We start from the raw sequence: 67,433 nt of genomic DNA on the forward strand, positions 1-67,433 counted from the left end.
TGGCTCAAACAGCTCCAGAGGAAGCCCCTTAGCTGGCCGTTGCCAGCCACAGGGACGTGGGACGGGTCCCCACCTACGAACAAGGACTCCTGGTCTAAAGGGCAAACGATGACAGTGGGCCTTCGGTCTGCAGGGAAAAGTCGGGGTCCTCGGCTCCCAGCAGGCAAGTCTTGGAGCGTCTGAGCCTCTACACACATCCCGGGGTCACCGTCGCCGGGCGAGTCCGCCATGGGTTGACAGCCGAGCCCCACGCTGGGGTTTGGCTTCAGTGAGCCTTTAGGGGAACAGCCTGGGTCTGGACTAACGCTGGGGACTGTCCCCTCAGGACAGTGCTCTGGAACGGAAGGACCCCATTTCCACCCACCACCACTCACCTTTTTGTTTAAGTCGAGTCTGAAACAAGCTTGGAAACCTGTCAGGCTACGAGTGATGAGTCAGACGTTTAAGCAGACACGTTTGCTCCTGTGTCCCCCGACACCTGCCCAGCCGCCCGGGGATGGCGGTGGCGTTCGTGGCGAGGCAGCAGCCTCCCTGCAGGGGGCCCTGTGCAGACACACGTCTGAATCAGGGCGGGACACGGCCACCCACAGCCTGGGCACGGGCACCGCGTCCTTCAGAGCTCTGACCTGGACTCTGCAGACGCTGCCACCCCGTGAAGCAGCTGTTTACATCCGTAAAGTGTCCCATGCCACCGCCAGATGCTTACAGAAGGGGAAGCCGTGGCCTGGAGAGGCCTGCGGGGTTTGAAGCCCTGCGGAGGACCCACTCCTCCCGCCCCACCCCTCTTGCCAGCAGAAGTGCTCGGACAGGAAAGCTGGGACTTCAGGAAAGGGGCCACCTTGACTGTATTATGTTATACCACGTGACATCGAATTCTCCCCTGACGTAGCTATTACTCTCCCCATCTTACAGATGAGGAAACTGAGGCTTGGAGGGATGGACAATTGTGTAATGACACAAAGCTAGTAAGTAGCGGAGACAGGGCTGGAGTCCATCTCTCCCGTCTCCCAGGGTACTCCTCCCTCCTCAGCACCAGCTGGGGGAGTCCTTCCGCTGTGATCTGGACCAGCCCATGAGGATCCAGAAGTTTCTAGAGCAGTTAAACAGGGCATGAATTTTGGGGTATACCTCAGAGTAGCTCCAGAGTTATTGTGGGGCTCCACATCAAATCCATAAGCAAAATGGAGTTCTAGACCCGTGCTGGTACCCAGGCTGACCCTGCTGCACTACGGACCGCCCGGGTCCACCTCACAGACACTGCAGGCAAATGAGGCCCCAAGTTCACACCTCCTACAGCTCGACTCTCCCAGGTGGAAATGGAGGACGGCCTGTCTACGCTGAATGGAACTCAAGCGTATGGGGAAAAACCAGGATGAAAGGAGGAAGCCCCTAATATAAACTAGGAGCTTATAAGGGTCCATATTCTTCCACCCAGAGTTGTGGATTGCTTGCAAAACTTTCCCCAATTCTCCATCCCTCCCTGTGTCACTGTCCTTTGCAACGTGACCTTCTAGCTCCTCTTATCAAAGGATGGAGTCTGTTTCCCCACACCTTGAATCTGGGCTGGCCTTGTGACTTGCTTAGGCAATAGACTGGACCAGAAATGGTGGTGGGACCGTTTTAAGCCTTGTATACTTCTTGTTCCCTTGAAACCTTGTCCAGCTATCATGTGACAAGCCAGGGCCACCTGCTAAAGGATGAGACCACATGAAGCATAGACAAGCTGTCCTAGCTGATTCCACCTCAGACAAGCTGGCCCTTGCCCTACCTCGGAGCTAAATACATTTGCATGGTTCAGTCCAGTCCAGAAGATTAGAACCATCTAGGTGAAGCCAGCCCAAATTGCTGACCCCAGAACTGTGAGCTAAACAAATGATGGTTGTTTTAAGTCAGTAAACCTCGGGCTAGTTTGTTTTGCAATAACTATATGATATACTCAATAACTTTTTTGATAGGAATCCATTCTCGTAATATAGTCAGAAATTCCATCAAAATGTATATCTATCAAAAAGCTCATTTCAGTGTTGATTACAAGAGCAAAAACAATTTTTGTAAAAACCTACATGACCAATATAAGGGATGGGTAAAATGAGTCTTGATGTATCCATATAATGCAGTTTTACAGTGCAGGCTTTTAAATGCACGGAGATTCAGTAACCTACACTGCCACACGTTGCAACACTGCAGAAGAGTCTGTAGGAATAATGTCTCAATACTCTGCAGTACTCTCCATGATATTGGGTTTGTTTTGTTTTGTTTTGTTTTTTAAAAAAGGTATAATAAAAATGCATAGCTGGGTTAGGGAGAGGCAAGAAAGAATAGTTAGAGCACAGGAGATCATTTTAGGATAGTAAAATTACCCTGTATGATGCTATAATGGTGAATACATGTCATTATACGTTTGTCCAAGCCCATGGAATGTACCACACCAAGAGTGAACCCCAATGTAAACTATGGACTTTGGACGATGATGTGTCAGTGTGGGCTCATCAGTCTACCGAATGTACACTGTGGTGGGGTGTTCACAGGGAACACAGGGAAGAGATGTGTGTGGGGCAGTGAGGATGTGGGAACTGTCTTATAAAGCTAAAACTGCTCTCAAAAAAATAAAGTCTACTTTTTTTAAATTTGCATACTTATCTAGAAAAGGGGAGGACATTATATATATGCATACACACATATATATTTATACACTAATATTTTAAAATGCAAGGGAAGAACAAAACCATTTCTAACTGGGGGGGAGAGAAAAAGGTAAGAATACAGAAACAGAACTGGACTTCTCTAAATGCACCATGGTTTATAGATTTGACTTAGGGACCACATAAATATTTCATGCAATTATGAGATTAAAATGTTTTAAATCCCTAAAAGTAAAAACCAAAATGTAATACAATAATCTAACAGTATATGGACTTGGTGGCATAAACACATAGGAACCATTTCAAATGGATTTAAAACACAGAAAGCTGATAGACGCCCAAGCAAGGTATAAACTAAGACAAATAAAATGAGTCCGAAAGCATCTTAAATTGTTTTCAGTAATTATATTGTTGATGGTAATGCTGGTGCAGTTATTTTGAAACTTGTGTGTGTTACGGAATAAAGTCTCTGAATAAGTTTGTTGGTATTGTTAAGATCCAGGACTTTTGGCATAGGAGGAATGAGATATAGATGTAAAATCAATGAGGTCAAGTTTAATTCCTGTAATCCTGGATTGAATTGCAAGTATTGGCATGAAGTTTTGATATATTTTTATCTTTAAATTAAAAAAAGCATTTCTTAGCTCTATTGAAAAGACCAAAAAAATAGTGACTAACCCAATAGCACTGAGCACCCTTACTTGGTACCCAGATTGTTGTGTCTAAACACTGTTTTGTACTAAATGACTCCTTGAAGAAATGACTGGTTCCAGGTCCAAGGTGAGAAATGTCAAGTAAGTCTGAGTCTCTTATCAGAGAAACAAGGCAGCTACCAACTTGCAAGGTTACATCCACAGACACGGGAGCCAGTCTGGACAACTGCCAAAGACGGGAAAACTTGAGTATCAGTAAGGACTTTTACAGCTGTAAACTAGATTCATGAGTTCATATTGATAAGGCTTTTGAAAACTCATTGTTCCTATTAGCAAACTAAGAAAACAACTCGTTTAAAAAATAATTCGTAAATAAAGATAAAGAATCAAGCATTTATCTTGCCCTTTCCTTACAAAATGTACTTCAGGGTGCCCAATAGTTGATGAGAGGAATTTTATAGAATTATTCCAGCTAATATATGAAAAAAAATAAATGAATTAAAATATCACTGTTTTGCAATACCTAACAAAGTAATGGATCTAGGCAAAAATGATGAGGGGTTGATATCACAAAAAGAGAAACAACCTAACCTCATGTGCTTCCCTACGGAAGTTCATATTACCACGTATGAAGTATTCTTACCAAAAAGAATGAAATTAAATCTGATTGTGCCTCTAGGTCTGGTTGCCAATTTATAGAAAATACATAGCACACCAGGCATGGTGGCTCATGCCTGTGATCTCAATGCTTTGGGAAGCCAAGGTGGGAAGATTGCTTGAGGCCAGGAGCTCCAGACCATGCTGGGCAACATAGCAAGACCCCCATCTCTAAAAAAAAAAAAAAAAAATTTTTTTTTTTTTAATTAGCCAGGCATGGAGGCATGTGACTGTAGTCCTAGATACCTGGGAGGCTGAGGCAGGAGGATCGCTTGGGCCCAGGAATTTGAGGTTGCAATGAGCTGTGATTGGGCCACTGAACACTCCAGTCTGGAAGACAGAGCAAGACCTCGTCTCTAAAAAACAAAAAAAGAAAGAAAAGAAAAGAAAAGAAAAAGAAAGAAAGAAAAAGAAAATATAGGCAAATAGGAAATATTAAATTATACCATTATGATGCAATCAGCAAAACTAAGAGAAATTTTATACAAAAGATGACACTGTTTCTCAACAAATCAGTTGCAAAGAAAATAAAATGAATGAGAAATAGATGGAGGAGAAATCTATAGATTAAAAGAGACTTTAAAGACATATCAACCAACTTCAATAATACCAGCACTGGACCATCAAATAGACACCATTAGCTTTTTTTGGTAAATATTTGGTTTTGGACTGTGTTTCGGCACTTCATCTTTATCCAACCATTGTGGTGAAAGTTTGCAATTGTCAAAAATAATCCATTTTTCATCACACATAACAATATGGTATAGAAATGGTTTGCCTGTATGTCGCAAAAAAGAAAAAAAGGCAAGCTTCAAGATAATTTCTCTGCTGACACTAGTTTAATTCATGTGGAACCCATCTATCCAGCGTCTTTACCTTGCTGATTTGTTTCAAATGGTCCAATATGGTTGGAATGGTAACATCAAACCTTGCTGCTAATTCACGTATCGGTTGAGATGGATTCGCTTCCTTCCACGACAGCTCTCTGCTCATCATTATCCACCTTGGTCTCAGGTCGCCCACGTGGCTCATTTTCAAGATTAAAATCACCACAGTGGAACTTCTCAAACCAAACATACTGTACGTTCATTAGCCATGTCCTTCCCAAACACTTCGTTGATATTTCGAGCTGTCTGCACTGCATCGGTTCCACTACTGAACTCATATTTGAAAATAATTTTTGACTTATCCATGGTTTCACAAAAATTGCTCTAAAAAATGTCAAAGATAATCACAAGCCAAAACGTTTGTTTGCAAGACTGAGGATGCACCTTCACAATAAAAATAAAACCAGAAGTGTCAAAATGAAATGTCAGAGATATCAACTGTCAAACTTAGTACTGTAAGGAAATTGGACATTTCATACTTAATAACCTAATAATTATGAAACAACTGGAGAAATTTAGACCCTGGATGATAAAGAATTATTATCAAATTACTATTACCATTTGATGAAAGGAATAACACGAGTTATTATTTGTTGGGAGTCAATTATGTGCTCACCAACATTCGAGGTACCAGACATTCACTATCTCATTTAATTCTCTCAACAACCTTGCAGGTCGTAGCTACTGGTCTCATTTTTCAGTGAGGCCCCTGAGGCATGAAGTACATTTCTCAAGGCCATTCAGCTAGTCAGCGGTCAGAACTGGTGCACACCTATGACATACACATTTCACTCGTTTGCTGTTATAGCAAAGCGTTGGCTTCAGACAAAGTGCTTAACCCAGCTGAATGATTGGTAAGTTATGGCAGATTCTCTCAGGGGAGTACTGTGGAGTAATTTAAGATGATAGTTATGAAGACTTTGTAGCAATTTAGAAGCACGTTTATGATTAAGCAATCACAAAGTCTTATATGTATTCTAATTTTAACTACATTTTAAAAATACACATGGCCATGCTACGGCACTCACTCTAGCCCAGGCAACAAAGCAAGACTCTGTCTCAAAAAAAAAAAAAAAAAAAAAATACACATGGCCAAATATTGGAAGGGAACAGGAAAAATGACAGGCATTGTTTTAGGGTGATCTGAATACATTTTATTTGCACTTTGCAGGTGTTTTTTGTTTTTTGTTTGTTTGTTTTGTTTTGTTTCGTTTTTTGCCTGAGACAGTCTCACTCTGTTGCCCGGGCTAGAGTGCCGTGGCGTCAGCCTAGCTCACAGCAACCTCAGACTCCTGGGCTCAAGCAATCCTCCTGCCTCAGCCTCCCGAGTAGCTGGAACTACAGGCATGAGCCACCATGCCCAGCTAATTTTGCTATTTTTAGTAGAGACGGAGTCTCACTCTTGCTCAGTCTGGTCTCAAACTCCTGAGCTCAAGCCATCGTCCTGCCTCAGCTTCCCAGAGTGCTAGGATTACAGGGGTGAGCCACCGTGCCTGGCCTGCAGTTTGCTCTTTAATGTTAGGTTACTGTTACAATACATAAACATATAGAAAATGTTTTCTGACCTATGTTTTATTTCTTTAGGATTTCATTTTCTGTTTAAGTAGTGTATTTAGTTTCCTGTTGCTACTGTAACAAATTGCCAAAAACAACACAAATTTATTGTCTCACAGTTCTAGAGGTCAGAAGTCCAAAATATGTTCCATTGGCCTAAAACCAGCAGGTCTGAGTCAGCAGGTCTGTGTTCCTCCTGAAAGCTCTAGGGGAGAAACAGTTTCCTTGCCTCTTCAAGCACCTGGTGGCTGTCCACATTCCTTGGCTCGTGGCCTCTTCCTCCATCTTCAAAGACAGCGGTATAGTGTCGTCACATCACCTTCTGTGGCTCCGACCCTCCTACCTCTCTCATAAGGACCCTAGTGACTATGTTGGGCCAACCCAGCTCATCTGGGATAATCTGTCCAGCTGAACACCCTTAATCCCATCTGCAAAGTCTCTTAACATGCAAAGTAACATATGCACAGGTTCCAGGGGTTAGGACATGGCCATGTCTAAGGAGGGCATTTTTCTGCCTGCCACAGGTAGATCACCCACACTCTGCTCTGCGCTCACGTGTGGGACACTGTGTGTTCCTGCGTGATGCCTTCTGGGGAAGATGGCTAAGACTCTGAGACAAGATCTTAATCAAGTGGGAAAAGTGAACTAAAAATGAACAGTGAGAAACACAGACATTGCAACAGGGCAGAGGCCAGGCGAGCGGCCGGTGCGCGACCCAGCGCGGTGTGGAGTCTTGGAGCTCACATCCCAGGACAGAGTCGAGGCTTCCTGGGAAGCCGGGGGAATGGGGCTGCTGACGGGCGTGGGGTTCACAGGAGAAGGCTAACTCCTGGCCGGTGTTTGGGGGCCCTGCCCAGGCTAACTGAGGCTGAGCAGTTTGTCAAACAGACGAATGCAGCCCTCCCATAGCTGCAGGTATCACGACATAAAGAAAGGCCTCTTGGAGTCAGGCTTATGAAGCAGGAACTAGGGTTTTCTTACAGTTACCCAGTGGCTGATGGGAACATGACAGAGACCTTCAGTGCTTGAGACTTTTTAGAAAGTAGGGGTCTGGGAGCCAGGAATTCCTCAGGGAATCAAACCACCATGATGGGACCACTGATGCCTGCAATAACTGATATGTCAAAGTATTTGGCTGTTTGGGGAGCCAATACAACGGTTGGACTCCACCCCACTCGTAGTATAGCACTTGTGCCTCCAAATCTTCTCGGGGTTCTTGGGGTGAGGAAAGGGGTCTCCCGGTCTCCTCTCCTGCCCCGTCACTCCGTCTCAGAGCATGCACGCCTGGGTGAGTCCGGTGAGTGCGTTGCCTTGCTCTTCTACTTGGGCTGCCCCCGGCACGTCGCTTCTTTCCCTTGACTTCCTCCAAAACACACCCTCACAGGCTCGAATGTGAAGCTCAGAAAAGAATTACGGCGCCCAAACTCTAAACATCGTCTGGTCACACAATGGTCCTTTCTATTCTTAGAAGTCATGTTCTCAGTGACACCCCTGCCATGTCTTCAACACCTCCATCGCTGAGTCTCTGTTTTCTGCCCCCTGCCCCTGGGTTTCCTCTCACCCCAAACTCAGTTCACTTTTCAATGCAGGAGGATTCATCTCCGCCTCCCCTACACGGTTCCGGGCCTACCGCTGCACAACCCAGTTCAGGCCGGGTGCCATCCTCCGAGCAGCAACAGAGAGCTAGAAGTCGGCGTGGAAATACGGCCTCTCTTTTCTCTCTCACTCTAGCCTCTGCAAGGGAAAGGGAGATTCCCTGTCTGAATTGATTCCATATACTTTAAGGCAGTTTGAGTTTTAAATAACGATTTTCTGCCTCATTTACATAGCTAACAAGGTAGGGAAGGCATCAATTATGGACCCAAACGCCCAGTTTCCAGTCCCAGTGTTGCCAAGTGACCTTGGGTTCGTCACTTTATTTCCCTGAGACTTGGTTTTCTTACTGGTCAAGGGCCACAGTTATGTCTCACGGAGCTATGGTGGTGCTTAAATGAGAAAACATGCAGGAATCTTTGGGAGTGGCAAAAGGGTATATATAAATAGGGAATTGTGAGTTGTTATTAGCTGGGCAACTACTGTTTACGCAGTCGGTGATCAATCAGCAGAGTAAGGTGCTGGCTGGCTGGCTGGTGGCTGCTGTCCCCACACTGTGCCTCAGTGGGTGGAGCGAGGAGGAAAGCCGAAACGCGTTGACTAGACGGCCGGTTCAGCTCGTCTGAGAGCCTGGCTGTGCTGCCCCCGGGCAGACAGGCCACACAATGCAGGGGGAATGGGGCAACTGCAGGTAGTCCTGAGAGGCAGCTGACATTTTCTGCAGTCTTAGGGAAAAAGAGTGACAGTGTCACTCCTGGACCCATGGGAGTTGGCCAGGCCTTCCTTAGATGAAACTCCTGACTCCTTCATGGCAAAGTCAAACGTAGACTAGTAAAATACAGAGGGATAGCTCCTTTTCGTTTGAAGTTACTTTTTATTGACTGCTAAAAATTATAGTGCTGTCAATAAGTTAGCACCCCCATGTCCAAAGTTTTCTGATTTCTTTATCATTATTGCTTCAGTCTGTTCATTCGTTTGTTTTTGCTTTAATCAATAGATTAAAACAAGTTCTCAATAATGCAAGTCCTATGAGATGCTTCTTCAAATAAAGGATCCCATGACCAACTAAGTTTGGGAAATTGACGGTTTCCATTGAAGAACCATAGTGCAAATTTGCATTTTAGAGCTCCTAAGACATCCTGAGGTAAAGAGATCTGTTGAACTTCATTGAACGCTGTTTTTTTCCACGGAAGAACATTTCTGAACCAATAGAAATGGTTTGCAAACAAGATTTGAAGACTGCTGCTTTGCTGGGCGTTTCCATCTGCCTGCAGGTGCGTTCCCACCTTAGTCGTGCCTCCCTGGGCCTGGAGCGGCAGCTGAGTCCTGGCCTTCTGGCTTCTCCGCGTCCAGCCAGTGGAGAGCAGGGTCAGGGAATTTATCTCCCAGACTCCCCCTCTCAAGGCTGCTTTCTGTTGCTGCCCCCAGGCAATGATGGCTCTCTGCCTAGTGATTTTCTCCAGGTGCCAGTAACCCGTCCTCCCTTTTACCCCTGGCCTGAAGCCAGGAGCACAAAGCCGGTGGTACCAGCGCTCCAGCGTTGCTAACGCCGATTCCTGCCCCGTCCCTGGTCAGTTTCCCTTAACTCTGCCCACTCCTCAGCAAATCATGCCTTTCAAAACACTCCTTAATTACTCCATGAGCATATACTCCCCTTCTCCCGCCAGGCCCCTGCCTAAGGTACTGCTTTCAATCCATGAGACGATAGTAAAAAAGTCTAGCATGGTGACACAAGGGAAATACTTTCAACATCTAGTTAATAGCCAGTCGCAGTTAGAATCCTGTAACATATGCAAACAGAGCATAGATTATCGGTGTAATAGTTAGATCCCTGCAATGGCTCAGCCCGGTGTCACCGAGCATTACGATCTCATAGCTTCAAAAAGGGCTTTGACAAAGCCGGGTCCACAAGTGCCCAGCCATATCCTTAGCTATCGACAGAGACTTCCAGTTCCTTCCAGGATATTCAGAACTCTAAGTTAGAACACCAGTTGGGAAACTCAATTTTTAAAAAAGCAGTTTTAATGCCAAGTGCCAGCGTAATTAATGAAAGACATCTGGCGTGGGTTCCCGTTTATAAATGGGACTTTTCATGTGATTCCTTCCCAGGATTTTTGAAGACCAAAAAAAAGCAAATTTAATAGATATGTCCCTCATCCTTGGTTGGTTATGAACCATGTACTGACTGTGTACTGATGCAAGGACTGTATGTACTAGGGCCGGGGAGCTGGTGGGAGGAGAAATAAAAACGAACGAAATTGAGAAATTGACAGTATCATTAAAAGAAAATATATACTCTCAAATTTGAACCTATAGAGAATAAAATAGTCATTATAACAGTTTAGATATCTAATAGAGATATAAATAAAAAAAAATTTGTACTTTAGTGTGAGGCTAGGTTTTGTGTGTCTGCCCAGCTGTGCTTGTATCTGTGTGTCTATAGGCATGCAAAAAAAAATGGACAAGTTTAGAAATAACATGGAATAAGGAAGAGAGTATGTTATGTTCGGAGTTAATTAGCTACATGAGAATAGGTAAATTACTTAATCTAAGATTTTTTCAGCAGAAAAGATGGGCATAAATGAGATATATCACATAAGTGGGAAGACAGGCACAATTCTCACGAAAATTCAGCAAAATGAGATAAACAAAGGAACCTGGGCTGAGCTGGGACTTAGGAGGAACTCATTAAATGTCGGTTCTCCTCCCTTCCTTCAGACAAATAAGAGGCTCTGAAATCTATTTCTAGTTTGTTTGCAGAGGCTTAGTGGAGAAAGTGAGACTTCAAAAGGCTTTTGCCTACCAAAGGGGAGGGGCCAACAGAAATCATGGCATTTTCATGTATTAAGGGGGGAAAATTAGAGAACTGAAAAAAAAAAATCAGTGTCCATATGAAGGTCAAGCAATCCATTCTGTTGCTTCTAGAGAGAATTAAAGTAGTCTAGAAAACATTTTCTTTTCTAAGGAAATTTCTAGAAAAGTATTAATAGCTCCGTGACCTACCTAGGTAATGTCTTCCAGAGCCACTCCAATTTTATCTCCAAACTCTGACATTCAAGCACTTCTCTCTACTTTTTAATATAGATTTCTCATCTGCAATTTCAGCTCCACTTTCCCCCGCCCCCAAGCTGTGCCCCTGAGACAGCACAAATTTACCCAGACTTCATGCCGTGGCGTTCTCTATTTACTTTTAGGCCATGATTTGTACGCCTTTTTTCCAGGCTTCAAGGAAGTGTTATGTAGGTACGAGACTGACGTGGGAAGGAGACTTTGGAAATAAATTCAACTTAGGTCCAGGTAAACTTTTAAAATCACCTGGAAAAGAACAGATGCTTTGTTCAGAGGAGTTGGAAAGCCTCCAAAGCCAGTTCACACGTCTTCCGTGATCATTTGTGTGGGGGATGGGGAGGATGTCTGCAAACTCCGTGCTTCCGCGGGGACCCCGCCCTCTGCAACAGCCCAGAGTCTCACCGACTGGCTGGGTGACCTCTGACCATTGCAAATGCTGCTTTGCCCATACTCAAAACATCATTTTAAAGAAGGCGACAATTCATTTCCAAACCACAACACAGTTTATTTATCAGGAAGGGACGGTGCCACTCTGTAAACTTGCAAGAGCCTGAGCAAGAGCTGGTAGAGAAGGGCTTCCTTGTTGGTTTCCTGGGCAGGGCCCTGTGGACCGTGGTAATTATTATAGGACACAGGGTGGGGCCCTCTGGGCTGAAAATGACAGGAAAAGTGCTGCCCTAATTACTGGATTTTATTGGGATGATACTGGAGTTGTGGTTGTCACCATCTGTGGGAGTTCGTTAACTAGACCTCGTAAATGGCAGGCTAGGGCTCTAAAGGGGAACGGGGACATTACAGACTGTCTGAAGCCTTTTAGTGGAATCAGGAAAGTCACGAGAAGCTTCCCTGGGAAGGTGACATCCCAGTGGAGACCCAAGGTGGTGGAGTCTATCTCAGCCAAAAGCTAAAGATTGCAATCCCACCCCCAGCACGATCCACTAGGTTAGTGCTTCTCAAACTTTCAGTATCCACATCACCTGGGGATCTTGTTTAAATGTAGATTCTGATTCTGTAGATCTTGGGGTCCCAGAGATTCTGCATTTCTGAAAACCTTCCCAGTAATGCTACTGGTCCAAGGATTACTCTCTGAGTTATTTATTAATAACAAGGCACTAGATGACCTGCTGAAGTACTCAGCTTCCTGTGCCTCAGTTTTCCAGTCTCTAAAATGGGCTTCCAAGGATTGGAGAAACATGAATATGGATTCATCTGTAGCATATTTAGACCTATCACACTACTGACCAAATAATTGCTGATTAATTAATGTACTTTGTGGGGAGGGGAAGGGAGGACAGAGGATGCCTAGAAGACTTTCCGAATTGCTTTTCCTTATACCCTATCAGTTTTTTCTTTACCTAAAGATTTTTTTTAAATCCTTTTCCTACTTCAGTTTTTATACTATTATTAGCTAAATGACAGCTCCTAAAGCAGAATGTATTATACAAAGGAACTAAATTATTAGAAACAAATTCTTCAGCTAAAAATGCACAAGCTGTTAGTAACTTATCATTTTGGAGGTTAACTGATTCGCTAACACGTGTAATCTACGAGCAAAGGCAGGGCCTGTGTGTGCTGACTTGATAACTAAGTGACAAACATTGTCTATCATACAGCCTTCTTGCTATAATTAGTTTTCTGCTTAAACAGCATAACATTCATCTCAAAATTGCAATATTTATAGTTGCAATCACACAGATGTTAAATTCAGGGGCTTCGTGACTAACCATGAAATTTACCAGTTGTACCTTGACATCTTGGTTTTTCACAGCATCTCATCAAGAGTCTAAAAGTCAGGGTGTGGGGGAAATTTTGAGAAAGCTCCCACAACTCAGGCAAACAAAAATGCAACAAAACACAAGCTAAATTCAGACCAAGTAGATGTCACCATTTTTGAAGAGAAATTATATATTCCCTTGATTGGCTCACCAGAAATCTTCTCTTTGAGAACACCTTGTTAATTTCATTTTTTCTACTCTTCAGGACATTTGGGATCTTTTTGAACATTCCCAGTTGCTAACTTCTGGCTGATTACTCCTGCCATCTAATTCATATTCAGAATCATTTCTTAGCAATTTTGTTGTATGAGAGTAAGACATGTTAATGCACTTTGGTGAGAAGACACCATTCCTCCTTATTTACTGAGCTTCTACTATGTGCTAGGAGCCCTGAAAGGCCCAGACCATATAGGGGTGAGTAAAATAGACATGTGTTCTGCCTTCCTGGACTTTTTGGTCTAGTGAGGGAGGCAGAAACGACACAAGCAAACAAATAAATCATTACATCAACAGGGTTTGGTGTTTGGGAACAGGGCAGGGGAAAGGGGGCTTGGGCTCCTTAGGATGGTCTGGAAGGATCTGGCTCAGGAGGTAGCATTTAAACCTAAATCTGAAGAATAAGAGGAAGTAACTATGCAACAGTAGGGAACAGTGTTTTCGGCTGAGGGAACAGCATGTGCAAAGACCTGGAGTGTTTAAGAAACTGAAACAGGTTAATATGTGCTTTTTACTATCCAAAAATAATTTCTGAAGAGCTTAATGTTCCTGTGTAGGAAAACAGTCCAAATATAGTACACAGAGATATTATATAGAGGCAGTTATGTGGTGCGGCGGCCAAGAACATAAACTCTGAAGGCACACTACTGCCTGGCCCCGCCTGCCACTTCACCTGCGCCCTGTGCAGGTGCTTAACTCTCTCCCCGCCTCGGTGTCCTTATCTGCAAAACAGAAGAATCGTAATCTCCACCTCATAGAGTTGCTGTGAGAATAAAATGATGAACAAGTGAGCACTTGCCTGGCACATAGTGAGCGCTTTGTGTTAGCTCTTATTACAAACAAGTTATTAGGACGTAAGAAAAATGTGACAAGAGCTACAACAGTGACAAGGAAAAGTGCTACAAAAGCAGAGGTGGGAACAATGGAATTTCCATTGATGGATATGAATGAAAAACATTATGGTTGAGGTAGCTTTTGGACTGGATTTTGAAGGATGCGGAGAATTTCCATGTCTAGAAGTGGTGAAAGCAAAACCAGCCACTGCGGGGTCTTTTTTCGTTTCCCTTTTCCCTCATCTTCCACAGCCAATTGACGATCAAGTCCTCTCCCTGTCACCCACCGCGCCCGCGTCACGGTCATGCTGTCAGTGCGCTTTGGCTGAGCCCTTGCTGTCACAGTCCGCTCACCTCCGCTGCGCCTGCGCGCGCCTCCCGGTGCCCCCGCGCGGCCCAGCTGTGCGCCGGCTCCCCCAGACCCTGCCTGCTCCCCCAGACCCTGCCTGCTCCCCTAGCTCTCAGCAAATGCTTCGGGACCGAACTGCGTCCGCTGTCGCTCCCCTCTGTACCCACCCAGTCCACCCAGGGAAACAAGCCACTCTAGGTGTTTCCAAAAGAGGGAATTTAAGGCCAGGAGTTGGTTTGCAGGGGACAGAAGAGTGAAGAGGCCAAGAAGCGGCCTTAGGCAACGCCAGGCTTAGCACCTGCAGGAGCGCCACCACTCCCGGGCTGCCAGGAGGCTGGGGCAGTCAGAGCAGGACCAGACACAGCAGGCGCTGCCGGGCAGGAGCTGCCTGGGCGAGAGGAAATGAAGAAACGCGGCTGGGGAGGCTGGGGAGGCTGGGGAGGCAGAAGGGTGAGGCTGGCTTCTGCCAGTGCACCCCAGTGGCCCGCTATCTGGAAGCCCATTGTCAAGGAACCCTGGGGAATGTGATTCCCATGACACAGGCGGGGCCAGGAGGGGTGGGGGTGGGCCTGGCGCCCCTCTGATTCTTCCCCCGTGCATCGCCACCAGAGCGTTCTGTCTAAACTGCGGGCCTGACCTTGCTGTTCTCCTGCATGTGATCAGAACAGCTCTTTGTGGGCTACAGCTGCGGTCCCCAACCCCGGCCGCTGGCGGGTACCTGTCTGCGGCCTGTTACTGGCCCTGGGGGCAGAGCTCTGCTTCCCAAACCCCACCCACCGCCTGTTTCCTGCCGCTGGAAAACCCGGCTCCCGTTAAACTTAGGAACGGGCTGCACAGCGCGGGGTGGGGGGTTCGCATCCCCACCGGAGCTCCGCCCTGGGCCCCCACCCCACCCCGGCCACTGGTCCCTGGGGCCAAAAAGGTTGGGACCGATGATCTAAAAGATAAAGACCAAACTCTGCAGGGATAAAAACGGCAATGGAAATATGGTATCTCAGAGGCCGGTCAGAGAGGGCCCTGAGGACGCCACTCCGCGCCACCCAGGTGAGACCCGCCGGCCGCCAGGAGGGGCGTGGCTCGCGGTCCCCGCGTGCAGGTGGGGCTGAGCGAGCTCCAGCACCTGTCGCTCGTCCTGTCGGGAACGTTCCCCAGAGTCGTCAATGGAAAACATACATGTGCATGTTCAAATCATGTCGGGAACGTTCCCCAGAGTCGTCAATGGAAAACATACATGTGCATGTTCAACTCGCGATTAATGCTCCTGAGGTGCTTTCAAAAGCCTCCTCTACTTCCACCCGCACAACAGGCACAAGAGACATCATCGTACTTCACTAATTGTAACTAGGGAGCACAGGGGGCGACCGGAAGGTGAAATGACGTGACTGGGCGCTCAGAACTGGCCCGCGATGGCGTCCCTGGAACCTGGGGGCCTTTCTTGCAGGTCGAAGGCCATTTCCACCAGACCCAATGGCCCACGCCTCGGGTCTCAACCCCCTAAAAAGTCCTAGAAATCAGGTCTGGACCCTTGCAAGGGGTTTTCAATGCACAAAATGTTAATCAGAAATCACACATTAAGGTAAGTTTGTTTGCTAAATTAAATGTGAGATTGATTTTGTTTTCCACCGAACTTCAGTCCTCTTAGCTTGGTAACTAAAATTACCTGTGAGAAAAATTAATTAAATTTATTTGATGGGAAAAAAATAACCTCCAACACGTGGGAAATGAGGAGGGCACCGGGCAGAGAGGGAGAAGGCTGGGAATTATTAGGATTTTTGGTCCCATCCTCTACATGTAGCCCTGCATAAAGTTCTCTGTGCTTTGTTTCTTGGCTAGAATTTTTCTGTTAAGAGGGGGCCAGGTGAATTTAGAAAGAAAATTGTGAATTGGGGATAAGATAAAGAGAGCTTAAAAATAAACTTAGATAAATTGGTGCAAACTCTCAGTAGAGCAAATTGACATCTCTATCAATATCCCTAAAAACGTGCCTTCCCTTTGAGCCAGCAGTGTCACTCTTGGGAATTTATCCTAAACACATAAATTATGGTTATCCACAAATATGTAGAATAATGCTTATTGAATCACTAATTATGAAAGTGAAAAATTATCTCTAATTTACATGTCCAACAATCAAGAATTCTTTAAATAATCTGTGGTACATTCTTACAACAGAATTCCATGAGTTCACGGAAAATGGTCACGTAGGAGAAAATGTTCATGTAAGATATTAAGAAATCAAAGCAAGCTATGAAACTTTGTACTTTTTTTTAAAAAAGCATTACATCAAATTGTTAATACTGGCCATCTATGGGTACTGTAATTAAGGGTGATTACATTTTCTTTCTTTTTTTTCTTATATATTTTCTAAACTCTCTACACTGAGTTTGATTTGGTTATCTTGATTTTTCAAATTTTAAATGCATCTGTTAATATTATGATAATGATAAATTATTTTTTAAATCAGGTTTATTAAGACATATTCTGAATATACAGAAAAATTTGCTTTTTAGTATCTAAGCCTATACATTTGATGAACATATGCAATGCAATCAAAATATTGATACTCTATCATCCCCCAAACATCCTCTTGAGTCCCACTGTGATCAACCCCCTCACCACTCTCAGTTGAGCCCCTGGCAATCATTGATCAATTTTTTTCTCCCTAGAGTTTTATCTTTTCCAAAATGTCATACAAATGAAACCATACAGTGGGCAACCTTTTGAGTCTGGCTTCTTAAACTTAGCATAAAACGTTTGAAACTAATTCATATTCTTGCAGGAATCAGTAGTTTATGGTATGGATTAACTATAATTTATATATCCATTCTTGAGTTGATGGACATTTTGGTTGTTTTTAGGTTTTTATTTTAATTATGAATAAAGCTGCTATAAATATTCTCAGATAGGGTTTGGTGTGGACATATGTTTTCACTTCATGTATATTTCATTTCCCACTTAGAAGTGGGATTTCTGGGTCATATTCTAAGTGTGTGTCTAACTTTGTAATAAATGGTCGAACCATTTCCCAATGTGGCTGCACCATTTTGCAGCACCTGCTCTGCAGCTTTGCCAGCACTGAGTAATACGAGATTTTTGCTTGTTTATTTGTTGCTTTAAAAAAAACAAAACAACTTTTTAAAGCCATTCTGATAGGTATGTAGTGGTATCTTGTGGTTTTAATTTGCATTTCCTTAATAATGAATGATGTTGAGTATCTTTTCACATGCTTTTTTGCATCATTATCTCTTCTTCAGTGAAAAATCTGTTCAAATCTTTCACTCATTTTTAGAAGGATTGTCTATTTCCTTATTTCTGAGATACAAAAGAGTTCTTTATTTGTCCTAGATAAAAATCTCTTATCAATATGTAATTTGTAAATATTTTCTCCCAATCTGTGCATCATCTCTTAACAGTATTTTTTCAAAGAACAGAAATTCTTAATTTGGATGAAGCCCAACTTATTAATTTTTTATCAATTGCACTTATGTGTAGTATCTAAGAAATCTTTACCTACCCAAGGTCACAAATATTTCTTCTATGTTTTCTTCTAGAGTTTATAGTTTTAGGTTTGACATTTAGGTCTTTAATGAGATATGTGTTTGGAAATATTTCCTTCCAGTCTATGTCTGGTTTTTCCACGTTTATTGCATCTTTTGAAGTGAAGTTTTTCATTTGGTGAAATCAAATTTATCAATTTTCCTGGTTTGTGCGAATTTTCTTACTTTTATGAGGGGACTTCAATAAGTTCATGAAAAAAAGGAATTAAAAGATAAAAATAAAAATTATAAACTTTATTTCTTAGTGTAAGCTCCATCAAGTCCAGGACACTTTTGTTAGCAATGATACCAGCCATCTAGTCCATCCCTAAAGAACTGAGGGTCCTGGGAATTTAACCATGTTAATGCAGTCTTTTTTACATTATTGATGGAAGAAAAATGGGTGCCCTTTACAGGTTTTTTTAAGATCAGGAAACAAAAAGAAGTCAGAAAGAGCCAAATCAGGACTGTAAGGGAATGCCTAATGATTTCTTATGGAAACTCTCATAAAATTGCTCTTGTTTGATGAGAGGAATGAGCAGGCACATTGTCGTGGTTGGTGGAGAACGACTTGCTGGTAAAGCTTTCCCAGGCGTTTTTCTGCTAAAGCTCTGGCTGACTTTCTCAAAACACTCTCATAATTAAAGCAGATGTTATCATTCTTTGGCTCTCAAGAAAATCAACAAGCAAAATTCCTTGAGCATCCCAAAAAACTGTTCCCATGACCTTTGCTCTTGACCAGTCTGCTTTTGCTTTGACTGGACCACTGCCACCTCTCAGTAGCCATTGCTCTGATTGTGCTTTGTCTTCAGGATTGTACTGGTAAAGCCGTGTTTGGTCTCCTCTTACAATTCTTTGAAGAAATGCTTCAGGACCATGATCCCACTTGTTTAAAATTTCCATTAAAAGCTCTGCTCTGATCTGCAGCTGATCTGGGTGCAACAGTTTTGGCACCCATCAAGTGGAAAGTTGACTCAACTTTAGTTTTTCAGTCAGAATTGTGTAAGCTGAACAAATTAAGATGTCTATGGTGTTGGCTATTGCTTGTGCTATTAATAATTGGTCTTCCTAAATTAGGGCACAAATAAAATTAATTTTTGCTCACAAATGTATGTGGTCTGCCACTGCAATTTCATTTTCAGCACCATCTCATCCCTTCTAAAAATGAGTTATCCATTTGTAGACTGCTGATTTCTTTGGGGCATTGTCCCCATAAACTTTGCATAAAGCATTAACAATTTCATTATTTTCCCACCCAAGCTTCACCATAAATTTGGTGTTTGTTCTTGCTTCAATTTTAGCAGAATTAATGTTGCTCTGATGGTGGCTCTTTTCAAAATGATATCTTATTCTACTTAGTGCCTCAAACTAGATCTTGTTCATATGTGTTATAACATGTTAGTACAAGTTTATTTTGGTGGAAACAAATTTTGAAATTCATGTATAGCTTTTTCATAAACTTAGTTTAAACATAGTTTTTCCATGAACTTTTTGGAGACCCCTCATATATTTAGATAAAAAACATCTTTTTCTTTATCTCTCTTTCCTTCCCTCCCTTTCTTCCTTTTCTTTCCCTCCTCCCTCTCTCCCTCCCTTCCTCCTTCCCTCCTTCTTTCCTTTGTTGCTCCTTCCTTTCTCCCTCTCTCCCTTCCTCCTCTTCTTCTTTCCCCCTTCCCTTCCTCTTTCCCTTTTTTCCTCCTTCCCTCCCTCCCTCCCTCTCTCTATTTCTTTTCTCCCCCTCTCCTCCCTCCTTCCTTCTTTCCTTAGCAAAGACAGGCCTGAGAGGTACGCAGGGCAGTGTAAGATAATGGTCAATGAAGGCCCAGTTCCTCTCAAGGGCTTCTGCTCACGGCGGTTTTCAGGAGACAAATAAGAAGCATAAGGGAGGTAAATGAGCAAATCTAGTGGGTGAAATCATGATGCAAATGACAGGATTGTAGATAAGGGGAATATTAAATCCACACACTTCAATTCCACTATTCAAGAGTGAGATGAGCATACATGTTTCCTCTTGATCTCAAAATTTAAATAAAATGGGAATTTCTCTGTGAAAATAAATGAATACAAATAAATTCATTGCTACTTTGTTTCCAAGGGCAAATTTCACTACTTCCAATCCAAAAATTGGATTATGGAAGTTTGCTGAAACATTGGTCAGTGTAGTCCATTATCCAGGGTAAAGGAATGTCTTGACAGGTGTCTTATTTTATAGATCACATAAAACCAGAGCTACTTTGGAAGTGTTTTATGGTTTGCAAGTATCCTGAGGTCTTAGGCTGACCTCCTTTTTACATAGTGTTTCATATGAGTTAAGGACCAATAAAAAATGTATAATGTGTCTGAACAAAAATACTTGAAATCAATAATGAACTGACTGAAAGAAAAATCAAAATTAAAAGGAAAAAAGCCCTTATCCTTCTGATATCATTCAAGGAGGAAAACCTGAAGCCAAACATAATTTTTCATAGCACTCCCACTTTTAGGAATCACAATATCCCTCTCTGTACCCAGCCTTGGCTTAGATGTGGGATTGGCAAAAACAGCAGTGCTTTGAAAGGAAATTAACTTCCAAATTCTCTTTTCATTCCCCATATGTGAACAGAAATCACCTCAGGACCCTTGAGAAACAAAGACACAAGACACCTAAGTCAAAGGAGGCAAATGGTTTTGTGAGCATCAGTTTCAGGGCTTTGAACAAGCACCTTCTGTTTATTTTATTGGACTGCACTCTTTTTTGTTATCTTGAAATAAAGAGTGAAGGAGAGAGGAAGGGAAGGATCAGTTACATCAATAAGTTCACCACATCAATAATGTATAACATGATTTGCTCTCTGTTTCTCTAGGAAATTTTTGGAGCCTTTTGGAAATGATGCAATGTTATGACAATTCACATTTCTTCTGGATGTCCAGAACAAAGAAAGCTTTGGACGGGAAATAAGCCAAATAATTAGAGTGGGTCCAGGGCTTTATGGACTCTTTAATGACAGGACTTTAAGTATTTTTGTAGGGTGAAGGCATAGGCCAGGCCTTCTTTCTCTGAAGGACTGCCATTTGGCACTTATATTTACTGCCTTGGATTATTGTTAATTGTCTTCGTAGAAATGCCTTTTCCCTCCTGGCTAAATCTTAAGTTCCCCAAGGGCATGAAGTCCCACAGTACAGCATAGGAAAGTATTGTGTGCAATAGGAATGCAGTAAATATTTACTGCAATAAATGTTTTCTCCTTGATATATTATAAATACCAAGGATACATATAACTTTTAGAAGATTAAAAAAAAAAATCACTGAAATATTCTCAGAAAATTCCTGAAATAACAATACAAAATATTTGGACTATTTTCATAATGAGTTGTTTTTACATAGAATTTTAAAATCTTATGCATTTTGTATATTATTGCATATATAATTTTCAGTTTCCTTCATAACTCTAGAAATCTAAACAAAAATCAGTTTGAGCTTTTATGTTTCCATCTATCCTTAAAGCCATCAAAGAAAGCATTATTTACTCTGATATATTCACACAGGTAAAGTGATTATAATAGTACCTGGCATGTACAGGCATCTGTAGTAAATTGAATTATTGTTCATAGCTCTTCGCTGTCTTCCTGTGATGGAATTATATATCCACACTCTTTGTCATGTGGCTTTGCTGTGCCTCTTAGCAGACAGAATAAATATATGAATAAATAAATAAATAAAACAAATGTGTGTGTGTGTGTGTGTCCCTGTCTAACTTTGGGCTATGTGACTTGCTTTGGCCTATGGAATGTTAGTAGAGACAATGCAAGCAGAGGCTTTCACTATACTTTTATGGCTTGGCTGAACCTCTTAAGTTTCGGAACCCACCATGAGAAGTATATGCCCCTGCCAGCTGCTGATCCCTCCACAAGAAACTTGAACAGCAGACCTGAACCCAAACTCCCAGACTGAAATAGAGCCATCCAGCCAACCCACAGACCCAGGACCCACAGACTTCTGAGAAAAATAAATGTTTGATGTTGTAAGCCACTAAGATTTTTAAAGTTGTTTGTTATGCACTATTGTCATAGCAATAGCTGACTAACACATATTCTTCAAAGAAAAGGATGTGGCCACAGTAAGCCATAGAGGGAGGGGTTTTTTTGATTTTTGTTTTTTTGGGTTTTTTTTGCCTATGACCTTTGTTTCTCAAATTTAGGCATTTATTCACTCAACAAATAAATTCTTCATGAGCACTTCTTATGCTCCAAACATAGTAATAGGAATTCAAAATTAATAACATTGAGAGAAAAGGGCCAACTGATAGTGAAAGATTGTTTTGGCTTGTTGTTCCTCCCATAGTGATGGGGTGTCCAAATCTTTCTTTCCCATCTCACTCTCCAAACACCTAAATCCTCACATCCTCCACATACACACTCTCCCAAACCCCTAAGGGCTACCTGACATTTCTCCTAGGCTGGGAGATTTCCAATTGAGGGTGGAAACTCCAGTATTCTACATATTCCTGAGTGTCTGCAGCTGATGGTGATATACGCCTACTTTGGGGAACTGCGGGACACTTGGCTGCTACATGCTCAAGTACTACTTAGTGCCCTGCCTGCTTGGTACGTCTGAGCACCCAGGTCACCAGCTCTCACTCAGGTAGCCCAGGGCTGAAGCCCCACCATTACTGAAATACTCCACCAGTTTAGCTCTAAGAGCCAAAGGGCATCTCTCAACATCAAGCCTGCTTTATGTTGCTTATCTCTCTCAGGCAGCTTAGGGTGCCAGGCAGTGCTTAAACAAGCCACATCGTGGAAATGGGGACAGAGAGAAAAATGGAGGGTTCCTGTTGGTTCTCTCCACACTTGGGTCTTATTGTCTTGGGGTTGCAAAAACTCTGTGAAGCACAGACTTCAGAGCAAGAAATATTAGCAGGGATAAAGAGGACATTGCAGAATTATAAATGGGAACAATTTACCAGGGGACATAACAATCTTAAATGCATATGCCTCTAACAACAGAGCTGCAAAACACATAAAGCAAAAATTAATAGAACAGAAAGGAGAAATAGAAAAATCCTCAGTGATAGTTGGAAATTTCAATATTCTTCTCTCAGTAATCAATAGAACAAGCAGACAGATAATCAGTTAGGCTGTAGAAGATCTGAGCAACACTATCAACCAACTAGACCTACTGACATTTATGGAAGACTCCAAAATGGGAGACTATACATTCTTTTCAAGTACATGTGGAACATTCACCAAGGTAAATAATGTTCTGGCATAAAACACAGTTCCACAGATATTTAAAAATTAAAATCATGCAAAGAATGTTTTCAAGCAACAATGGAATTAAATTAGAAATCAATATCAGAACTAGATCAGGGAGACCCCCAAATATTTACAATTAAATAACACACTTCCAAAATACTCATAGGTTAGATAGGCTTTCATCATGACAATTAGAAAATATTTTAAGTTGAATGAAAATAAAAACGAAACTTATAAAAATTTATCAGATGCAGCTAGAGCAAAAATTAGAGGGAAATTGTAGGATTAAGAAGAGCAAACTAAATCCAAAGCAAGCAGAAGGAAGGAAACAATAAATATCAGAAATCAACAAAGTTGAAAACAGAAAAAAACTGAGAAAAATTAATGAAACAAAAGTTGGTTCTTTCTAAAAGTCAATGAATGGCCTGGCACAGTGGCTTACGCCTGTAATCTTAACACTCTGGAAGGCCGAGCCGGGAGGATCGCTCGAGGTCAGGAGTTCGAGACCAGCCTGAGCAAGAGCGAGACCCCGTTTCTACTAAAAATAGAAAGAAATGATTTGGACAGCTAAATATATATACATATATATAGAGAGAGAGAGAGAGAGAGAGAGAGAAAATTAGCCGGGCATGGTGGCACATGCCTCTAGTCCCAGCTACTTGGGAGGCTGAGGCAGTAGTACTGCTTGAGCCCAGGAGTTTGAGGTTCCTATGAATTAGGCAGACGCCACAGCACTCTAGCCCGGGCAACAGAGTGAGACTCTGTCTAAAAAAAAAAAAAAAAAGTCAATGAAATTAATAAGCATCTAGCCAGACTGATCAAGAAAAAATAGAAAAGACATAAATTACCAATATCAGAAATGAGAGAGGAGATATCACTACAGATCCAACAGACTTTATAAGAAAAGTAACAGAATATTATGAACAACTTCATACCAATAAATTTGATAACTTAGATGAAATGGACCAATTCTTTAAAAGACACAAAACCCATCAAATGAGACATAAGTAGTCTGAATGGTCCTATATCTATTTATGAAACTGAATTCATAGTTAATAACCTTCCCACAAAGAAAACCCCAGGTCTATATGGTTTCACTGGAATTCTACTAAACATTTAAGGAAGAAATAATGACAATTTTACATAGATTCTTCCAGAAAATCAAAAAAGAGGAGTATTTCCAAACTCATTCCATGAGACCAGCATTACTCTGATACTGAAACCAGACAAATATATTTTAAGAGAAAGAAATTATAGACCAATATCCCTTATGAAGATATATACAAGAATTCTATTCAAACTTTTAGCAAATCAAGTTCAACAATTTAAAAACATTATAACTTAGTGGCGTTTGTCCTAGGAAGGCAAGGTTGGTTTAACATTAGAATAAAATAAAAAGAAAAGCTGCGTGAGCATTTCAACAGATGCAGAAAAAGCATTTGATTGCCTCCAACACCCCTTCCTGGCAAAAACTCTCAAAAACAAGAAACCTCAATTTGACAAAAAACTATGAAAAACCTGCAGCTAAAATCATATGTAATGATGAAAGATTGAACGTTTTCTCCTTAAGATTAGGAACAAGACAAAGATGTCCACTCCCACTTCTACTCAACATTTTACTGAAGATTCGAGCTAGTGAGACAAGGCAAGTCAAAGAAATAAAAAGCATCCAAATTGGAAAGGAAGAAGTAAAACTGTCTTTATCCATCAATAACATGATCATCCATGTAGGAAATCTAAGAGGATCTTAAAAACTATTAAAACTAATAAGTGAGTTTAGCAAGGTTTTAGGATACAGGATCAATATGCAGAAATCAATTGTATTTCTATATATTAGCAATGAACAATGCAAGATTGAATTTTTTAAATTGTCATTTATAATAGCCTCAAATACATGAAACACTTGGGACTAAATCTGATGAAAGCTGTAAAAGACATATATATTGAAAATTATAAAATATTGCTGAAATAAATTCACTAAGACCTAAATAAGTGGATTGCAACACTGTGTTCGTGGGTCAAAAGACTCAGTATTGTTAAGATACCAATTTTGCCCAAGTTGATCTTCAAATTCAACACAATCCCAATCAAATGCCAGCATGATTTTTGTACAAATTGTTAAGCTGATTCTAAAATTCATATTGAATTGGAAAAAAACTGGAATAGCCAAAAAAAATTTTAAAAAGATGAAAAAAGTTGGAGGGGTAATGTTACTTGATTTTGTGACTTATTCTAAAGCCACATTAATCAAGACCGTGTGGTACTGGCATCAGAGTAGATAAACAGACCCGTGTAACAGTGACAGAGTCCAGAAATAGACCCACATATCTATAGGTGGCTGATTTTGACAAATGTGCAAAAGTAATTCAGTTGAGAAAGGAGAGCATTTTCAACAACTGCAAATTTTCTTTATGTAAAAAAGGAGCTTCAATCCATACCTTGCACAATATGCAAAAATTACCTCAAAATTAGTTATAAACCTAAATGTAAAACCTAAAACTAAGCGAATATAAAAGAAAAACCTTGTGACTTTAGGTGAGACAAAGATTTCTTAGACACAACACCAAAACAATCTATAAAAGAAAAAAATTGATAAATTTGGCTTTATCAAAATTTAGAACTTCAGCTCTTCCAAAGACACTGCTAAGAGAGTGAAAAGACACATTATTGACTAGGACAAAAATATTAATATTTGCTAAATGCATATCTGATAAAGGATTCATAGCCATAATATATAAATAATTCTCAAAACTCAATAATAAGAAAACCAAAAACCCAATTTTAAAAAGTGGACAAATGATTTGAACTGACACTTTACCAAGAAAGACATACAAATGGCAAATAAACACATGAAAAAATGTCATTAGTCATAAGGGAAATGCAAAGTAAAACCACAATGACATAGTATTTCGCATCCATTGGAGTAGAAAAATAAAATAACAGGCAATACCAAGTGCTGGTGAGGATGCAGAGAAGTGGCACCGTCATACATTACTGTCACAAATGCTAAATGGCACGGCATTTTGAAAACAGGTTGGCAGTGCCTTATAAAGTTATTTTCCATATACTTGTCATATGACCCAGGAATTTTACTCCTAGGTATTCATCCCAGAGAAAACAAAGCACATGTATGTATGTGAATATTCACAGCTGCTTGCCAACCCAAAATCTCAATCAATGGAGGTTTATTAAGCCAAAGTTTGAGCACATGCCTGGGAAAAATATAAGCCATAGATGCATCTGTGACTGTTTTTACCAAAGAGGGATTTGGGAACTTGGTATTTAAGGGGGAGAGAGCACATAGAAGAAAAAGGAGCTGGGGGAAGTAGTGAGACAAATGGTTACATTCTTGTGAAGCCCAGGAAATCTACATTTTACATAAGGTAAATGTTTGAAGAGAGAAAGGGAATAAAGGAAGAATCAATTATGCAGATGTCTCTGGGTGGGTGGAAGAATGATTGATCTCGTCTGGTCTCTGTTCTGCACCTGGGAAGATAAGCTTGGAATCAACACGATCAGTGTGGAATTGAACAGACTTTAGTTTTAGGAGCTAGACTTGGACTGTAGACCGATTGTAAAGCTACAATTGGTATGACCTTGTATGGCCAGCAAAGAATTTCCTTCTGAATGTTCCGTGGGGCTGTCCTCCATAGATGCCTGGGGCCTTTTTCCTTTCTGTGGGGCTCTGGCTGATGCAGAATGTTAGGGACAGTTATTCATTTGGAAGGTGGTGCTTCATGACTCAGCTCCAGGCTTGACCTTCCCTTTTGCATAAGGATTTGGAGGGGTGAGGGTCCTGAGATTTTCATTTTCCTTTACAAGCTTTATTTTTAATAATCAAAAATTTGAAACAGCCCAAATGTCTATTAACTAGTATATAGTTAAACAAATTGTGATCTATCCATACAGTGGAAAAGTATTCACCAATGAAAAGAAACCGACTAATGATACATGCAAACACACGGGTAAATCTCAAATGCATTGGAAGTCACTAAAGCCAGGCTCAAAAGACTACACACTGCAAGCTGCATTTATGTGACCATCTGAAAAGGACGAAAACAGGTCAGTGGTTGACAGGGAGGTGGGGGAAAGGTTGGCTGCAGAGGGGCAGGAGGGACTTTGGAGTGATGGAAATGTTCTATGTCTCAATTGACTGTATGCCCTTGTCAAAACTAATGAAGTTGGGGGGAAAAAAGCATGCAGGCCGGGCTAGAATTCAAACCCTGCTTTCCACATTTGAAGTATCCGAATGGGTACTTGAGAGCTGTCCGCAGGAAGTCTACAGTGGGATTGTGCAGAGCCCCTTACTTATGAAGGGACTGCATCGCAGTAAACCCACTGTAAGTTAGAAATATCATAAATCAAAAATACATTTGATATATCTAACCTACCAAACATCACAGCTTAGCCTAGCCTGCCTTAAATGTGCTCAGAACATTCACATTGGCCTACAGTTGGGCAAAATCACTAACACAAAGCCTATTTTAAAATAAAGTGTTGAATATCTCATGTAATTCATTGAATGCTCTACTGAAAGTAAAAAACAGAATGGCTGCGTGGGGACTCAGTTTCTACTGAATGCATATTGCTTTTGCCCCATCATAAAGACAAAAAATACATGAGCCATCGTAAGGCAGGGGCCACCAGTGCTGGGACCTCCGTTCCCCTGGTGCCACTCAACATGGCATGGTCAAAGGGGCAGGCGCTGGAAGGGGTCCTGCCTCTGTCCCTGAACTGCCGCGCGGCCACAGACAAGTTGCCTCCTCTTTCAGCCCTATTTTCTCACCTGTAAAGGACCTGTCTTAGTCTGTTCAGCTGCTGTAACAAAAGTACTACAGACTGGGCTGCGCATAAACAACGGAAATTTATTTCCCACAGTTCTGGAGACTGGGAAGGCCAAGATCCATGCGCCCGCAGATGTGGTGTCTGCTGAGGGCTGCTTTTGGGTTCACAGACGGTACTTTCTAGCTGTGTCCTCGCCTGCTGGAAGGGGCAAGGCAGCTCTCTGGGGCTCCTTTATGAGGGCACCAAGCCCATTCGAGAGGCTCTGCCTTCCTGACCTAATACCATCACCTTGGGGGTTAGGATTTCAGCACATGGATTTCGGGGGGACACAAACATTCAGACCATAGCAGTGCCTCCCTTGGACCATAACTTCAAGATCAGTCCAGCTCTAAATTTCTGTGATTGCCCCCAAGGCTCTTTCCTCAGGTCACCAGCTCAACTCCAGTGTGCCTAGCTGTAGAGTCTGAGCCCTTTACAGACATGAGCTCATTGGCCCTCACGAAATCCTGTAAGGTAATTAACCCTGTTTAATTATTTAAGAAACTGAAACTGACAAAGATTAATGAATTTACCTGGCACAGAATTTTCACAGAAGCCAAATGCAGTACTCTCATCTCCTTTTGAGCTGCCTTGTCCCAAGTAGAGGCCCCAAATCTTTCTAGGCGTCTCGTCTGTCCTCCATTAGGTTAGGGATTTTGTGAAAATTGTTTATGTCGTCCAGCAGCTCTCAGGTCAGATAAGCACAAAATGGACCAGACAGAAAATGGTATTTATATGCTGTGATACAGCCTGGTCTTCAAAGGTCAACTTAGATCCAGGGATCCAAAGCAGGACCCGTGCTGCTCACCCGGTGCCTTGTTAACAGAGAATCCTGCCGTCATGAGTCCTGTATTGTGTGCCAAACACCGTCCCGGGTGTCCTACGTGTGTTATCCAACTAATCTTCCCAGCAACCCTTAAAGCAGTACCGTAGTGAAGCCCAATCATGCAAGGAGAACTGAGCTCTAAGGGGCTTAAATTAAACCTAGGCTCCAGGACCCACCCCCTTCCTACTACCCATCAGCTAAATGTGCATGTTTTAAGATCACAGAAAGATCTACTCTACTGAAAAAGGAAACAGAGGAAGGGAAGGCATAGAAAAGGGAGGGGGAGGAAGACAGGAGGGCAGGAGGCTGGAAGGCAGAAACAAACTCAAACACTGTAGGATGAAGATGATCGTCGTTGGGAGAACTATCAAGGCAAGTGACGTGTGCTTGAAAGACACACAACAGAGGCCCAGGGAATAGAAGACAGGAGGAAGAGGCAAAGTGCTGGGGGAACCCAGCAGTCCCCACCATCCACTCCTCATCTTGGCAAACGCGCACACACACACACACACACACACACACGGAGCCCAAAGCCACCGACCTCATTGGCGACACCCTCCACACCCACAGCCCGGCTGGCTTCCTTGTGTGTTTACTGAGTTTAAGGTCTGCTTTAAAGGGCTCTCCGAGAGAGGCAGAAGGGGAGGAGGGATGGGGGAAAGGACTCTGTAAAAGAGAATTCAGTGATTAGAAAGAAGCCAAGATCAGCAGCTCAGAAGAACACAGCCGCTGAGAGGCTGACAGGCCCTGGAGGTGGTCCCCCTTTATTGCTCTTCCCCGGCTGCTTTGAGCCCTCCCTACTCCCCTTCCCATCCTCTCTGTCTGCAGTGGGTGGTGGCCGCCCCAGGCTTTTCCTGCCATAGTTGACTTTGTGTTGAGTGAGAAAGTCTTCTTAAGATAGTATCTACAAGGACCTCAAAGAATAAGTGGTTGTTTAAAAAAAAACGCCTCTGATGGCAGAGAGGTTGGTTTCTCCTGCCTCTCCGTCCCCAGGGTGCAGCCTGGGCGTGGGGGCAGCAGTGGACGCTGATCAGGCAGCCGGGGTCCCAGCCCCAACTCTGTCCCTGGCAAGCTGTGGGATCTCATGACACTCAGCCTCTCAGATGCCTCGTCTGTAAGAGAGTGACATCTGTCCTACCCACCTGAGGAGAAAGAATGAGACCAGGCATGTGAAAGTGCTTTCCACAAACACCAGCGGATGTAGGTACCCCAAACGCTTTTGCTGATTGATTGACTGCCACAGTAATGGTGCCTTGGAAGGACGATGCCTCCCTGGTTTTTCTTAAAACAGTTTTCACCAGAAGCCAAGGGATGATGGATGTAGTCTTCAGGGGCGAAGACGTTACGGTAAACACAAACCTGGTTGAACATTGTGGTCTGGCCAAGGAGTTGCCTACTCACTCTGGCCTCTAATGGAATTCCTGTCCCATTTAATTTGACGTGTCTGTTACAGTGTCTCTAATTAGGGACCCGCAAGAAAGATAAAAAGTCATTATGCCTCGCTTTGGGAAGCACTCACATTACTTAGGGCTTTCAGGGAGAGGCCCAGGGAACGTCTGCCTTCTTAGCCAGTCGCCAGCCTCCCTAGACTTTTCTACACACGGTCCCCAGGACGCCGACTTCTGAGGCTCTCACGGCTTCTGTCAGCAACACTGCTGGGCACACTGAGCTTAATGCCAGGCCTCAGAAGGGGCCAAGAGACAAGGATCAAGGCCCATCGATCTTCTAGACTGTGTGGAAAAAGCAGACACGTCATCCCTGGGCAAGGGGACTTGAGACACTGCATTAAAATAGGGGTGAGGGAGGGATATGGCCAGGGAGGCAAAGCAGGGCTGAGGGGGACAAAGGGGAGCAGCCGTCATGGCCACGTTCGACTGGTGTCCTAGAGGGTAACGTGGCTGCTGTGTGGAGACCGGACTTGTGAGCGGGGCTGGGCAGGGAGGTGGAGCGGGAGTCAGGAGAAGAGGTCGGAAGCTCTTGAGAGGGTTCAGCAGAGAGATGACAATGGCCTGGACCAAAGCGATCAGTGAAGAATCAAGTGACGGGTGGGTTCGTTGTACGTCTGGAAGGTCTCTTGGAGCCCTGCACGACTCTCTGGTAGCTGCAATCTGCCGGACACTCTGCTCATGCATTCCCTTTACGATCAGGGACTACACTAACCAGCGTTGTAAGCCAAAAAAAAGCGGGGGGGTGGGGGGTGGGCATCAAGAATGGAAAGAAAGAAAGTAAAATTTTCTTTATTTGTAGACAACATGATCATATATATAAAACTTCTAAGGAATCTATTTTTAAAAAGTCACTAGAACTAATAAGTGAGTTTAGCAAAACCACGGGATACAAGGTCAATATAAAAATGATGTTTCTATATACTAGCAAAAAACAACTGGCAATTGAAGGAAACCAATCAACTAATAATATCATCAAAAACATAATATATTTAGAGAAAATTTTAACAAAATATGTGCAAGACTGCACATATGAGAACTACAAACCTTCACTGAGAAAAATCAAAGAGAAACTAAACATAGAGATATACCATGCTCATGAATTGGACGAATCAATAGTGCTATTGGTTCCCCCAGAATTGATCCATAGATTCAACAAAATGTCAACCAATACCCTTGCAGCCATTTGTTATAGAAATTAATAAGCTAATTATAAAATTTATGTAGAAATAAAATACATAAGATTTAGGATAGCCAAGACAATTTTTTAAAAGAGGAGCAAAGTCAGAGACTTGCAAGATAAAATTTCAAGACTTAAAGTGACAGTCATCAAGAGAGCCTGCTATTGGCATAAGAACAGGCATTTAGATCAATGCAATAGAATAGGGGGTCCATAAATAGACTTACAGACATGATCAATTGATTTTCTCTGGTGGAAAGGATAATCTTTTAAATACCTGTATGCATACCATACACCAAAATTTTACCCTCTGAATCCTTTGAATATATAAAGAACTCTAAATTGTAATAAACAAGCCAATGAAAAATGTGCAAAAGATTTGACACTTTACCAAGGAAGATATACAAAAACCTCATGCCTTATTCAGTCCTAGTAGTAAAAGGATTGTCCTCCACGCGCACAAACACACACACACACACACACACACATGCACACACACACACACATGCACACACACATGCACACATGCATTCATTCCCTTGACCACTATAAGTTCACTTGTCATTCAAGGCTCAGTTTAAATGCCCTTAAGTCATACTTTACCTTCAAGGTTCTTCCGCTCCGTTGTGTCACATATTACTTTGTATGGGCCTTGATTGTAGAACTTTTCTCACTCTATTATGATGATCTGTTTCTGGGTCTGTTTTCTCCACTTGAATGTGAACTCCTTGAAGAAAAAGGTGGTTCTTCTTCATCTTGTTCTTTCCACCACCAAGCACAAGACCTGGCTTAGAATAGGTGCCAAATAAATGTTTATAAATAGAGGGGAAAAACATTTCTTCCTTATTTCTTGTAATGTAGATTATATCCCCTTTTTCCCTGCGGTCCAGTAACCCACGACCTTCCATTGGTTTTCAGACACACTCTTCAACGTCACCAGAGAATACAGGATGGCCTTTGTGCTGTGCTCCCGGGGAGCTCCTCCATTCATCTGACCACCCCTCACTAAGCACCTCTCTGCAGGTGTCTCGCCCCTGCCTTGCTGACTTGGGGATACCCCGGAGAGCTACCCTGCTGCACAAGAGGCAAGAAAGCACTCCCTGTGGGTTAAAAAAAATAATGTGCTTTCATATCACAAAGTAATGCATGTCCACCATAGAAATTTAGGGAGTTCAGATACAAAAAAGATGAAATTACTCTTAATGCTTTTACAGTTGATCACTTTTAATCATTTCACAGTCTTTCCAATCTTTCCACTTTTACTCTTTCCAGTCTTTCTGTGTGTGTGCCTGTGTGTGTGACCAAAATGAGATCAGACTGTTGTAGAGTCTGTTTTTTCCTCTTTAAACCACATGTTGGACATATTCCAATGATATTAAAATTCTTATATAACATTTCCTTTTATATTTAGAAAAATTTCTTTCAACAGTCCTCTACCATTGAACATATATTGTTTCTAATTTGGAGCCATCATAACAAATTCTACAATGAACATCCATGTCCCTATATCCCACCCTGATTATTTCTTTAGTATAAGTTCCTTAAAGTACAATTTTGGGGCAAAGCATATGTTAAAAATTTAAACTCTTTTAGTTTTATTCCATGAGATACAATCTTTTAATTTAGAGTTTATGAGAGCTCTTCATTAGCACACACAACTTTTTGGACTTAGCTCGGTGCAAGTTCCTGGCTAATTAAATGATTTTGGTTGTCGGACTCATGGTGCCAGGGAAATATGTATATACCGTGAATGAATCATCCAGCACAGATTTTTCCTTCTACCAGAGGTCCCCACAATTTGGCGTTTCCTGTGGACTGTTTCACTCTAACTTAGTCGTGGTTGCTCACGTCTTGCCCTTCCTGTTTTCCGCCTCCTAGTGGATGCGTGTGCTTTGAATCACGCTGGCCCCGATCGCTAAATCTCATTTGGCCAGATCCTACCTTCAAATCCAGGGGCGTTTTTCACCAGCAAGTCTTTCATTGGTTTCTCTTTGCCAGAGCTTGTAACACCTTGTCATTTGGTGACCTTGGTCAATCTCAACAACATGTTTTTATCTTATAGAATAGATCATTAGTAAAGATTAAATGGGCAACACCTATGCTGACCTCCCTGGCCCCACCCAAGCCCCACCCTGTGTCAGTTTCATCCCTGCATTTCGTGACACTTCCATGCTTTCTAATTTTCACGCCACGTGATCACACATTGACTCAAGAAGATGAACTCTACAGTCAGAATCCCCTGCAGTGCCTTACGGAGTGACCACACCCAGGAACTTGAAGATTTCATCTCCCATGTGATTTTCCCCAGGCTCTGAAATGATCCCCATGTACCTTTCTATATCCATGCTCCACCTTCCCTAGCTGGCTCTGTGTTCCAGCAGGCTGGCCTGGAGGGGTTGCCTCACTGGACTCCACAGCCCTCTGGCCTCCAGTTGGGTTCGGCCAATAGGGAGCACTGCAGGAGATAGGAGGGAGGTCAGGGTATCCATCACTCAGCTTCCTTCCTCAGGATTGTCACAGGATGGCTGAGTCCTTCCACTGAAGGCTCCTGCCTCTTCACATGGCTCTCCAAGGGCCCCCACCTACACCCTCTCCTTGCCCCATCAGCCCTAGGGGCAGCCTGTTGTACCAGCCTCAGCCTCCCCCTCCATCCCCTGTGTCTTCCCTAGACCTTACCCATCCTTGTAAATAGTCTCTTTACCCAACTCTCCTTGATTTACCCAGTATAAGAGTGCCATCTGCTCTTTACAGGGATCCTGACTGATATATCACACGATAGGACCAGCCCTAGGAAAATGCCACTATGGGGCTGGGCTGGACATGGCCCAGGCCCATCACCTCTGCCTGCAAACCTCAACTGCGCCAAATCTCTCCTAGAACCCAGCCTCCCACCCTTCTCTTGGATCCACAGGTGCTCAGCTCTTCTGGAGCTCTCATGTTTTTTAATATAAAAGAACTTTGAAATTCTCTTAACAAGAGCTATTTCAGATGTTCCAGCATTTTCCATTTATTCATTTAACAAACATTTATCAAGCCCCTCCCATGTGCCAGACGCTGAGCTAGACACCAAGCACACATCTGCGAGCAAAGCAGACATGCTCAGTACTGTGAGCATGAACAGGAGCTGTGAAACTAGTAACCCAGAATGTTCTGAGGAGGTGGGGCTTCCTGCAAAAAGAGTGTCTTTAATTATGTGCGTTTCAACTGGGAGCAGGTGCCTCTTTCTTCTGGAGGTTTACAGTCAACATTCCATAATATCCTATTTTCATGCAAGTACAAGAAAATAGGAAGGCAATTGTTTCTAATAAAAGAAACATTCTGGAAGGGAAGAGAGCCTTGCATCCTTATGATCAAAGGATTGTCTCGAGCACCCCACAAGGCCCATCAATCTTGGCACGGGTGCAGCAGGGTTGTCACCTTCATGCCATCCGCCCTGCCTCTGCTCTTCCCAGGCTTGTCGTCTTCTCATACCTGACCCCCTTGGCCTATTAGGCAAGGTGTGCATGTCCCAAGCCTCATGCAGCCACCGTCCAGGATCCCCTTTCTTCTTCCTGACATGGTGTCACTCCCAGCCCACTGCTTCTAGAGATTAAACCGTGACGTGGCTACCTTAACTACCAACCAGCTCTGGACTCATGAAAGTGGTGTTTCTTCTAGACCAGGTCTTCAGCTCTTAGCTCATTCTGGTTTTCTATATCCCATGAAGGAGCCTTTCTTGGTTCTTGTCCCTTAAAACCCAATTCCCAATGCCAAAACTCGAGCGTTCCTCTTCCAGTCAATTCCTAATTAACTCCTCTTCTTTAGAAACCTCAAAAAAAAAAAAAAAAAAAAAATTGTTCCTTTTCTTTCTTCTCTACTCTCCTTTTTTGCCTTCTCTCTTTCCCTTCTCAACTTTTTTGCCTCTCATTCTTCCTAAGAAGAGCTAAAGGAGTTCCTTGCCTTGAAAAACAGATGTTTTCCTGGATATTGGTAAGCAATTATGGTTTTATAACATTCAAAATTCAGTCACTGTCTTTAAAATAATGATGGTGGTGAAAATAATAACAGCTTCCATTGTATAAAGTACATTCTTAAAATGAAATTAAAAAAATAATAGCTTCCAATTATTATGTTTTCTACATATTGGGCACAGGACTGAGAACTTTGTATGCATCAGCTAATTGAATTCTTATAGGAGCCCTTGAAGTAAGTACTGTCATTCTACCCTGTTTACAGTAGAGGAAACTGAGGCTGAGAGAGGCACAGGTGCAATGACCTACCCAAGATCACACAAGTGGAAGAGCTGAGGCTCCAATGCAGGCCTGCTCTATCTCGACTTTCAACTTTCTTAACTTCACCACTATGCTATTTAAAGGAATCCCGTTCTAATTCCTCTTGAAAAGAGCAGTCTCTTGCCATAGGCATACCCCCTCGTCAGCTACCTACTTTGTAAGTTTAATCTTTCATATAACACAGTGAGCTTCCTTCAGCAGGGCACACCCTTCCTCCTTTACTAGGGGTGGAAGTCTTGCAGATGAAACCTCCTACTTACTCTCCGTCCACTGCCGGCCCGTGCCGGGTGTGGCAGTGGGTGGGGAGCCACCCAAACCACCTCTTTACATCTGCTCACCACAGGCTTTCACGAGGAGGACTCCGGCTGCAGAGACTGCTCTCCTGACAGCCCTCCTGAGAGCTCAGCAGCAAACACTCGCCGAGGATTGGAGCTTCCGATGATACACAATGTCCACATGGTCTGTGTTTCTATAAGGGAGGGTGTTCTCCATGAAAACCAGGTGCAGAAAAAGGCCATGCACGTGGTTACACTGAGCCGTGACAGTCCAAGCGTGCATTCAAGAAATATGCACAGAGTGTCAATTATGTACCAAGCAAGAAGCAAGGAGCTGGGCTCTTTCTTCAAAGAATCCATACTTTCATCAGTAGAAGGAATAACATATTCTAAGTGTCTTTGTCGTAGGACTGTAATATCATTTAGCAAATGTTTCCTCTCCCCTCTCCCTCCACTGTTCCCTGCCCCATTGATTTGGGACTTGACTATGTAAAATACTTTGGCTCGTGGGATGTGGGCAGAAGCGACAACATGCCCGTTTCAAGTGAAGCCTTGAAGAGGCACTGCAGCTCTCCTGAACTCCTCTCCAACACGGAACGTTATTTATCAATGCAGGTGTTTTTTCAGCCTGGGTCCCAGAACAAGAAGACATGTAGGGGCATCCCTGAGCCACAGTACCCAACCCATAGCCACTGATGAGTGCATGAACAAACAACACACAATTGTTATTAAAGGCCACTGGGACTTTGAGGTTGTTTGTTACACAGCATCACCGTAACAAAAACTGACTAATCCAGTCTCATACAGAATTTTATTCCAAGCCTTCCCTGGGAATTCTTGCTCTTCGAATTGAATTATTGTTCCTGCAGTTGACAAATGTCACTGATCCATTCAAGGTGTTTGTAGGACTACTAGTTGGGTGTGGGAGGCTGTCTGAACAAAGTTTCTGATCGATATGTCATATAAAGTACCTGCAAAAACCCCAGGTGCCCGGCACCAGCTCTTCAACAGAGAATATTGTCAATCACTGCTACCCACAGACATCTTATTTTCTATTGTTCATTATCAATTTCTAAAGTTAACATTAGCCACATCAAGGGAAAGCCTTGCTTAAACGCTCCGAAGGCTCAAAACGAGGTTAATGTTTATGATCTAAGACCAAGGAAGACTAATGAAACCTAGGACTGTGGCTTTAGATTCCTTTCTAGTCACCATCTGACGTGCTGTGGGTGTTTAATCGTGTTCTTTTAAAAGCCTTAGTTCAACAACTGTTTGTGGAGCACATCCTGTGTGCCAGGCACTGGGAATACGAAGGAGCAAGGCACGGTGCCCGCCGCCGGCTCACTGGGTTGCCGTCGTGTGGAGGAAAGATGAGTACGCACAGAACTATCAATAATCGAGGACAACAAAGGTATTTTGAGAGATGTGCCAAAAATTTGCTAGGGCGGGTTCTAAGAGAGAAAGATTGCCTCCTCCAATCAGAGCAGCATTTCAAGCAGAGCCGACCAGACTAGACGATGAATTACGGAGAGATGCGATGGGGAGATTGGGAAAGGCCACGCTGTGACCAGCTTCCAGTGCCAGCCTGGCGAGTTCGTTGTTGAGCCCAGGAATGACTGAACGCTTCACGAAACCCACCACGCCCATGCCGGCCACCCCTTCACCGGGCCCACCGTCTGAGGTCTTCCGAGAACTGAAAGTCATTAACAACTGGAACCTCCACAAAAATGAACAGAGGTAACAAACAGGTGCCCACGAAAAGTGGCTATGACCGCAAGACGGTTTCCATGACTACAACCAAGCAGGAGCACTGCAAGCAGCCTGAGTTTAGGGGAAAGATGAAAAAGGACTGCTCAGTGGCTGGTGCCTTTGCAGGTGTTTCCCACTGCAGACGGCCTCGCCGGGAAAGCAGGATTAGGCAGTGCGATGGCCTGTCTTGAACCACGGTGCGGCCTTGACAACGAGGTGTTGCCTCTCCAGGAAGCAGCGTCTCTGGCGGCTGCTTATGGAAGGGCAGGGCCCTGCACACCACACCCTCCCCACCCCCACACCTCTTCCCCAGGCTGCACCTGGCCTCTGGCCTCACCTGCCCCACCTAGTTACACCCATGACTCCACCTGTGGCCAGAAAACACATCACTGTCAGGCAATTACAAAACAAAAGGCGGAAATTCAAGTAGTGCCGGGTTCCAGCTGGACTCAGGTGAGCTCCTCGCACCATCTGTGCGCCCCTAGCTTACTGCCCCCCAAACCCTGATGAAATGTGAGCTCATCTGTCCACGGGTCCGCTTCCCACTGGGCCGTAAGTTGTGTCTCTTCGCGTTTGTGAGCCAGTGCCCAGGCTATCGATAACACACAGTAGGTAGCAGCTGCAGCTTTTCCCTGTATTGAAATGCTTTCTCTTCGCCCACACTTGACATACCACCTCTCATTTAATCCTTCCAAGGACTCGACCCTACAGGGTTAGTATGATTCCCCGACTGTACAAACAAGGGACTCGGAACTCAGAAAGGTGAAGCCATTCCTCCGAGATCACACAGGAGAGGAGCTAGGGTCGTCTGACTGCAGGCCTTTCTTACGGGAGCGGGTCCATGTGCATTGAGTGGAACTGCCAGCCAGCTTTCTGGGATGGATAAGACGTGTCCAGATCACCCTTTTGAGAGAAAGAGACATACGGGCCTTTGTTTATTGTCTGAGGACCCTGTTTGAAACTGATTGGAATCTCTAGGCCTGTGTAACTGGGAATTTGTGGGAGCTGTTCTGTAATTCTTTCACCGGGGTTACACATGCCGGGCCAGGTGAGGCTTCCCCGAAGCCGAGGGCAGGAGCTGGACACGTGGCAGGGACTTGCGGACCGGCAGACAGGCCCCCACGCCCGTCGGACCCCCAGCGGTGGCCTCCAGCGCATGCAGAGTGCAGAGCACAGCAGGTTGGGAGCACAGGAGCCGCCCCGGGGCTTATTTGAAAGAATATTGACCTAGGAAAGCTCGGGTGAGTGTTCGAAAGGTCATTTGGCTCAGGGCAGTCGTTTTTAATCCACTGGGGCATGAATCCCACAATGCTTTCAGATTTTTCCAAGAAAGAAAACCGAGCCACAGTCACTGCCGGATGGTGAACAGCGTTTGTTTCGTCCAGGACCACATCCCCCAGGGCCGCGTCCGGACACATCACGAGGCATGTCTGAAACAGCCTGGTTTATCGTGCGCTGACCCCGGGCCGGGAGCCAGAGATAAAGAGTGTGACTCGGGGCCCTCCGCTTGCGCTTGGGCAAGAGCGCGCAGGGAGCCGCCCTGCTGACTCCAGTCTGGACCGTCTGGTTCATCAGGATGAAATTATTTTTGTTTGCGGTCACTCCCACTGTTCCACCTAAAGAAACAGGCAGCAGTGTCAAACCTGGTTTGAACCCTGCCCAAACGCACGCACTCGGAGCGCAGGTCTGTACCCAGACCTAAGAGGGCAACACTTCCGTAAGAACCCAGGTGGTCCCAGGGGAAGCTTGGACAGAAGTGAGGGGCCACGGGCCTAAAAGCAACTCCTTCTGGACCTACGTGAAGACCAGTTAGGGAACTAGTGAATGATTTACAACTGAAAGGATTTACAAACAAGAGCACATTAACTTTCTGGATCACTTAGCCATTATAAATTAAGAAAATGCAGTTGAAACACAAGATTCCAGAAGGCTTAAAAGATAGAGCAGGCAGTAGGTTAATAACTGGGACTGTTTTAAGACTTTGCCTAAATTCAGACTTTAGCTAAAGAAATCAACCCAATTAAATTAAAGGCTGGTATTTTCTTCGGCAAGCCTGATGCTCATTAGCCTTAGATAAGCAGCTCAGAGTAAGTACTCAGGTAATTAGGAAGGGAAGAGCTCGATGCCCTATTATATCAGAATTCTAGGTCCACCCCATCCTCCCCCGTTCCCACCGAGTGATGGAAAGTTGCAAGCTAGGTCTCTCATTTGCAAATGATCTCATTTTTAAGAACCCAGGATAAATTTTAGAATAATTAATTTAGCAAACACTTTGGAAAGAAATTTGTGTTTGTGTGTTTTGCTGAGTTAAACTGTTTTCAATTAACATCGATTTTCTACTACACTTATTTGGAGACAGGCTTGGAACATTTATCTTTCTTTCCCCATCAGGAACTGCTTCTTGTGCTTATTTCATTAACAATTATGAATCCAAAATCAATTGACTAGTATAAAATATCAGGAGGAAAAAAAATGGGACCAGCAGAGTGACCCTGCTCTAGAGAGTATGTTCCCGATCTTGAAGTAACCAATCACAAAAGACATTATTGTGGGAGTATCCTAGGCTCTACCTATGAGGAATTCAAGTCAAATCAGAAGTGGAGACAGATCACCTAAGGCTAGAATCAATATTCAACTTATACGCTCTGATATGGCCAGGGCTGCTGCCTACAGTTGTGCAGTGTACAGCCTGCACAACCATACAATGTCGGTCTGAGTATGGCCTCAACAATTGTTTATATCTGGTATCTTTCTGATTTACTAGTGCCCTGCTGGTTGAAAACATTGTGAGTATCGCTTTGTCAAGCCCGAGACCCTGCTGGTTACAGAGGCTCACTCACTGAAATCTAATTTTGCTCATTATCCCTTTACCTTGTAGGCCTTAAGGTAATCTCTGCCAATTTGCGGGGCAGGCGGAGGGCAGGGATCTGTACCATCAGTGTTCAGCTCGCATGCAGTCCGTTAAATCCCCCCATTTTGGCCCTGGTGCCCATCTACCTGTTATCTCTCCACCAGAGAGCTTCTGTTTTTCCAAAGAATAAACCTCCAGACACCTTTCAGCTCTATGAGAAACAGCCCTCAGAGACATGGCTCGAGGAAAGGAGATCGAGAGGTCTAATGACTCCTCCAACAGTTTTCACATTACTCCTCATATCAGCTCCTCCGCCCACAGCTCCAGAAGTAGCCAGGCCTTCTGTGCAGCGACTTAGCTGCCGCCCTCACCACCAGCTTGAGCGGTGCCTCCTGGCAGGCTGCTAAGGCGGTTATGATAATGTCCACCGTATTATCCAGCTCCCGGGACTACGCCGCTGCTGTCTCCTCTCCAGTTTTCCCTGTCCTTGTGAGTTTATGCTTAAAAAAAAAAAAAAGTTTTTGCTGCAGTTTGAGTTTGGGAGAGAAAACTAACTTGGATAAGTATGTTGAATCCACCATCTTAACATGAAGCCAGAGAATGCTATTATATCCTGTTTTTAGGTTTAACGCCACGTGCAAGATTTCCTAATAAGAAATTTAAAATTGGTTCTCTGAAATAATCTTTAAGGGTTTTAAAAATTATTGTTTTACTGTTGATGTTGATGTTGTTGTTGTTGTTTTAAGGACCATGAGAATCCAACAAACTGGAAATTCAAATTAGAGATCCTAAAGCAGTGACAAAAACTGTTTGGCACTTCATAAGGACATGAGATCTTCTTTGTGGTGTCCAGAACAGATTGTCAGCCCCTTGCTTGGAGAGTACGGGTGATATTATGATTATCGCCAGTGGCGAGGATGATTGTCTCTCTGACCAAGCTGAACATATGCAACAGTCGTTCCTTCTGACCCAGTGGGAAACTGCGCAAGCTCCTTAGGATTCTACACACACAGAGATCTGTCAATGGCAGGAGTTACTGACCCACCACAAGAAAATACTAACTTGATTAGCCACTGACATCTCATTCTTTTGAAAAAAATAAAACAAAACCGCTGAACCCTTGGTTGTAGGAAATAGAAAAGAGGGGCTTACCTTACACCGGGTTCACCCTACCCTCAGGTTCCTTGGTCTCTTCACTCATTACTTGGGCCCCGACAGCTGCCACGGGAGTCAGCAGCCTGCAATCCTCATTCCCAGTGTTCCTCTGGGGACCTCATGGGGTTCATCCGACCAGTATTTAATGAGTACCTACTATGTGCTCGGCAAAGCAAATAAAAGACAGTGCCTGCTTTTGTAGACCTTTACTCAAGTGGTGGCAAAATAACGCAGCAGGCAAACATGGAAGTAGTGAATGTGAGGACTAAGTTGTTTAGGAAGAGTAGGGGACAGAGAGGGCGGGGTTAGGGTGTTCAGGGAGGTCCTCTCTGATGAGATGCCTTCGAATTGCTGGAGAAAGAACACTCTAGGAAGTGTGTTCCCAGAAGAACACAAAGCACAAAGTGGGACTTGAGGCAGGAGCGTGGCCAGCATGTGTCAGCAACAGCAAGAAGTCAGTGTGGGGGGAGGATAGTAGGAGGTGGGATCAGGAAGGCGAGTGGGTAAGTCAGGTAAGGTTTGGAAGCCACTGGAAGCTCTTGAGCAAGGAATGACATGTTTGGACTGATCTTTTAAAACCATCATTCTGGCTGTTGAGAAGAGGCCACGGGGGAGAGGGCACGGATGTGAGCAGGCAGATGCCACCGCAGTCCGGCAGGCGGAGCTGGGGGCTGGAGGCAGGGGAGTAGCCTCGGAAGTGGTAACAGGGGAAAAGTTGGATTCAGAATATGTTCTGAATGTCGAGCTGATGGATTGGATGTGGAGTTTGAAAGAAAGAGGCATCAAGATGATGCCAAGGTAATTTGGCTCAAACAACGTAGGCTGGATGTGCCATGTATCGAAACAGGACAACTTGGAGAGAAGCAGGTGTGCACTGAGCAAGGTCAAGAGTCCGGTTTGGGTTATAAGACGTCTCCCAGACGTCCAAGGGCAGACGGTGAGCAGGCAACTGGATACAGGAACGTGGCCTTCCAGGAATAGACACAAGACGGACACACAAAGTTCCCTCCTGGGGAGAGCCACAGGCAGGAGCTGCGGAATGGGACCCCAAGCCCAGGGGACCTGGAAGGCACAGTGTCAGCCAAAGTTACTCTGGAGACTTCAGATTTAGTACTGTTTATCCCGCTGGGTTTTGACTTACCTGGGACCTGTCGCTCCCTTCCCTTCCTGTTCCTCCCTTGGGAATGCGAGTGTCCATCCTGACGCACCGTCAGAACGTGTTTGTGTCCACAGGGTCACAGCTGGAGAGGAATTTGCCTCGGATGAGTCTCACCCATATTTGATTTAGATGGTATTTAGATGAGACTTCAGACTTTAGACTTTCGAGGTGATACTGGAACAACTTAGGGCTTTCGAAACTGCTGGGATAAAACGAATGTGTTTTGCATGACAGAAGGACATGAATCCTGAGGGGCCGGGCAGAATGCTGTAGGCTGAAGATCTGTGCCCCTCTGACATTCCTATGTTGAAACCTATTCCCCCAGTGTGATTGCATTTGGAGATGGGGACTTTGGGAGGTGACAGGTCATGAGGGTGGAGCCCCCAGGGATGGGATTAGTGCCCTTGTGCCCCTTTCACCCGTGAGGACACAGAGTGAAGGTGGCCACCTGTGAACAAGGAAGCTGACCCTCACCGGACATGGAACCTGCCGGAGCCTTGATCTTGGGCTTCTCGGCCTCCAGAACCGTCAGAAATAAATTCCCGCCGTTTGTAAGCCACGCGGTTTATGGCATTCTGCTCTCATAGCCAGAGTGGAGTAAGGCAGGCTCCCTGTCAAAAACATTGCTAAAAGCCACATCCTCATTTAATGTTGTTTGAATCTCAAAAGAAACTACACAACAGCTCTTAAAACAAACTGAAGCAATGAAACAAAACAAAGTCCTTAAACTAACTCCCACACACATGCGGACACACACGATCCTGATTCCCACCCAGTTCTCATTAAGAGAGTCTTTCTAAAACCAGGCAGTTAGAAGCTAGACAGGCCTCCCTTTCACCCCTCCTCCCATGGCCTTAGAACCAGTTAGGAAAAAATACACCGTCAGGCAAGGCAAGGCAAGCGGTCGGGAGGGAGCGGCGGACTCAACATTGCTTCTGGCAGCAAGTGGAGTTCCAGAGAAACTGATAATCGGAGTTTTTATTTCCTTGCTTAACCTGAGCTGACTTTATCTAAAACTAATAACTTGGCAAGAGTACTTCTACAAATTGCTCCACCCCCACCCCCCTTAATTATGGAAAGAGTTCAAAGAGTGAAAAAATCCATGGTATCTGCTGTAAGAGAAGTAGACACTTGAATAAAATGATGCCTGGAGTCATGAGAAGTGCGAAGCAGCCCTTGCTGGATCTGGACTTGGTTAGCGATGGCCTGCCAGCCACCCGGACCCTGCAGTCGCCACTCAGTCAAAGGGACTTTTATATCAAACCCTGAAAGGCTCCGCTGTGACCAGCCAGAGTAAAGGAGCAAACAGAAGCTAACAGCGCTTCTTCCTCACACCACAGGAGAGAAGGCAGGACCCCCAGTCCTCTTTTCTGGAAAAGACCTGCTGATGGCACAGTTCTCTCAGTATAAAGGCAAACAACAGGCGTTAGAACTCCACCACCCGAATAAATACAGGGCTCATTTATGTGTCTAATGGTTAACACAGGGTGTAAATGCCATGGGTCACATGGGTTAATACAGAAAGAAAACAAATGCAATCACGCCATTAATCATTGACTTGTGCTCTTAACTCCCATGATAGGCTGAACGCTTAGACTTTCTTCAGAAGAACAGTAATAAAGGCAAGTGGCCCCAGCTTGCACTCCCAGCAGCTTTTTAATCAGAGAAGATTGCCGGGGCCATAGATTTAACATTGGCAATTAAGCTTCATGGGCCAAGTAAACGCACTGGCCTGGTATATTTCCCTAAAACCCTATATTCGATAATGCCATAAATTGGAATTGCATTGCACAGAAGAAGCTGATTCTAACTGCTGCGAAGAAAGTTCACAGAAGTTCACGGTTAACTTGGCAGGCCGAGGCAGGGCACTTGGCAACTGCACAGATTCTGATTTCAATTCCCTAAATCCGCCCCCAGGATTTCATTCTCTAGAGGATGGGTTGGCAGCGAGAAGGTCCCTCTGTGATTGATTTATTAGCTCCAGTGATTTATTTACAATTTTACAGGATATTGTACCAGGGAAGAAAAGCCAGTTCCATGGAAGTGAATCAAATCTCTTGTGGGTTGATGTTTTCTGCTGACCTTGTAAACCTCTCCCCTAACCCCATCACTTTTTGGAGTTTGTACGGGCAAACTTGGGAAAGTTGGTTTGGAGTATGTAACTGGGTGAGAAATCCTTTGGGGTTTTTATTGTTGTTGTTAAAGCTCAAATCACCTTTGTCCTCCAGGCTTCAAAACAAGAATGGCTTTTAAAAAGGGGGGCGGGGTGGGACTGGGGGACAACTTCAGGGGGTGGCACCGTCTGTTGCACCGAATAGAGTCTAAATAAACATTTGCATCTACAAGCACAGGGTCGGGTCATCTCTTCCAGGACCCGAGGGGACTTTCTAATCATCAGATAAAAAACATTGTTGGCTCCGTTTCCAAGAGGGTAAAATCTGTGAGTTTCCACTGTTTGTTTCTTATGTAGCTTTCTAGTCCTATCTCCCACGGCATCTTCCTCCCCCGTTCTGTTAAGGCCATCGCCCCTACGGACAGTCACCCACAGCTCTCCCCACCTCTCTGCTCCTCCACCTCTTGCCACCAACCGACACTCTCCCAATACATGCGTGAGCGTCCACACACACACACACGCATGCACTTTATTTTGAGCATTTACCAAGAACCTTCAATGTACCAGATACTGAGCTAAAATCCTCCCAACAAACCTGCTGGGTAGGTGCTTTTTAACAGCCTCACATTCCAGTTGAAGAAACAGTCTCAGAGAGTTTAAGTCCCTCACCTAAAGTCACACATCTGGTAAGGATTACAGAGATGGCGCTAGAACCCAGCTTTCCTGACTCCTAAATAAAACCACTATCCTCTGTTCTCTCCCCCCAACTCCCACAAATCTGCCTCTCCAAAAATAATGTTTTTTTTAAATTAATTCATCAGGCTAAAATAGCTTTCCAGATGCCTCCCGTTGAAATTCACCTTTCCCTCTCCTACGTTCCCTTTGTATTTTGATTTAACCTCTAGTATGACACTTAAAATCAATTTCATGTCAAAGTTAATATGCGTCTGCGTCCCTAAGGATATTGACTGCAGGGATATTGACTGTGGCCAATGCATGCGAGTCCCCAGCGATGCCCACACCACGCACGGCACAGAAGACATGCTTAAAAATATTTGTTGACTTCAGTAGAAGAAAAAATTCTCTGAACCTCTTCATAAGGTGAGTATGCCAACAGAGAATGGGAAAATTTCAGTTGACATTGGTTTTTGTTGTTGTTATTGGGTTTGTTTGAAGATTTTATTTTTTTAAGAGAAGTTTCAGGGTCACAGCAAAATTGAGCGGAAGGCATAGAGATTTCTCACGTACCCCCGCCCTCACACGGGCACAGCCTCCCCCACTGTCAACGTCCCCCGCCAGAGAGTAACGTTGGTTACAACTGACGCACCTACAGACTATCATTATCACCAAAGTCCGTAGTTCGCGTGAGGGCTCACTCTCGGTGGTGTGAATTCTGAATTTGGACACATGTATGATGACATGTACCCACCGCTATTGTATCCTACAGAGGCCACGCTGTTTTTGTCCCAGATCTTTCTCCTAACTCTTGAGTGAGAGGCAGCACAGTGAAAGAGAGGCCCCCTCCGCAACCCTGCTTAGTCTGGGGTAACCCAGAAGAGTCCGCGAGAGATTCCAGAAGCCCAGCAGCTGCGTGTGGCGCTGCAGTCTCCCCTCCCAGCTCCTCCTTTGCGTTGGCTGGTTCTTGGAGCCCGGAACATCCCCAGATGCCTTTCACCAGGCCAGGTCTTCCAACAACAGCTGAGGCCTGGCCTGGGACAGTTCCCTGTGCAACCAACTTTAGTCATCCAAACTCACTGCAGTGACAGAGAAACAACTGTAAAAATGGGAAACTTTAAAAACGGGGGGGGGGGGGGGGACATACAAATATAATAAATACATATGCGAATAAAATCTAGCTTACAAAGGATTGGAAGCAAAATAGAGGAAGAAATGCAGAGAACTTATGTCAAAATTCTGCGCAGCATCAGGTTAGTAGTATAGGTTTTGGGAGCTAGCCTGAGTTTGAATCCAACCCCTACCACGTTCAACCACGTGACCTTGGATGAGGTATTTAATTTCTCTATGCCTCGGTTCCCTCCTCTGAAAAATGGAGAAAATAATAGGTCCAAACCCAGATTTCTGTGAGGTGCAATACGCTGTTACATGCTGAGTGCTTAGAAGAGGGCCTGGCACACAGTAAGCTCTCGACTTGCTGTGATGATTAGGACCAACATTCTGCAAGTGTAGTGTCTATGGAATCGTGGGAAACGCACAGGTCTTTGATTTAGAAGACACGGTCTGAATTCCGGCTCTGACATTAAATAAGCTGTATGATACTGGACCAGTCCTGTCGCCTCTGTAGCTTTAATTTCCTCGTCTGTACTTGGACTCTGAGGCTGTCATGCATCTCTCCACTGCTTCAGTGTTTGTGGAGATGAGAAATGCACCTCCTTGTTAGTGTCCCTCCTTCCCCTCAAAGTCTCCCCTGGGCTATAGGTCATTCTGAAATGGCATCAGTTGTCCACCCGGACACGGCACAGGTCCCACGTGTGTTATCAGCGCTCCTTAAGTGAGTCCTCACTGGATGAGTCCACTTGCCTGAAATACATTCACCAGCCATGGTCAGAACTGAATCTATCCGCTCGTGGAACTCAGCTCCTTCACTTCCTCACCCAGTGTCTGAATCGCGGATCTTAGCGTGAGTGCCCCCCGCCAATGGCTCAGGGCATACCTGGCTGACTTCAGCCTAAAACCTGGCTATCAAAGAGCAGCCTCCCACAGCCAGACGCAGAATTCTTAGCCAGCCTGGCCTCAAACCTTGCAGGAACTCCTAGGGTGCCCACCCAGCTGCTGTTTGTGGGTTGAGGAGCTCCTTCCGGAACTTGGCAAACCATAAACCTTTTCAAGTTCAAATTGCCAGCTCCAAGGAACTCCTGCAATTGTCTTGAACGACTCCTCTGTCAGAGAGCCCCAGATGTCTCTTGGGAATCCCATCATTATACTAATATTATTGTGTGCAAATATACTTAATGTCTGAACACACTGAAACTAATCATCAAAAAAGAATGGCTAAGAGTAGAAGAGAGATATTATCTGGTGGGAAAATTTTCCAAATAAAAAAGTAAAGGACGATGCTGTCCTCTAACCTGGATCTCAGAGCCTGTGCGTGCCAGTGCTTCAAAGCTCAAGGTCACACCACCGCTGATGACACAGCCAGGATTCAGCCCAGGGGGCTGAGCTCTGGTGCCCATGTGCTTATTCACTCCCTGTATTTTGGAGTGAACATTTTAATATCATAAAGTTATTAATTCTGTAATAATTAATATATACAAGGGATGTCCGGAAAGCATCCAGCCATTGTTACTATAATGAGAACAGTTACATGGCTGGATACTTTAAAGACAGCCCTCGTACAAATTTAATGTAGTTTTGAATCAATTCACAAAATAATTTTTCTTGAAATTGTATAAAATAATTTTAACACACATATGGAAGAAAAGATATGGCAGGAAAACTAAGAAAAATGAAAAAGAGGACTAGTAAAGGGGACTTGTCTTATTAGATAATAGCACATTTTACATCTACTATATTCAAATCGATCAAACATTGGCATAGACATAGACAAGTAGATGAGAAAAAATATTATGCCTCCATCTTAAACCATGTGTACAACTGAATTCCAGATTGATTAGACTTAAATATAAAAAACAAAATAATAAAAATCTTACATGATAATTTAGGAGACCACACATAATCCTAAAGTTGATGAAAACTTTCAAAACTCAAAGTGGAAAGCAAAAGAAGCTTGAAAGTAAAAGATAAACATATTATCTGTGTAAAAATTTTTAGAAATCTGTGGGTAGAAAAGCCACCATAAACAAATTAGTAAAAAAAAATATATTATTTTGTTTTCTTAAAAAGTAAGAAATAATAGATTTGAAAAAAACTAGTAAAAAATAATAGATTCGGAATAAATGTACAACACATATGACAGACCAAAGATTAACATCTATAATATAAAAAGAGCATTTACAAATTGGGGTAGGGGAAGACAACTCAAAAACATACGCAAAAGATAGCAAATAGACAATTCAGGGGAGTGCTAATCCAAATAGAAAAATTATTTAAATTGCCAGGCACAGTGGCACGTGCCTATAGTCCTAGCTACTCAGGAAGCTGAGGCAGAAGGATCCCTTGAGCCCAGAACCTTGATGTTGTAGTGAGCTATGATGATGCCACTGCACCCTAGCCCAAGCAACAGAGTGAGACCCTGTCTCAAAAAAAAAAAAAAAAAAATTATTTTAATTATGGTCAGGGAAATGCAAATTTATGCAACAATGAGATATCACTTTATTCTCATTACATGCCAAAAGCTTTTTAAACTGAAAACATCAAGTGACTTTGGGATTCAGCAGAGAAGTCACTCTCATATGCTATTGGTAGAAATGTGCATTGTCACAACCTTCGTGGAAAGCAATTTGATGATGTCTATTAAAATTTAATAAAATGTCTCATACCCTCTGCCTTTCAATTCCACTCCTGGGAATCTGTCCCATAAACATAAAACCACCAGTAGAGAGAACACGTTTACAAGGATATTTATCCTTGTTTGTGGTGGCAAAACAGAAACAATGCCCATCAGTGGGAGTATGGTCAAATAAATTACCTATACCCACACAAACGGAGATTGTTATAACCCTTAAAAGACTGAATTAAAAGAACCCTTAAAAGGAAGAATGTATCCGTTGGCTTAGGGGGAGTTCCATGAGGCATTACTGAATGAAAAACACAAGTGTGTGTAATATGAACCAATTCATACAGAATAAATAACGGCAAATCTTCATTGCATGACTACGTGTGCATGAAGGAAAATTTGGAAGAATACAGCTGGGGCTGCAAGCTCAGTTACCTGGGGCGGTTGAGAACTATGGGCAATGAACAAGGAGAGGTGAAGACGGCTCAGGAGAGGAGAACCAAGCACAAAATGACAAGGAAAAAAGGCTATAGGATATGTTCACACTTATGAAAAATTATATATGTATGTGTATAAAGAAACTAATTTATTATTATTTAATATCCAAATTGATTTTTGAAAGAGCAGGATGGCCTTTGACCATTTTTGTCTCATCGTCAGAGAGAAGTCTACCCTTTAAAACTAGTATGATGGGTCCCTCCTGTGGGGGCAGTGTGGGGGGTCGAGTAGCCCCCAGAACTTCTCAGCTGTGGGTACTTGTGGCGAGGTGGGATTTTGTTTTGCATTCACCTCTCCTCTATTCCTTCACTCTTCCGCAGTCCCGCTTGCCTGCCTCTCCAGGGTACAGAAACAGAGATGTGAGCAGAACACCCGTAAGTCAGATAATGGGCGACCATCAATGTTAGCGACACAGAGGACTGGTCATGGATTAGAGGTGCATTCTGGATGTAGGAAGCCACCCGAGAAGATGAACAAGACCCCAAAATCAGATGCAGGCTCTGGAATTTGAAGCCATGAACCTTGGGAGCAAAACACATAAGAGACATGAGGAGGAAAAGAAGGAGAGAAAAAACTGGAATGACTTCTATTTTCTGCAGTATAGTGGGTTAGATACTCAGAGTGACCCTCGTACTGAGAACAGCTAACATGCTTACTACAACGTTTAAACATTCTGTCTTTGTAAATGTGTCACTAAGCTGATAATAAAGGAAGAACTCCTTAGAGGCCTTACCTAAAAATGAGGATTTAGTTAATCCACTCTGCTCTTGGGAACTTGAGCCAAACCCCGGCATAATTGAACTTTTGTTTTGACAGGGAGAATTTATAAGCTAGGTCTCATCTAAGATAAGAAGTATAAGAAGTCCCTTTCATAGATCTGAGACCTCAAAGATCAACACTGTCAGTATTAGAGTAAACTAGAAATAAGCCTACCCCATAGAAGAAGAAATACTATTAAGAGCAGAAATTAATAAATTTAAATATAAACATATAATAGAAAGGATCAATAAATTTAAAGTTGGCTTTTTGAAAAGTCTTATAAGGTTGACAAGCCCTTGAAAAAGAAAAAGAGCAATCGTTTTTTAAAAACCATATTATGAATGATAAAGTAAACGTAAGTGTAGTTTCTGTAGACGTTAAAAAGATGAAATGTTGTAAACAGATTTGTGCCCCCCAGATTGAAAACAGATGAACAGAAAGTTCTTAGAAAACATAAAATACTAAAATGTTATCCAAAAGCAAAAGAACTAATGATTTATGAAAATTATAAAAATTAAATCCATAGTTTAAAATCTTCCCACAAAGTAAACATCATTCTAGTCTTAGATAAATTCTTCCACAGAATAGAAAAATAAATAACTCTTTCCATTGTATAAGGCTGTAATAACTCACCAAAAACCAAGGACAGTTTGAAAAAGGAAAATTACAAGGTAATTTTACTACGAACATTGTCACAAAATCCTAAACAAAACATCAGCAAACTGAATCCACCAATAAATTTAAAAAGGATAATACAATAGGAAGAACCAACTACATTAACAAATCAAAAGAAAAATATCACATGATCATCTTAAAAGATGTAGAAAAGCTGTCAATAAAATTCAGCATCTATTCATGATCTAAAAAACATTTAGCAATCTAGGCAAATAGAAAGTACTTTTTTAAAAAAATTTATTGCAAACATAACAGTAAATGGCAAATGCACAAAACTCAATGGTCAAGAGCGTTTCCTTCAAGATTTGGAACAAGATGACAACCTTCACCATCACCATTGCTATTCAGTGTCACCTGGGGTTTCTGGCCAGCGCAAGAGGCAAGGGTGGAGCCACAAAAGAGAGGACCTAGCCAAGGCTCCTGAGGACACAGCTAAGGCTGACTTTGTGTTAAAATGTGTGACTGGAGGGAAACACTTCCGGAATATCACCTGGGTGCTCTGCAAACTCAAGCCCTGCTCTTTGCAAGGCACCTGCGCACAGTGTGACATTTTTGGAGAGACATATACAGAAGGCCCACATACCCCGCCTGATATTACAGCCAAACTAAGGAATAACACTGGGGGAAGGTGAAAGACTGTTGGAAACTATTGAAATTTCATACAATACCCAGCCATAGTGAGTCACAACACACAGTAGGACCAAGTAAGGGACCACATGGAGCTTAGTCTTCACTGTGCTCCCAGCACGCAGCTGCCGGAGGACTGCCTTGCATGTAGTTCAGGGCTCAGTAAAGACCTGCTCAACTAACTAGCCAAGGTGGGAGATTCCTCGCCTGGCCTTGCACACATTCCCTCTGCTGCCAATTTCTGCAAACAAATGCTAGAAACAACGAAAAGAACACCCTTGTGCAGAATAAAACCCCTTTTCAAGCAACGTATCAGGTCTCGTGGGCCTGCGGTATTTCCAGCATCCCACTGGAGTTTGCGTTTCTCTGTCTAAGGTGACAGGATTCCAGCAGGGGAGAGAAAACTTGGGAGAAAAGACTCCTTTGGCCATTAAACAATTATGAGCCTTTCATGATATGATATGCGAGATATGCAAATAGAATTCCTTTGTAAGTTTCAAGGCAATATGTTTATATCCCTTATTTTTATAACGGTATTTATTCCGTCTCAGAGTTCACTTCAAAAATAAAACTTCCCCTTACTCCTACCAAGTCACAGTTTTATGTTTCATTTAAAAAATATTTGCAATTTCTAACATTTAAATGTGAGTCCATAGTTTCTCAATTTTGACAGTTTCCAGACTCTGGACTAGGCAAAGCTTTCTGTAATAATTGAGTTCCCAGTTCAGGGGACTTTTGACACTTCTGACTGCTTAAATTCCACAGCAGCTTGAATTTCCTTCCCCTTTCTCCTGCACATTTTGCTTCCTTGATCTTTGTGCTTAGGGAAATTTTTTCCCCTCTCTGAGTCCTAAGTCACAGTCTCTTACTGTAAAAAAAATATAGTCTTCCCTTCCCACTGTCACCATCACCTGTATATCCCCTTTCTGGTTTGTATTTCCTGCCGCCCTTGCAGCGTGCCAGCTTTAGAGGGACGATAACGGGGAACACGCTCAAGCAGTCAGGAGGTGGCGGTTTCACGACAGTCTCTGTTTTGGGTGTGGAGTGAAGAGGTTGGGCTGGATGTTAGAGAAGCTGGGTTAAAGTGCTAGCTCTGACATTTACCAATGTACTCAACTTGGGAAATCACACCTCCTCGCCAGAAGGCAATAGGGAGTGGTGGGGACTGTGGAGACAGGGCAAGTGGAAGTGAACAGCTTCTCCTTAACTACAGCCGCTCAACTCAGCTACCGTGGGAACGTGAGCTCTGTGTGCCAGGGCTTCTGAATTTTCAAGAGAGCACCAAAATACGGGTTTTTATTTGAACTCTCTTGATTTTGGATTGTTAGCTGAAAATTTTGTAAAGCACTGTGGGTTTTTTTTTTGAGTATAGCCCTAGAGTCTCTTTTGCACGTCATGCTACATGAGCCCGAGACATGCCTGGCTGTTCTGCTGCCCTGGAACTTTCAGGGACCCTTCCGTAATCCTCCCTTCGGTTCTCCTGAATGTTCTTGGAGCACCTCAGCCTCTGAGGCTTTGCTGAGATCTGGGAAGTGACCACCTCATCCTGAGAGGGATAGAACTTTTTTGGAGCTAGGATTTCCCCCACAGAGATAGAGGTCCCTAATTCTGATTTCCTGGGCTTGGGGCAAGTGAAAGTGTGAACTGCATATTGAAAGCTCTGCTGCCAGAGCAGTCTCATCTCTCGGAGTGCCCTGTTGGCCCGGTCTCTAGGCAAGCCTCCTCCCCCCCAAACATGTCGTGTAGGTCTGGAGTGTACCTCTTGTTCCTTGTCTGAAAGGGGAGGACTTCTGGAATGTGAGCCTCCTTGCCGCTCCAGCCGTCCACCTTCCTGGATGCTGGGGTGCTTGGTCTTTCCCTACGGCACCGCTGGCCAGCCACTGCTGCTGCCCAGACTGCTGCGTCCGCTGGTCCAAAGCACCCAGCTCGCCCACAGCAGCCAGCCAGCCGATGGGCGGCATGGCTGAGCAGCCTCCGTTCCTCATGTTCCTCTCTTTTATTTTGTTCTTGAAGCCCTCAAAGGCCTTCCTCTGCCACCGTCTCTTGGCTATTTCTTTATCCTTGTAGTCACTCATTTGCCAACACTGACCAACTTCCCTACATATCAGATCCCTCCAAAGCTACCACATGGGAGGAGATAACAGCACAAAGTGGCTAAGAGCCCCAGCTTTAAATATAGAAAAACCTGAGTTTGAAACAATAAAGGAAAAAAAAAAAAATCCAAAAAACAAACAAACAAAAAAACCCTATAGCTGCCACTTACTGGCTCTGTGATATCAGGAAAGTTGCCCATAGTATCTAAGCCTCAATTGCCTCATCTGTAAAATGGACATAATACATACCTGTGAAAGTTAATTTTATATGTCACCTCAGCTGGGCCACATTGCCCAGCTATGTGGTCAAACATTACTCTGGATGTTTCTGTGTGGGTGTTTTGTATGAGATTAACATTGAATTTGGTAGACTTTGAGCGAAGCAGATTGCCCACCATGCTGTGGGTGGGATGAATCCAATGAGTTAAAGGTCCGAAAGGAACAGAGACTGACCTTCCTGAGCAAGAGTGAATCCTGCCAGCAGACGGCCTTCAGGCTTCAGTGGCAATACCGGCTCTTCCCTAGTCTCCAGCCTGAGGCCCACCCTGCAGATTTTGGACTTGCCAACCTCCATAGTCACATGAGCCAGTCTCTTAAAATGAACCTCTCTCTCTCTCTCTCTCCCTCCCATGCACACACACACACACACACACACACACACACTATTCTGTTTCTCTGTGATCTCTGACTCATAAAGTAGCTCATTGGTTTCTTGTAAAGATTATATGAGATAAATTTTGTAAAAAAAAAACAAAAAAACAATCACATGGTGACTGGTATATAAAAATCTCTCAATAAATGATAAAAAGGAACAACTCATACTAGCTGGTTCCATTTCCTCCCTCCTGCCCTCCACCTCCCTGGAGGCCAGCCCTGCTGGGCACTGGACCTGTTTCACCCGGGGCTGTCATCTCACGGGCTGCAGGGGCTACAGGGGCTGCAGGACTCAGGCTTAGGCTGGAGAGACACGGAAAGACATGCCAAGCCCTTCCACCATATTCTGGGAGCAAAGTCAACTATTCCAGAGCATGGGTTCAGGTGTCACTGTGGTGTCCCTGCGGGTTTCAGGACAATGATGGCCACCTTTAGTGACCACCCCCTAGACCTGGGAAAGCTCCAGGTCAGTCCACTCAAGGGCCACCGGGAGTTAGATCAACGTGGAGAGATGGAACAGTAAACAAGAGTTCAAATCCCAAACCCTGTCCACTTACTCAGACTCCCTGACCAAGCTGCCATCAGGCCAGAGGTAAAAACTGTCGCAGCATGTGCTAAATCAACAGACCGTAAGAGGAAGCAAAGGAAACAGCAATGTATGTTTTGGAAGGCGAGCCCTCATACATTTTAACTGCCCCTCTCAGCAGCCATTCTTATTTACTTAGAATCAGGAAACCTGGCCCTGCCGGGTCGGCATTCCCCGCGGCTCCCGCACTGCGGCGGGGCTGGCAGAGTCTGAACGCTGTCCGCGCTTCCCGGTGAGCTGCTCACGCATACGGGCGGCTAAGGGTTTCTGCCCGACTGTTTTTGGCCTGGACAACCTACGCTTGTACAAACTGACCCTGACCGCTCTAAAGTCATTTCTGTCCCGATCTCCGCCCCAGGCCGCTGTGCTGTTTCCATTTCCCGTGCTTCTGAACTTCCTTGTCATAATATTATCTTCTGTTCGCGGCGCCGCCGGTCCGCAGGCAGGGTGATAGGCCACTATTTGGCGTCCGTAGAAACTGCTTCACTCACTTCAATCACATTGACTCTGAGGTGCCCTGTGGCAGCTGTTTAGCAAGTCAGGGGCGACTGTCACAGGAACGCAAGGTATGGTTTTAGGCGTGGTAGGTATTTTTCAGACAGGCTGCATATTGAAAGCGCTTTGCGAAGACCCCTGGGTGCCCAGCGAGGAATCAGGAAGAGGGTGCAGGCAGTCTCGATGGAATCCGAATCCTGAACCTCCCTCTCATTTGGCTTTCGAAAGTCAGGTAAGTTATCAAAACCCCAAGAGCACATGATCACAGGCCTGACCCCACCCAAGACTCCTTTACCCTCCGGTGGGTAGGTGGCCTGTGGCACTTCTTCCCCGCGGTGACCAGGAAAACCTGCTCCCAGCTGTCGGTGTAGACTCGTGGTCTCGCTCCAGCACTTGGTGTACAGCACCAACAGGGGACTCGGTACACAGCACCAACAGGGGACTCGGTACACAGCACCAGCAGGGGACTCGGTACACAGCACCAGCAGGGGACTCGGTACACAGCACCAACAGGGGAAATCCGCACTCTGCATTTCTTCTAAGACCTCTCTGATAAGATTTCAGAGATGTTAAAACAGGAGAAATGGCTAATGATGACTTTTAAATGTCATTCATTAAAAGACACTCTTTTTTTTTTTTTTTTCAGAGAAATGTTAAAATATGAAGAGGATGGAAGGATACAATACACAGCAGTCTCCAACCTTTTTGGCACCAAGGACGGTTTCATGGAAGACAATTTTTCCATGGGTTGGGGGCAATGGGATGGTTTTGGGACGATTGAAGCGCATTACATTTATTGTGCAGTCAGACCTCTCTGCTAACGATACTGTGTATTTATTCGCAGCCGCTCCCCAGCGCTAGCGTCACCTCCTCAGGTCACCAGGCATTGGACTCAACAAGCACAACCTAGACCCCTTCGCATGCGCAGTGAGCGGTAGGGCTCGGCTCACACGAGAATCCAACGCAGCAGCTGCCCTGGCGGGGCGGAGCTCACGCGGTGATGCCCGCTATGGGGAGGCTGTAAACACACGTACAGCTGCCCCGCTCACTGCCCCCTGCGCACCCCCTGCTGTGCAGCCCGGCTCCTAACAGCACACGGATGGACAGTACGGTCCACGGCCCTGGGGTTGGGGACCACAGAAATAGACTATTATGGACCTGTTAGTATTCAGCAGCCAAATTATTTGCACAAGGCCCCCAAACAAATAATTCTATTGCCTTATATTATTCTATTAATATTAATTCTATTCTATCTAATAATTCTATCTATTCTATCACCTTATATTATTAATTTTGACAACTACGATAACATTAATATCTTAATTTCCATTGTGTTTTACACTTTAGAATGTATGTGAAAAGATTCAATACTCAGATTTCATCCTTCATCCATCGAAAAGAAACCCTGAAGTTGCCAACCTGGTTTCTCTCCTCTTTCAGGGAAGACTTCTTTCTTGCTGAGCAAGAAGCTAAGTTAATCTACAGAATCAAAGACTGAGAAAGAAGGGAGAGTGTGGAGAGGAGAAAAAACCGAAGCACAGGCAGGGAGGAGGGTGTGACTGGGGAGCTGACGGAAGCGGATTTTCTGTTACTGTGTTCTGTGTGCGGGATCCTCTTCACTGGGAGACGTAAGGAAGGAAAGGAATTACTTTTCAGTTCCTTTTAGCTATTGAACTGTACTTAAGTATGATACCATTCTGAGACTGAACCACGTGGACTCAGGTTTTTAAGGGTTACACAAACACTGATGCTGTGATATGGGCATCGTGATCCCTCATTGTTGAGGAGAAAACTGAATCTCAGAGACACTAAACGATTTTGTCCCAAGGCTTACAGAAGTAGTAAGCAACAGAGATGGGAACCAAATTCAAATTTTTCTGACTCCAAATTCAAGTGGTCTTTGCCTGTGTTCCTGAAATAAAGTATTTAAAGCATAATTTTTTAACAGCTAAGATGAATCAGTTTTTTTACTGAGTAAATACATAATTCTTTATATATTCAAAATGGCAGAAGGAGCTGTGCCACCCTACTGCCGGGAAGGTACTGCCACTGAACTGGTAAAAAGAGCTGTGCCCATCAATTCCCCAATTAATATTTACCCAAGAGAAATGAAAACACATTCACACAAAGACCTGTAGGCAAATGTTCGTAGCAACACTATCCACAGTAGCCAACAGTGGAAACAATCCAAATGGTCCATCAACGGGTAGTGAATAAACAAAATGTGGTACACATCCAAACACTTAAATGCTACTCGGCAGTAAGAAGGAAAAAAGTACTGATATATTCCATACCACAGATCAACCTCAGATACCTCAAGCGAAGTGAAAGAAGCCAGATATTAAAGACTACATGTTATATAATTCCAATTACATGAAATACCCAGAAAAGGCAAATCTATGTAGACAGAACGTAGACGAGTGCTTGCCTGGGTTTGGGTCGGGAAAATGGACGGCTGCTAAACAGCACAAGGGACCTTATTGGGAAGATAGAAATGTTCTCAAGTTGGATTATAGTGATGGTTGCCCCACTCTGTTCATTTACCAAAAAATCACTGTTATACACTTAAAATGGGCAAATTTTATGGCATGTAAATTATACCTAAATAAAGCTGTTAGAATAAGAAAAAAGATGAAGAGTAAGAGATGTGCTATTGTAATAAAACCCAAAGAGATGAATTAGAGGTGAGCAATGAGTGAAACTGGCTTGCATGTATGGAGGGCTTGTTGGCTATAGGAATAGTTTTGCAGGACAATTAGCGAACCCCAAAATATGTGAACAGAGCTATGGTTACGCAGTTGATGGTAATCAATCAATAAAAGAGGAGCAAAAGTGATTGGCCAAAAGTAAAGTTTTGAGGGCTAGGCCAGACGACTAACATCAAGTTTTAATGCCCATTAAGGTAAATTCAAGAGCCTGGGAGTTTGTAAACGCCACTGCCGGAACCTGACCTACAGGTAAGACGAAATATGTAGGCTCTGACCATCATGCTTTGCTGACCTCACCACAGCATTCTGGGTAAAATCCCTACCATAGTAAGCACTGAGTAAATCATTATCTACTCTTGTACAAAATGAATTAATCAGCTCTGCAGTATATTGTTGCAGAAGAGTTCATTTCTTGCCCCAGGTGAGTGCTTGTCATTTGGATAAGGTTTAAAATATATTGCTTTGAAAATATTTCATTTGTTTTTACTTTTATGATGTATAAAACTGTGTGTCTTGTTTAAAGTAGAGTTTTATGGTTCCAAAAAGTAAACTATTGACGGAAACTTCAAAAACCAAAAGAAACAGCTAGTGCTGGTAAGGACTGAAACCAACAGAAGAGAGTATTAAATTCTAGGCAAACAGTAGCTTCCTTGTATCACCCAGAAGACAGAGGGACTCAGAAAAGACAAATTGCAACACTGAGAAAGAGATCCCCAAAAGTACTGGTTCCCCACAATTTCCGGACCTTCCTCCACCCTTCCTGTACCCTCTACCAAAGGAAAAGAGGTGAGTTACTGAATCCCTCCGCTTACCTGACTAGTGACTCTAAAAAGAGTAAGTCCACATGATGTCCCAACCTTCCGAAACATCAGAAGGTCCTGTTATTGTTCCTGTTTTCTGCAGTAGGAGAAGGCGTAAGAGAACAAGCATGGCCATGGGCGTTCTCTTACCTCCTGAAGAGGTACGAGGTGAATAGAAACCCACCCGAGTCTTCCGTGTCACTGACACCAGGACTTAGATCCAGAGAGGGTGAGAGTGCAGTGGTGGCACAGAGAGGACAGCAGGCGTGGCCTGTCCATGCAGTGGCTTGTGGTTTCCCGACTCGGAAGACGAACTGCAATTCGGGTATCTCTTTGCCAGCACTGTGCCAAGGTTTCACAGGCATCGTCTCCTGCAATCTTCACCGTTACCCACTAGGATTTGTACCATTAGTCTCCCCTTTTGCAAAAAAAGAAACCGAGGCTTGGCGAGGTTAATCTACATGCCCAAGGGCACAGAACTAATTAGCAGGACCCCCTGAATCAAACCAGGAGTTTGGTAACTTTACGAGACTGCGGGGCCGAGTTCATATTTCTGATCTTCTGCTCCGGCAGAAGCTTACGGATTGCCTGAAGAGGCCAGGCTGGGGAGAATGTCAACTCCGCCAAAGAGTGAGGCAGCGAGATCACAGATGTCGGGTGCAGGGGACAGGCCCTGAGAGCGTCTTTCCTGTGGCAGTGGATACATTAGGTTTCTCCCAACCCGTGCTTTTTATATCCTTAAGGAGCTGTTTCTATTCATTTTCTCTTGTTTGTTTTGGCTCATTTTAAAGAGCATAGAATTTGGAGTCAGAAAAACCAGGATTTAAACCTGGGCTCTGCAGTAAAATGTTGAGTGACCTGAGCCTCATCTAAAATGAGGACAATTGGTCACACCTACAGCACAGGGTTGTTCAGAGACTTAGATGAGGTCATTCGATAGAGAAGGGCTTTGTAAAGTGCTATATATATTCATTATTATTTTTTAAATCTTTACCCTCTCATTTTTTGTATTGGCTACTCCCCCTTTGTTTATGCCGGCCATCAATTTTATAAAGCAGCTTGCTGTGTCTTCAAGCTCCAAGAGAGATGGGGGAGGTGGAGAGGTGAGGAGGGAGAGAGAGAGAGAGAGAGAGAGACAGAGACAGGAGAGGACGCTCCAGTGAGGACCTGTGAGGACAGAGCCCTATTCTTCCCCACTAGCAGCCTCCCTCCGGCTACATTAATCAGCACGTCTGACTAATGACAGGCAGGCACTGATCTATTTGTCCTAAATCAGCCTATGGTTCTCAGTCTTCTTCTAAAAGAGATCATGAACGGATCTGGCAAACCCCTTGATGGAATCCAGGAGTCTAACCTCATGACCCTCCCTTAATTGGGCAGTCTAGTTTTCTCACAAAGGAAATCAGGTTTGTTGGACCATGCTCATCCTTGCTGAGCTCATACTAACCCCATCACCTTTAGAATTGCCCGCGAGCCATTTGTTCTAAATTTGTTCGAGAATGTTCCTGGGGCGGCCTCCCTCCTCAGGGTGTAGGGCTTGGGAGGATCCTGACGGACGCTAGGCTGGCAAGGGGAGCAGGGGCTGGGCACCCGGCTTTGCCTTGCGAGGCAGACACAGGACAGTGCCCGTGAGGGATCCACGGATATCGGCTCGAGAAGACCGCAGGCCGTCCCCGAGGCCACCCAAATCAGGGCCGGGGTGTAGGCACGCTGAGAGCCACGTTCCCGGCATCCCGGAACACGGCTTACGGAGCACGACCGTGAGCACATGGAACGGAGAACGGGAGCCGATGGGTGGCTGCTGCCCACCTGGCCCGAGGGCCAGCGAGAAGGAGCCCAGACGGATCTGTCCGGCCACCGCCGCGCTGGCATTCGGCGGATCCACCTGCCCGGCCGCGGCAGTGGTGGGTGCTGCCCTGGACGTTTTTGCAGGGCACTCATCCTTGACACAGAAACGAACTCAAGCTTAGATCACTTCAGGAGCCCACTTCTCCCCACTTTTGAACATTAGTGTGTGTCTGGTCTTCCGCTGCCTTCCGCCCCACCCACAGCTGTTCAAAAATCGCTGGCAGCTCTTCCTCCGTCCCAGCTGCCAGTTCTTTCAGGAGTTTTGGGTTTTTGTTTTTTTTTTTTTTTTAGACTAGTCAAGTGCAGTAGTGAGGATAGTTCTTTCAGGAGTTGAGTCGGGGTGAAGAACACGGGTTTTGGTGCCAGGCGGATCTGGGTGAATGTCCCTGACAGTCCGTTCACTTCAGTGGGCCCTTGAGTCACTAATCCCTTTGAGCCTCAATTTTCTCATTGAAAAATAGGAATAACAAGAATCCTACTTCCCAGGACTGCCGTGAGGCCTCCGTGAGACGGTGCGTGTAAGGCACGTGGCACAGAGCCTGCACACCACGCAGGGTCCACGTGTGTTCCCAGGGTCACCTGCATCATTGTTCCCAATTGTCCACACCCCCCCAGGATCAACACCCTTTGCCATGTGACTTTGCAGTTCTGCCCCCGGGAGGTAGAGTGTCCCCCCACCCCACTGGTATCGTGCTTGGTGGCTCGGGACTTGCTTCAGCCAGCGGCATGTGGGCAGAAGGCACAGCGTGCCCTCGTGCCGTATGTATGTCCACTCGTCCGTGTGTGCTCCTCCACTGCCAAGAGAAAGACATGCCCTAGGAAGCCCCCTGGTGCCAGAGGAGTGAAAGACCCCCGGGGCAGACCTGGACCCGATCTGCAGCTCAGAGCCAGGCCCCGCGGAGCTCAGCCAGCCCACGGACACGTGAACAAACTGTGCATGCCCAGTGTTGTACATCACAGTCTGGGGACGCTTGTGAGTGGCATCACTGTGATAATAATTGATACTTACCTTGTCCGGGACTTGGAGATTTAAGTTTTTTTAAAAGCAGTTAAATGGGCTCATTTCTCTTTTATTCTAGTTCCCACCAGGCCTCAGTGTAGGGAAAGAGGATAGGTTTTGGAACCAGAGAGACTTAATTCATGGCTTCCACATCTTCCTAGCTGAGTAGCTTGAGGCAAGTCACTTAACTTCTCTGAGCCTCAGTTTCTCATCTGTGAAATGGGTGAGCATACCAGCCCCTGTCAGTGTGAGAGCTAAAAGGCATCATGGAGGTCACAGGTGTGGATACAGCATGGGTTCTAAAGAAAGGTGAGTTGCTCTCTCCTTTTCTTGCTCAGCTTGTTATCCTTTATGCAGTCTGGAGCCCCTCATCTCCAGACCTTTACAGAGCAGAGAGTGGGCAGAGCTCCTAGGGGCTGAGGCGTGTGGCCTTGGCTCAGACTTCTGTCCAGCCATCCACGTTACGCGGCACCTAGCATGTGCCAGGCACTGGTCTCCGCCAAGAGTCTGGCAGTCAATAAGGCAAGTGAAGTCGCCACTCTCATGGAGCATGTATTCTAGAAGAGTCCAAGTAAATAATGGATAAAAGAACAATAAACTAACTAGCTAATTTCAAATTTCAGTAAATGCTGTGAGATAAATATGAAAGTGTGACGTGGACAGGGAGTGACAGAGTGAGGGACAGGCTGGTGCTCAGGGAAGGTCCCACTGAGACAAGGACACCCTCTGCTTACTGTTCCTCTCTAATCCTTCTTGCTCCACACTTACTCAGAGAAGCTCTTTTTGTTTTTAATGCTTTAACAAGTTACGGGATTGTTTTCAGCCCTTAACCACCTGCCACTCTTAGTACAGACCCAAGCAAGTCTTCTGAATTCCTGCTCAATCTTGTGTTTCTCCTCCTCCTTCTGCATGTGTCTAGACTCTCTGCCTTGCTTTGGGCAGACACACCCACACTTTCACACACCTCCTGCTTTTCTCCCCCACTGGAACCACCTGTAGTGTCATACACAGCAGAGGTTGTATTTTTGAAAGCTCCCACCTTGTCACGCCACCTTCCCATAAAGACCCTCAATCTTTCTCATCCCTACACATTTTGAAATCTGCTTCTCTGAAGCCTACGATACTTGACGACTCCCCAAGTCCCCATCTTGGCTCTGCAGAACTTGTGGGTAAATGAGAAGATCACTTTAGCTGTCCCAGCCCATGTCGACGTCAGCCTTCTTTGTGGGCCAGGGTAGAGCTCACACAAGAAGTTTCCCTCACTCCTAATTGACAAAGTCATCAGGAACACGTGCCAGTAATTTATCAAATGCTTCCGCTGCCATTAGCAACACGAATCACCAGCAGCGTCTAGAGTGGACTAGTGATTCCCAAATTTTATTGGCCTTGTAAACGGCCTGAATGGCTTGTCAAAAGTACAGATTCTGATTGAGTAGGTCCAGGGCCAGCCCCAAGATTCTGCAACTCAAACAAGCCCCAGGTGCGGCTGGCACTGCTGATCTACAGAGCACATTTTGAATAGGTGGTGTCAACCCCACCGTGACTGACATGCCTTGCGGCTAGATCTGTGATTGGTGTGAAGGCAACATCATCTCTCCACATCTGGGTACCCTGGTCTTGAGAACAGGCTGGGCACATGCCCACGGCAATGTTTCTTCTCTTTAATATTTGGCCTCAGTTTTAGAGCCTCACCCCTCAATTTCTTCTCTCCTACATGTTGCTCTCTGTGATCATGTCAATTTTCCCAGTTTCTTCTGGACATTGTATTCCAGGATGTTAATCCAGGACACAGAACACTAAATCTTGCTGCTGAGCTCCAAGATGACAGCTGACATGGGAAGGAAAATATCTTACTAGGGCAGGGAAGAAGGAGACAGAAGATCTTCATCATGGTTCAGAGAGTATAAAATGACACCTGACTCTTATAGGAGAAAAATGCACAAATAGAACACTAAAACCACATTCACAGGGAAATAATGGAACAACATGCACAGAAGAATCGCAGTGAGAAAGTACTATTCAAGAATAAAAAAAGGAGGAAAAAAGATTGGGAAAAGTACTCATTCAATTATTCATTGACCCATCCATTGAATGCAACTAATACTAGCTGAGCGACTTCTCTGTGCCCGGTTCTGCGTCTATGTGGTGAAAGCAATAGAATCCACCTCTTTCCTTGTGGAGCTGACATCCTGGGGAGAAGGACAGACAGCAAACGAGGCGCCAGCAAGTAGATACACAATTGCAAGTAGTGGTTGGCTATGAAGGAAACAGGTGTAGTGACGAAGAATGAAGAGGGCAGGGGATGCATGGAGATAAAGTGGTGAGAGAGGTTTCTCTGAGAATCAAAAGACGAGAAAGAACAAGACCTGTGACGAGCCAGGCTGAAGACGGAGGGAAGAAAGGTCACCGCAAGGAGAAGAACAGTATCTGCAAAGGTCCTGAGGCAGGAAATGATCCAATGGGTTTGAGGAACGGAGACGAGCCTGGCTGAGCACGGCATGCGGGGTGGGGAGAGGGGCACGAGAGAAGGCTGGAAACAGGCTTACAGTCTTGGATAATCACACACCCGCGGACTAACTATGGCTCATAAACAAAATGAACGCATCTTTTTTTTTTTTTTTGAGACAGAGTCTCACTCTTTTGCCCGGGCTAGAGTGAGTGCCGTGGCGTCAGCCTAGCTCACAGCAACCTCAAACTCCTGGACTCAAGCGATCCTCCTGCCTCAGCCTCCCGAGTAGCTGGGACTACAGGCATGCGCCACCATACCCGGCTAATTTTTTCTATATATTTTTAGTTGTCCATATGATTTCTTTCTATTTTTATTAGAGCCCGGGTCTTGCTCTTGCTCAGGCTGGTCTCGAACTCCTGACCTCGAGCGATCCTCCCACCTCGGCCTCCCAGAGTGCTAGGATTACAGGCGTGAGCCACCGCGCCCGGCCAAAATGAACTCATCTTAATACAAGAGGGTAGATCTATAATTTGGTGGGATGGGATTTGTTCTTTTAACAAATATTTCCAGAATGTCTACTTGTTCCACGATCGGCATATGGAAAGAAGGCATATTAAACAAAAGAAGAGGGTCTGATGGAATGGAATGGGGAAGACACATCCTCACTGTTCAGAAAGCTGTTTGTTTGGGTAGATATGAGCCCAAGAAAGGAATCTGGTGGAGAGTGGCTGGGGGCGGGGCAGACATGGGGGGAGCCAGCGACAGGCTGGCCTTGGATCGTGGAGGCAGGAAGGGGAGAGACACGCTGTACACGCACATGCGGGCGGGGCCGGGGGAGCAAGAGCAGTACGGAATCAAACACAAGCCCCACAGAAAGAGCGGGTGGGTTGGAGAAACTGGAGAAAGGAAAATAAAAACATTCTCATACCACTCCACAGCTAATCTGATGACTCTTGGCAATACAGGTAAATGTGGTCCCATAACAGCTGTCATGGGCACGTAGCAAAATGTATGGTATGGACTTAAATCTGTGTAGCTTCCTGGGCAAACGGCATCCCTAGGACCTCACACAACAAACACAACAGCTGCTAAATCATCCATTAGATTCAAGGAAACCAAGACTATTGTGGCCAGGACTATAGGGTTTTTTTAATTATTTCAAAATATTAAGGGGCTACAAAAGTTTTTGTTACATGGATAGCTTTTATAATGCTTAAGTCAGGGCTATGAGTGTGCCCATCACCGGAATAGTGTTCACTGTACCCGTTAAGTAGGTTTTTACGCATCCCTCCTCCTTGCTTCTTGATTTCCAATGACTTTTACTTCTCTCTGTGCCCATGTGTGCTATCGATTAGTTCCAAACTATTAGAGAGTACACGTGGTGTGTGTTTTTCCATTCCTGAGATACTTCACTTAGGATGATGGCCTCCAGCTCCATCCAAATTCCTACAAAAGACATTAATTCATTTTTTTGTATGGCTGAATAGTGCTCCATGGTACATGTATACACCACATCTTGTTCATCCATTTGTGAATTGATCGGCACTTGGGTTGATTCCACATCTTTGTGATCATGAACTGTGCTGCAATAAACATTCGAGTACAGGTGTCCTTTTGATAAAATGACGTCTTTTCCTTTGGGTAAATACCCAGTAGTGGGATTGCTGGATCAAATGGTAGGTCTACTTTTAGTTCTTTGAGGAATCTCCATACTGTTTTCCATAGAGGTTGTATTAATTTGCAGTCCCACCAACACTGGATTATATGTTTTAAAATTCTCTTCAAAGCCCCGAGTCATAGCACAAAGCTCTCTGAACTCCCCAAGTTCAGATAGTCCAGTTCAAGAGCCCAAACCTCACAGCTCCTGGAGCTGCCCACCCTGGGGCCAGTTCCCCTCTATTAGGAGGGTCCCCAGGAGAGAAGAGAGAAAACACAACTCACTCTCTGCTTTGCAAGCCTTCTTAGAGACTCTCGGAGAGACTGAAGGAAGCTAAAGATCCCGTCCCAAGTGTCACTTCTCAACCACACCCGTCCCCTGCCTCAGCGCGAGGACACTGAGTTGACTAACCATTTATCAACTCAATTTGGACACACCTTGGCTAAGGTAAGACATTCTCTACGTGCTTTAGGAAGTACTCTCAGTGTCTCCAACAGGTTTTAATTAAAAATATATATGAAGAACATTAAAGAAAATCTCAAGAGAGAAGCCCCTCCGTAACCTCACCCACCTGCTTCATTTCGCCACACCTTTCTAGGACCTGCTCACACGCATAAGTGGCTTCACCTGATGCACCACTGCATGGGTACGTTTTGTCCCTTCGTTGTCATTGTCACACACATTGCCACACAATGAAACTCCTCCTACACTCCCAGGTTTCTATAGTATTCATAATCATAAGCTTGATGAGGATCCCATGTTTTTTAAGCAAAAAAAAATTCTCTACTTGAGGCCAAGTTTTGGAGTCAGGAAGGCCTGAAATCCAATCCTCATATTGCATTTGCCTCTCAAAGTGTCTGTGCCCTCGTCTCTACAAAGGGGACAGTGGCCACCGCCTCCCAGAATTGTGTGAGAACTACATGGCGGTGCTGAACATAAACCGAGCGCGGAGATGACACATAGTAAAGGTTTAATAAATGGAAGCTATTTAATCAATAGCATCGTTGTTATGATTCTCCTTTGGAAATTCAAAACAGGGTAGAGCATAGCACAGAGGAACTCTGGGGAGTGTAAATTTCTTCCAAGGTTCTCAGCAACAGACCAGGCTGACTGGCTCCCTCGCTGGACAGGCAGGCCGGGGAGTGTGGGAGGTCTTCTCCCCGACCCAGGGCCCTCAGTCCCACACACTCTGCTCCGCACCCCACCTCCCAGGCAGGGACTCACCTGCCCAGACCCCAGTGCTCTCCCTTGGGGTGATATATCACCCCTATTTGTAAAACCAAGCTAAAACACTTTAGGGGCACCAAAGCACTCGTCAGTCCCCTGAAG

At 44.4% G+C, this 67,433-nt stretch overlaps 1 long non-coding RNA gene across 8 annotated transcripts; it reads right to left on the reverse strand.

Moving 5' to 3' along the window:
- Positions 1 to 31,764: 31,764 nt before the first annotated feature.
- Positions 31,765 to 44,144, reverse strand: LOC138400120 (uncharacterized). Of its 8 annotated transcripts, none has more exons than XR_011236217.1 (4): positions 44,062 to 44,144; positions 40,561 to 43,339; positions 33,600 to 39,179; positions 31,765 to 32,052 (listed from the first exon to the last, which is right to left on the reverse strand). It is a non-coding gene; the product is annotated as an uncharacterized lncRNA (long non-coding RNA). The 8 variants fall into 8 exon arrangements; XR_011236215.1 differs by having other exon boundaries at positions 44,046 to 44,144; XR_011236216.1 differs by having other exon boundaries at positions 40,561 to 42,810; positions 43,203 to 44,144.
- Between the last annotated feature and the right edge of the window lie 23,289 nt (positions 44,145 to 67,433).

The sequence above is a fragment of the Eulemur rufifrons genome, chromosome 19 (assembly GCF_041146395.1).
Source record: "Eulemur rufifrons isolate Redbay chromosome 19, OSU_ERuf_1, whole genome shotgun sequence".
NCBI classification, from domain to species: domain Eukaryota; kingdom Metazoa; phylum Chordata; class Mammalia; order Primates; family Lemuridae; genus Eulemur; species Eulemur rufifrons.